The following is a 65,435-nucleotide window of genomic DNA, read 5'->3' as shown; positions in this document are numbered from 1 at the left end:
TACTCTATTTCGATAAAAACAAAAAGGCATACCCTTGGGTATGTGTATTTATGATTGTGTAAGTCTGTGGAACAAGGAGATCACTGTGAAAGGACACACCAGCTGGGTAACAATGGTTACTGCATGGTGGTGGGAGTGGGTTGGGGATAGCTTTTAGCCCAACAGAAAAATAAAAATACTTTACCTCAGGTAGCATCCTAACCATGTTTGTGGTTCAGTGATTAGATACGAGCTTTGCAGGTAGACAAAGCCACGCTCAGGTCTCGGAAAGCTCTGGGAAAGCCCTCTTCCCACTGTGGCAGAGACCGCCAAGTGTCCCCAGGATCTAGTCTGCCGTTCTTCCGAGGTCGTGGAATTTCAGAAGGGCAAAGACTGCACTTCCCAGCCTTGCTTGCTGCCGAGTGTGATCGTGTGACCAGGCTCTGGCCAGTGAGATGTAAACAAGGCTGAAGGTGCAACTTCTGGGTTGTGTTCTTAACGGCAGATGTTTACCTGCACCCTTGCCCTTCTCCCTTCCCATTGCTGGGAAGCAGAGGTGGCAGCCAACCGGCTTGGTCCATTTAGACAAGGGCAACACTTGGGGTGTGGGGGGGAAATACGAAAGCAAGAGTCTGAACTTCTGATGCAGACAGCAGCCCAAACTTTGATGTGAGGAAGAAATACTCTTGTTTGAACCACTATTACCTGGGTTTCTGTTGTAACAGTGAAAACCATGTCCTAACTATTAGAGATTTTGTGGATCAAGAACAATCTAAAATTAGACCAGCAATTCATATGTTTCAACCTAACAACTGACCAGCTATATAGGCCTCAGCATGTTACTTAACTTCTGGTCATCTGTTTTCTTCTCTATAAACTGAGGGTAATACTTACCCAGAGTATTAGAACGGATTATAGGGGTTAAAGTAATGAGCCTCAGCAAGCTAGTTTACATTCTTCCTCAGTTCCTTGCCAGGCCTTGTAGGCACATGTAGTTATTTTTATAGAACCACAATCAGTGTATGTGCTTTGACTAGAAGAATTGTGTTGAGGTTTACACTGATTAATAAATATATGAAGAAAAATTTTTTTAAGCCTTCAATGGCATCCCAGTGCAATTTTTTAAAGATCAAGTAAAGTATTTTTAATGATATAGTCATTAAAGGGTTTAAGTGTGCAGATTGCAAAATGATAAAAGACAGATGCACTTACCAAGTAAAGAAGGAATTCAATAAAAATCGAGACCAAAAAATCCTATTCCATCACTTCTACAAATACGAGTTTTAAAAACAGCATTCAGAAACAATGCTAAGTTTATACAAGTGCATTTGGAATATTAAACAAAATCAGCATTGGAGAAAGCTCTTCATTTATGCTACACCCAGGTCCCTGGGACTCTATGGGAGTTTGTGCTGTCAACCAAGCTAAGCTGGAGTTACATTCCTCAGAATTCCCTTCACAGTACAGTCCAGGTCTGGGTTGGCCACAGAGAAACTTGTGCAAGATTTGGAAAGGGACATCAAGCAGTAGCAGCAAATGTTACTTTCAGAAGATGGGTCCACTACAGCTGCTCCCGTCCTGGTCCCTGATCTGCCGGATGGCTCAGTGGTGGCGTGAGGCCAGCCAGGCCTCCAGCTCCTCCTCACGCTGGATTCCCCACACGTGCAGCTCTGAGGTTAGTGCTCCAGGTTCTGCAGGTCACCCGCAGACTGCGAAAGACAGATGCAGGTTCCGGTTTGTCCCCATGGGTTCTGATGTGTCTTTGGGTTCCCGTTTGTCCCTGCTGTCCCCCACTTCCGTCTAGCTTTTCTTTTCAGCCTGCGCCGGCTGACCCCCTGAACACAGAGGCAGCAGCCTCCTGTAGATTTCTTCATCATTGCCCTGCTTTGTGGTTCTGGTTTGTGACTTTTTTCTTATGTCCAACAGCCTTCTTCCAAATGTTACCTCACCGGCTTCTCCCACAAGGGAGTAAGGTCTGATCGCTTTAACAAATCCATTATAAGGGCATCCCATTGCTATAAAATGCAGCCCCAAACTCCTCACCGTGGCCTACAATGAAAGGCGTGGCCTGCCTCTCCCGCCTCACCTTGTGCCCATCTCCCCATGCCCTCCTCCCTGCTTGCCTGGGCACTATTTGCACCCGAACAAGAGCCAGTTGGCTGGATATGGAAAGTTACATTCTCTGTCTAGTCACTCAGCTGCTTCAAGATGGCCTGGGTCTGGAGAGGAAGCGGTTAAGGCTGTTGGGAGGCCTGGACAGCCCAGGCCTGTTCCCAATCAGGGGCACAGCAAGGAGGCGCGGGGCTGCTTGCTGCATCTGGGGAGGCTCCATAGCAGAGCGATTAGGTAGAGTGTGGGAGGGAACATGCTGAACTTCCATCCCTGTGCACGGAGAGGCTGGGGTGTGCCCAGACCGGGAAGGAGGGGTCGTCGAGGTCTCAAAGTGGTGACATTGGGTGACAGCCCTGAACATTGGCTTTGCAACTGCAGAGATTTGGCCAGCTCTGGGCGGAGGGTCAGTGTCTCACGAGGCCTGGAAGAAGCCTGTGGACCGGTCCCGCTGGCTTGGCTGTCCTGCCCTCCCCTCTTTGGCTCCTTCCAGAGGTTTCTTGGCCCAGGAATCATGTCTGTCCTCCAAGAAACTTCCCCCAGCTGGCTCCTCTTAGCCGGGCTGTTTCTCCATGAGGGAGGTGGTATTGGCTCCCTCTCGGGCCTGCAGCTTGGACAGCCTCCACGCGTAGGGAGGGGCAGGACAGCTGTGTTCCTGAAGCACCACAGGAACCGGGGACCTCCACTGGTCTTGCATTTTGTTTTTTGGCTGCAAAAGTGGAACAGAAAACACCTCTCACCTCCCACCTTCTGTTCCAGCCACACTGGACCACACGCTGTTCTCTGATGGGCCAGGCTTTTCATGGCTTTGAACTTGCTGTAGCTCTGCCTGGAATGTCCTTCTCCGTCTAAGGAACTCCTGCCCAGTCCCTGAGACTCAACCCAGATGTCACCTCCTTGCTGAGGGCTCTCCCTGTACACCTGGTCCTGCCTTCCTAGGTGCTCCTGTGTAGCACGTGAAACTATTAAAGCAGGGGGTCTCTGCCATTAGCATGCACACAGAGCACTTGGCCTTCTTATTAAACTTTAATGTGGCCTGAGACCTGGTTCTGTATTTATAGCCAACTCTTAGATGATGTCGATGCCCCTGATCCATGGACCACACTAAGCAGCAAAGATTTAAAGCATTTCTCTCATTCTCTTACTTGAATTTTTAAGTCAGATTCTCTGATATACTACACATGAAATTTAAAAACAAACATTAATCTCTACTCGCTACCTTCATTTGTCTAGAAGCAGAAAACATTTTGGTTAATTTGTGGTAAACTTCGTCATTTTAGGTTAAATTAAGTTAATTCTGAAATGTTCCTTTCTGCCTGCCCATCCCCACCTTCTCCCTGGGGTCTCATTGCAGTTTTGCTGCTGCTGGTGGTGGTGGTTCTGAATGATGATTGTTCTCCCATTAAGCTGTAATTTTGATGTGGTGTGGGATGCGAGTACAGCGTCTGCCTACGCCACCATCTTGACTGGAGGTCCCAAAGTGGACTCTTAATTAAGATAGTCCTTCCCCAGGAAAGATAAACTTGAGGTCAGTGACAAAAATCTTTGTTACTCAAATTTTCTTAGATCTCTCCATTTTATGAGAACAAGTGGGGTCACATTAATAGCCATAAATATAAATTGCATGAGCTTACTGAGACTTCAGCTGTCTGAAAATACCTCTACACTGCTTTGGGAGGTGGGGTGTATTGGGGGTGGTTCCCAGAGGCATCTCTCAGAAGCTGATAAACAAATCCAGGAGGCTCTAGAGTTGTGTCCACCAATACTGCTCATGTCAGCCATGGTTACTTTATCCTGTTAGGTTTCTTTTTGCCCTTTGTATTAAAGGTTTATATATATATTTTTGTGTGTGTTTCTCCCCCCCCCCCCATTTTATTGAGGTATTGTTGACATATAACATTAAGTAAATTTAAGGTGTACAACATGAGTAGAATCACAATTTTACCTCTCTTTTGTCAACTAAAGCTTTGTTACTGGACCAAAATTGCTTTCTTCTTTCCTTAGAGTATAAATGCTCTCCCAGGAGGGCCTTTCTTCCACTTCTCAAACAAATACATTTTTAGCCAGCCCACCATTCTAATGTGCCAGACATACCCAGATGTTTTCGAGTCCCAGTGGCAGATCTCACTTATGTTTCCTTATTTCTCTATAACTCATTAGATCTTCCTTATATAGCAGAGAAAAAAAAGGACCTGATGCACTAATATAAACCGTCCTGCTGGTGTAATAATTCTCTTGAGTTCTTCCTTCCTTCCCAGCTCTCTCTGATATGACTCTTTGGGGGGGGGGGGTTCTGTCTTCTGTTCTCTTGTGTTGGCATGCAAAGATGGTGTCTCTGGGTCCCCCTGGACCCCACTGCAGAGGGCCTGCTCCGGACCATCCCTTGAAAGCAGGATGCTGAGGGGTGATGGCTGCCTGCGTATACTGCGGATGCCTGCAGCTTGTGTACCTCATGTTCTGGGTGCTCCGTGCTCCTTCAGAGCTCCGCAGGGCTCCCTGGCTCCTTGACTTTAACTGGGTCCTCGCCAACGTTCCCTCTGAGTCCCCATCATGTCTTCCTGCCAGCACCTGACCTAGTCTCCACGGTCAACATGCCCTCTCCATGCTGGATCTTAGAGCCAATGATTTGTGTCTTCTGGGTCACATCTCAGCCCACTTCTCATCCCAGCATAGCCCTGGTGGGAGGCTCCATGCACAATGACTAGTCCAACCTCAAGTGCCAATGACAGGGGCTCCTGGAGGCCAAAGACGTCCACACAGCCAGCCGTAAGAAGAGGTAAGTAAGCATTCCCAGGAGTAATCCCCAGCTGGCGAGGGATGAGAGTCAGTGGGTAAATGCCCCAGCCCCCTGACCTTCAGAGAGGACAATTCTGAGGCTCCTTTTACACAGTTCCTCAGAGGGGCCTCAGAGGGGCCCCAGAGAGATGGAGCCCCAGTTGCACACCCTTTATTAGCCACCTTTCCTTGCCTGTCTCACTCTCTTGCTTTCTGTGATTAACTCTTAAGTAAATGAACTGCACCCAGGTCTTTGTCTCAAGTTCTGCTTTTGAGGGAACCCAAACTAAGACAGGCCCCATGCAAGGCCTGTGCTTCACAATCTAGTTTCCTTCTGAGGTCCCTGGTCCTTCAGAGGAAGGGGGAACTTCTGCATCATGTCTGTGCCATGCAGGAACTGTGAAGTGACCCCAGAAAGCTAAACCCAGACCCTCCCTCTGTGTAGCCATGGTGATCCACTAAGTTGACTTTAGTGAGGCTGCCCCTCCCCTTGGTCAGTGCCTGAGAACAGGATAGAGCAGCCAGTGTGGCAGTCTTCTCCCTTCTCTCCCCAGAACTCCCTTCACCCCTCAACATACATCGTCACTCTGGTCAAAGGTCACAGACCGGGTAGATGTGGCATTTCCAACTGTGTCTCCTGCTTCCTCCCTTCTCTCAGAATATGCTGGGAACAGAAGAGTGGCTTTGATACCCACTTCTCTGCATAGCCTGCTTCTACTCAGGCATAAAGCAGAACTCAGATCTACTTGCAAAACCTGCCTCTTGAGATGTTATAGGGGGACATAAACAATGATGTCCTTGCTCCCTAAATTTGTGCTGGCCCAATATGGTAGCCACTTAGCCACATGTGCTATTGAGCACTTGAAATGTGACTAGTGGAATAGAATTTTAAGTTTATGTAATCTTAATTAAAATTAAATTTAAAAAACTAATACTCAATTCAGATATTGAGAAACTTCTTTTTCAAGTAGAAATTTTATAAACCTAAATACAGGTCAAGTATTTTTGATGAAAATTTAATTGTCCAAATTGAGATGTGTGTAAATTCACACCTGATTTTAGCCTTGGTAGGAAAATAGAATATAAGATACCTCATGAATAATTTCTTTATATTGTTTACACGTTGAAATGGTAATATTTTGGATACTTTGGTTTAAACACAATAACTTAAAATTAATTTCACTTGTTTCTTTTTACTTTTTAAAATGCAGCTGGAAAGTTTTCAGGTACTCCTATGGTTTGCATTGCATTTCTATTGGAGGACTGGTTCTAGGCAATGCTTCCCTGCTGTTTCCCTGAGGCCATGTGCCTCCTGGTCCAGTCCCTGGGGGTGGAAGTTTACAAGAAACAGGGTTTAAGTGTGTGTGTGTGTGTGGGGGGGGTTAGGGGTGTCTTTAATATGTCAGTTTGGAAAATATTATGCCTATTACAGATGTATTGTCCCTATGCTGCCTTGAAGGATAAGGGCCTATTCCTTTCTCTCCTGTGGCTCCCGTATGGGGAAATTGATGAAAAGACAGTTTCTGGTGTCTTGAACTAATCAATCAATCAATTTATTCACGACCGTGGGGAGCACATGTGGAGAGGAGTGGATTTTGTTTTAAGCAGGGTATATGGTTAGGGTTCTTGGCAATCTATTTAGGACAAGGTAAGCCTGCCCCTTGCCCCAGTTGATTGGGCATAGGATGGTCACCAGACTCAAGCTGGACCAATGAGTTGCTCTTCTGGGAGACTGGAATAGAGACTCAGGAATTCTAGCTTCACCTGGTGGCTTTTTTCCATAGGGGAGCTCCAAGCCCCAGTGATGCAAGCAATTGCCACCCTTTGTCACGTGTCTGCGTGCAGGAAAGGCCAGTCTATGATGAAAGGGAAGAGTTGGCCCCTAACAGAAGACTTCCTGTGGTGCTGGAGGCCGTCCAGGCTCTTGATTTGCCTCTTACTGAGCTTTTCCTGCAGTTCTGACTCTCAGGCTATACAGAACCCTCCATGTCCTCAGAACACATTCCTCTGAGGGTGCTCATGTTACCTGCAAAGAAGCCTAACTCATACATAGTAGTGGCTCTAGGGGGGAATTCATGGGAGAGTGTGGTGTTCATAGCTCAAGGGGAAAGAACCAGAAGATAATTTTTTTTTTTTTTCTGTAGAAAAAACTGGTCAGTGGCCTCCTTGTTCCTGGGTAGCTGACACAGTTTTCAGCACCACCCTACAGCTGCTTTGGGTTCAAAAGACTTTTGTGGCTGGCCCGGGAAGCAGATCACCATTTATAACATTGTTTCTAAGGGAGACACATTCCAAGATCCAAACAATGAATTTAGTGAAGAATGTTTGGCTTTTAGGAGGGATGAGCTTTTCCTGCCGTATCTTCGGGGTTGGCTACCCATTTACTGTTAGGTCCCCTTCCCTTTCGGCGTGGGGACTGGCTCTTCAGAATTGGGGTACGTACGTGGGAGGAGCATTCTGAGAACAGGGAGGAAAGCAGGTGACCCCCGCCGCTGGGGTGCTCTGGGGCTTCCCGTGCACCGAGAGCCCCTGGAGGTCCAGGGATGGATAAGAGGGGGAGGCGAGGGGTGGACAAAGACTCTTGGCCGCGTTCACATTACTGTCACGTCTGCCAGCCCGGGAAGTCCAGGGGGCCTGGCTTCGTTCCCGCTCAGCGCAAACCCTTTTTGGAGTCAGCCTGTGTGTTAGGATGAAAAAAATATCCTACATCGTCTCCCTGGGAAATCCGGGGTGCTGGAGGTGGCTCCCGGGCGGCGTGGCTGTTCCCTGGGAGTGGCTGTCGCCACGAGGGGCGAGCCGAGGGGCTTGGGCCCGGACTGCACGGCTCCCGCAGAGGGCAGAGGAACGGGGTGAGGGAGCCAGCCCCCCCCCCCCCCGCGCACTCTTACCCCTCCCCGCACTCGCCCGCCCCGCCGGGCCCGGAAGGGGCTCTGACAGTTCGCGCCGGGACCGGGGGCCGGGAAGGAGGCGCGGCTGGGCCCCAGCTTTGTCTGCGGGCGGGGAGGAGCTCCGCCCGGGGAGGGGGAGGGGGAGAGGCGCGGCGAAGAAAGGGAAGGGGAGAGGGTGTGGGGAGAGGGGGAGAGCTAGAGAAAGCGGGGGAGGAGACGGTCAGGCCGGATAGGGGAAGATAGAGGCTTCGGGGCGGGCGCGGGTGCGCGGAGGGGCGGAGGGGAGCGGGGAGGGCGGGGCGTCCGACCCCCAATCTCGCGGCCGCGGCCAGCCCGACGCGGCGGGATTGGATCCGGACCCGCCGGCCGCGGACCCAGGCGCAGGCTGGAGCCGCCCGCGGCCGCGGCGCCCCGCTTTCCATCTCCACGGTCCCCGCGGCGCGCGCGAGATGCAGCCGGCTTGGAGCGCAGGCAAGGCGCGGGGCGCGGGCGCGGGGCGCGGGGGGCCAGGCTCCAGACACGGCGTGCGGGACGCAAGGTGCGGGGCCCCGGCGGTCCTCTCTCCCGACCCTACCTCCCGCCTCGCCGAAAGTTCTCCCGCAGTCCCCTGCCCGGTCCAAGGCAGCCTCTCTCTCCTCGCCCGCCCCTGGTCTCCTGCCTCCCCCCCCAACCGCTGGGGTTCCCACGGGGTTCGGGGGATGCCGACTCGCCGGGGGCTGCGTGGGCGTGGAGCCGCAGGCCACCTGCCCTCCGGCCGGAGAAAGTTGTGGCTCCAAAGTTGGTCCTCCCGCCCCGAGCCCTGGGGGTCCTCCCTTCTCTCCGCGCCCGGGGCGGAGGCAGGAAGGCTCCCCCATCCCATCCCGGGGTTCCGGGGGCTCCCTGGCGAGGCGGGGCAGGGCGGCAGGTGCAGGATGGCGGGTCCCGACAGCCCTGGTGAGTGCCCGGACTCCAATCCGGTCTCTCCTTCCCGCCCAGGGAACAGCTCCCCAGAGGCGGGTTCCAGCCCCCCCCTCGGGCCCCCCCTGCCTCCACAAGGGCTCAGGGCGCCCGGGGGCCCCTGGTCCTCGGGTCACTTCCCCTTTGCGGTCTTCCCGGCCGCCTCCGGAGCTAGTTTGAGGTAGTTGGGGATCTCGGCTTTTCGTGCTCTGAGCCCGAGAGAGGCAGGTGTCTTGGGCGCACGCGGCCCCTCCTGCATTTCGAGCGGCTGCTTTGCATTCAGCTTCTAAGCTGGGAGGACCTGGGGCCCGCACAGAGGCGCAGTGGCCTGACCGCGAGGCCGAGGGCCCCGCCTTGCCCTGGGGCGCTCGGAGGGCCCTGGGTTGTTCCCAGCACCTTGAGCCCCCGTGGCTGGGGGAACTGAGTAGGATGCTTCTCAACTCTGCCATGAACTTTATTCCTGGGGGATCGGAACCTGGGTCCCTAGAGCCTGTGCTCCCAGGGGACAGAGGCTGTGTCTAGAGCCGGTCAGGTTTATAGTGAGTACCTTACCTGCAATGAATGAATGTTTGAACCAGTGAGCTGACTAGTAACAATTTGTCCTGAAGCGGGACTCAGTTCCTGCCACAGTTCATCTTGCTACAATGAGAGGAAAGAATTAGAAACAATGATTGTTTTAAACAGCTGCCTGTGAGCCAGAGCCAGGAGGCTTCTTTCCAGAATATCTGGATGAGGAATCTGGGGTTGGAGTTATTTTACTTACCAATCCACATTTATTTACTGGGAACATCTTCTGCAGGTGGCCTGAAAAGTTAAAGACGCTTCTCATATTATTGGGTGGTTTGAGGAGAGTTCATTCTTTTTAGCTTGTGTCCAAAATGCAGTGTCCTAGGGACTAAGTGTGGAGTTGGCCTGGGAGGTGCCCATTTGGGATCAGAGACCCTGGAGTGGGGCCATGAGTCTGCGCACCAGCTGTGCTTTCTCTTCTAGGCGGGTCAGCTGACGCCTGGGAGCTGGGGCAGGCCGGGGAGCCTGTGGGGGTGGGGCGTGGATAGAAGAGGGCCTCAGATGATGGCTGAGATCAGGCAGGTGCGGTAGTTTTGGAAAGCGAATAGCTCCTGCCCTGGTAGAAGGAGGCACAGCAAGCAGCCTGTGGGGCGCCTGGGAGTCTGGGCAGGTACAATTTTGGGTTCCCTGTGCTGGGGAGGCTGGAGGTGACTCCTGCTCCTCCTTCAGAAGATGGGAAAACAGGTGGAGTATTGAGGAGACCAGATCATCTTTTGGTACAGCCGAGACAGATCCCATGCGCCTCTGCCCTCATTTTTATGCTGGTGAAATCGGTTGGAATGATGAGGAGCACCTTTGGGGAGCCTGGCTGAGAGGAGGCCGGGGGACCTGGGGCCCCAAGTCGCGCCCTCCTCCTAGGAAAGGTAGGGGTGCACCTTCTACACCAGGCTGGGTGGGCCAGGGCATGTGCAGTACCTGCACCTGCTGCACCTCCAGCTGGCAGCGTCCCCGCTTTCCTGAGGGTGGTCTCCCTCTGCCCTTGGGGCTCCAGAACCCACCTCTCAGCATTCCTGCATGGCTTCTGTTTGGGGGTTCAGGCCTCTTCTCCAGTTTGTGTTATCTTAGGAGTCGGGAGTGGTAAGCGACCCTGCACTTGTTTTTGATCCCTCAGTCCTCGCTCTCTGGTGCACTGGCCCACCTGGGACTTTTCAGTCATCTGCCGGTTTTGCCTTGATTTCTTGTTCTATTTCCTCTTGCCCTGGAGCCAAGCTTTGTGCCTGCCTTCTGTGTGTGAACTGCTTGGGAATGGCCGAGAGAGTGGGCTAGAGAGATGCCCAGGGGCACACACCCTGGCGTCTCTGCTGGAGTGCCAAGGGCGGGACTGTGGAGCTTGCTAGAAAGGGGTCCTGTCACCAAAGCACAAGAGAACCTTGGCCTGATTATTGCTTTCAGCCCTCTCTGGGATACTTTGGCAGGCAGTGTGCTCACTGGGAGGTGGAGTGTGGAATCGGGACCAGATTGCCAGAGAATCCCATGGAGAGAATGGAATTCGAACTGGGTGATCCGAGGGCAGTTCCAGGACTTGCCTTCTCTCCCTCAGCGTGAAAAACGGGGCAGTTCTCCACTGCGCAGTTGGAATAGGGCAAGACATCCAGTCTCTTTTTTTATTTTTATTTTTTTAATCTTCACCTGAGGATATTTTTTTCCATTGCTTTTTTAGAGAGAGTGGAAGGGGGCGGGCGGGGAGAGAGAGACACTTTCACACGTTGATGTGAGAGACACATCGATTGGTTGCCTCCCACACATGCCCCAGCCACGGCATGTGCCCTTGGCTGGAATCGAACCTGGGACCCTTCAGTCTGAGGGCCAGTGCTAACCACTGGGCAAACGGGCTAGGGCTCCAGTCTCTGTCTTTAAGCCATAGTTGCTGAGAACTGCTACAGCTGGTTTATAAGGCCAGGGCAGTGGTCCCCTCCCACCACTGTTCACAGTATGGTGCAGTGATTTACCCCAATGACACACTGTCCTGTTTAAATACCTCCCTGCCTCTCCAGAAGAACTTTAAATAAATCCTTAAGGTGGGGTTAGCTCCCACAGATCTGTGATTGTGGTTTTATTTATTTGGCCTGCTTACGGGTTCCCACGGAAGACATCGAGGGGAGGGGAGGGGAGGGGGCAGAAGGCAGAGGGAGAGCAAGGCACCGTAAACGGACAGTCTTCAGACTCGGCCAGCTGAGTAACCAGGAGGTCATTTTTGGCCATTCCTGGGATGGCAGACTCTAGAGCCTGTAATCACAGATTGATGCAGCTGCTTGGGATGACAGCTTGGGGCTGCAGGATCCTGCCCAAGGCACCTGTGGCTGAACCTGAGAGGGCAGCCTCTCGCAGGGGACGGGGCAGGGAAGCGTATTTGGCTAATTCCTGTGGGATGAGCAAAGTAACTGAGAAGGGCTTTTTCCATTATTTCTATTGATAAAAATTGTTAAAAAGATACTTTGTGCTTTCCTTGGACATGTCAACCCAAAGTGACTTGACAGAGTAGGTTTACTTCACCAGCATGGTGCTTTACCCATAAATGGCACTCATTTAAGTGTTTGATTAATGGCTCATTTCTTTAAGAGTAATGAAAACAGTATTGAATCTGGAGTTTGAATCGTGTCCTATTTTCTAGCTGCGTGACATTGAGCAGTGTCAGCAGGCCTCAAGCAATGAGTGATGGGGGAATGGTGCATAAATACTCCAGCCCTCTCATCTTTGTTGGGGTAACTGTGGGGAGTGTTCTCTGCTGTCTCAGAGGTAACTGGCTCCCGTCACTGGCTGCCTTCCCTTCCCCGTTCACTTTCCCACTGCCTTCCATAGGCACTTGAACCCTTCTGTCAGGGTCAGCCTCTGGGGGTACCGCCCTAAGAGAGGCTTTAGTCCATAATTAAAAAGTCATTTGAAGTCTCTTGAGTTTCACTTTCCCCGGCTGTAAGACGGACCTGGTAACTCCCTCACGGGACGTTGTGCTGTGTGCTCAGCCGGGGCCTGGCAGGCAGCAAGCATCCAGGCAAACATTTGCTGGCTCGTTGATCAGTACAGAGGGGCTGTGATGATTTGGGGGTGAAAATTGTGATAGACTGTGGAGAATTATAATGCTGTCCTTAGGTTAGGTGAGGAAACTGAGGTCACCTCTTATGATTTTCACATCTAGATTGTGACCTGTGATGTGCTGATAAATGTTTAACAGCTGGCTCTGCAGGGAGGGAAAAAAGCCCTGTTTTGTAGCGTTTGCTGGTTTCTGTAGCTTAAATTTACCCACCGTGGCAGATTTCAAGCTACTAACGTGGCATCGCTCAACACGGGGTTGGAATGAGATGTGCCCGAGAGCCCTTGGGAGCCGGTAGGAGCCAGCCTCGGCCCGCACCTGGCCGTGCCCGAGCTGGGATGTGACCTCAGATCTTGATTTCCAGTTTTGTGCACAGGGTGAGGAGAATAAGAATTGTACTAGGCATCAAAATTTGGGGCATGTCCGGCCCTGTCCTGGTGGCTCAGTTGGTTGGAATGTCATCCCATACGCCCAAAGGTTGTGGGTTCGATCCCCGGTCAGGGAACATAACTAGGTTACGGATTCGATCATACAGGAGGCAACCGACGGATGTTTCTCTCACACTGATGTTTCCCTCTCTCTCCCTCTTCCTCTCTCTCTAAAATCAATTATAAAGAACAAAACAAATCCTCAGGTAAGGATGAAAAAAAATTGGGGGCGTGTTCAACTCTGCCCTGAACTGGCTGATCCGCTGGTGTGAGACACTTCTGGGTTTATTTAAAGATTACTGGAATGTTTATGCTGTGAGTCTTTCTGGGCCTCAGTTTCCCTATCTCCAGGGCACGGGGTTGGGTGATTCCACAAGTCCCTTCTAGCCCTTGGTCTCTTTAGGAAGAGTCTATTGCATTCTTCCTTTGTCCACACAAGAGCAAAACCTTGCACAAAAGAAAACCTCTCATGTGTCCACACGCACGTTGCCCACCGTGGGGCACCCACCTGGGCCATCCTAGAGTTTTGCTTTAGTCTTTTCCTGCTGGCACAGTGAGTTCAGTGTGCACTAACCCAGTAAAATCCAGCCTTCCTTGTGTACCAGTTCACATCATGATAAAGGCATGGTGTGTCCCCAGAGGAAGCCTGGGGGTTGGGGAGGGAGGAGATGATTTCTCATGGAAAGGACAGTCCCTACTTCCTCGAACCAGCCAAGTGGAATTCAAGAATAGTTCACCTGGCGGGCCGGTGTGGCTCAGCGGTTGAGCATGGACCTAGGATCCAGGAGGTCTCAGTTCTATTCCCGGTCAGAGCACACGCCCGGGTTGTGGGCTCAGTCCCCAGCAGGGGGCGTGCAGGAGGCAGCCAATCAATGACTCTCTCATCATTGATATTTGTCTCTTTCCCTCTCCCTTTCTCTAAAATCAAGAAAGATATATTAAAAAAAAGAAAAAAAAAGAATAGCCCACCTGGAGAAATAGGCTTTTATATGACAGAATTCAATATCCATGCTTTGGTTTTTTGTTGACAGTCCTCCCAAGGGAGTCCCAGGCTCAGCAATTCATCCTGTAGAGATTCTTATCCTAAGGATACAACTGGACAAGTGCAGAAGAAAATGTGCACAGGGACGTCCTTTGCAGCATTATTTATAATCACCACCACAACGAAAATGGAGACAGAATGTCCAATAATAGTAAAATTGTTAGTTACGGTAGATCTGTATACTTTGGAATACCATGTGGCTACAAAAAATATAGGCCAGACATGTATATATATTAACATGTAAAAATATATATTTCTAAAGAGCTGGTTCTCAAATAGTACTCTATTTTTATAAAATGTATCATACTATCCATTTATATTTGCCTCTGAAAGGATATGTGGCAAAATGTTATTCCTGTGGAATGTCTGATCCCAGGGTTTGTGTGTGGTGGGGGGAGAGAGTGTGCTTGGGGCTCACAGCTGTCCAGCAGTGAGTCAGGTCCAAACGAGGTGAAGTGGGTGGTTGAGACCATCCTGCAGACTGAAAACGAGAACCTCATCTTTCTATTTCTATTTGTGTGTTTCAGACTCTGTTAAATACCCGCATGCTGGCTGTGGGTGTAGGTGCTGAACATTTCGTGCACAGGCAGGGTCCATCTGGCTGGGGTGCGGGGAGGACTTCAGTTGGTGGGGCCTGGGGGACCCCCAGTACTCCAGGCAGATGGGTAGTAGCCTCAGATAATGGGTGCACTCTTCTTAAAGCTCACGTAGGACCTCACAGTTGATCATATGGATGTTTGGGACAAGGATTGCTGTTCCTGTGCATGTGATGGGTTGTGTATGTGACGGGGCAGTCGGACACCTGCTGCAGTGGGGCTGGGGGGGAGGTAGGCAGGGCGGGTGGTGTGTACACTTCAGGTCGAGTCTGAAGTGAGAGCGGGTTGGGGAGCTTCTGAACCCAGAACCAGGAAACCAGGCCATGTGGCTCTGTTCAGGGGTCACGGGTGTGGGCCAAGTAGCTTTGCTCTGGGGCACCTAGTTCTGTGGAAGATGCTTTAAGTTCCTCATTAAGTGAGGGCCTGCGGGCCTCCACTGAGCTGATGAGAGAGTGGAGGTCTGGGAGGGACACACCCACCCCTTGGCTCTCCAGAGCTTTCTTTGCCAGGCTCTGCCTGGTTTCTGTCTGCCCAGCAGGAGCTGCTCTTTCACCCCCAGAAAGTTAGGGAAATGTAGAGTTTCCAGAGCCCGGCTGGGCGTGGCTCAGCAGCTGAGCATTGACCTAGGATCCGGGAGATCGAGGTTCGATTCCCGGTCAGGGCACATGCCCGGGTTGTGGACTCGATCCCCAGTCAGAGGTGTGCAGGAGGCAGCCGATCAATGACTCTCTCATCATTGATGTTTCAACTGCCTCTCTCCCTTCCTCTTTCTGAAATCAATAAAATATATTTAAAAAAAAGTTTCCAGAGATGGCCTCTGAAGGCCATTTTGAGGAGAAGTTCTGTTTTTTGTGGTGCTGGTTTTCTGTTACGGTTAGTCAGCTGGGTACAGGGCAGGCAGGGGAGGGTGTAAATGTGATTTTGTGGGAAACTTCCCCTCAGCCTCCTGGAAGTGTTCTGGAAACCCCCAGATGTGCCATCTGTCCTGACAGTACCAGGAGGTAAAGGATCTGCTGCGAGGGTGAATTGCCCTGTGCAGCTGTAGGGTGTACACGAGGTTAAGGGGGCTGGTGTAAGATGCCCCCCAGTGGCTGCCCAGGGGAGGGCTCAGCACATGGGGACCCCTCCTTTGCCCTTCCCTCCCGGCTGCTTCTCAAGTGCAAGGAACCTCTGCTCTGGGCCGGAGGAGGCCAGCGGCCTTGGCTCTTGGGCTTCCAAATCTGGCCCCGGGTAGCAAGGAGGGGAAACCCCCAAGATCTCAGCACACAAAGTCAGTGTCAGCCTATAGCACCAAAAAAGGAAGAACTGCTGGGGTTCCCTGAGGAAGGGGATGTGAGGTCAGAGATGAGTCTCAGAGAAAGCGCTCAGTAAACAGGAAGTGTGGGCAGAGACACCTGTGCTGGTAGGAAGGGGGAGCCCCCCCCGCGGCCCCTCCACACCTGCCCCATAGGTCTGCGGGGTTCCTGCAGAGCTGCGACTCTAACCCACAGGCCGCCGGCTGGGGTTTGGAGCACATGGGGTGATACAGGCCTCTGCCCCGGTCAGATGGGGCTTCTCTTAAAACCCAAAATTACTGGGCTGGAGAAAAGCTTAATGTGCCCTTCCCGAGTTAGGACATGACACTGCCCAATAAAACAGCCCTCAGTTGTGAGAGATGCGGGTCAAGGACCGCTTAGCCTTATTTGCCTCATTAGGGCCAGTGTTGCCTCCCCCAGCCTCCCATTCTTGCCTCTCCGTCTCACGGAATTTCACACTTTGTCGTTGGCTTTTGGCCCAGGCGTACATCTTGGCAGGGCCCCTCTGGTTGAAGGTGATGTAGGTGCTGCTTTAGGGAGGCAGCTGTGACCATGCCCTTCCCTGGGGCTCTGTAGATATTATTAGAGAGTTGGCTTTCTAGGTCTTTGGTTCCTCTGAGCCAGAGTCTAAATTGCACACACGGGCACACACACGCACGCTCTCCATACACTGTCCCGCACACAGTTGTATTTACACATTCATGCACACATGCGCAGCTTTTTCTGTCTGGAGATTTTACTTCCTTTATACATTTTTTTGGTCTCACTCCAACAGCCCAGTTCTCTGACATGAGGCTAAGGGCCTTTGGGTTTCCTTCTAAACATCCATCCGGAAGGTGAAAAGCTTGTGGACGCTGTTGGTTCTGCCCTATAAACAAGTAGCTGCTCATCTGGGCCTGTGCAGCAGTTGCTTGGGTGGGTCTCAGTGGTGACGTCCCAGGTCACTCCCCTGGCTACCTGGCCGGCTGGCGCGGGAGTAGGAGGCAGGCCTTCCGGCAGGAATCCCAGGACCATTTCCTCAGATCTCCCCAATCCCACTGGGAATTCAGACCTGTGTGGGAGAGCCTGAGCAGGAAACGCCCTAGGAAAGAGCAGGGGCTTCGCAGACCAAGCAGGTGGGGGACTCCAGCGGACCCCAGCTCGGCCACCTGTTGAATCGCAGTCCCTCACCTGCCTTTTGAGAGGGGAGTGAGGTTTCCGGGGAGCAGGGGCCTGCCATCAGTCAGGCCCCCAGGCTTTCTCTGGGATGCGGGAGGGTGTAGGGGTGTAGGCCGTGTGCGGGTCTTATGAGTGTGAGGGGTAGCTTGTTCTTTAAGCAGAGGGTGAGACGTGACTGAGGTCCACAGCTCTGTGACATTGTAAGTGCCCCGGTCTCTGAAGAGAGTCTCTATCCCTGGCCCCTGAAGGACCTACTTTTCTGACCCTTTGTCCATCCGGCCAGTCACTCACCTCCCTTCCCCAGGACCCGGGCCTGCTGTGCTGGCGGCTGAAGCTGGCTGCACCTGCCCGTCTTGCATGGAGCCCTCATGTCCAGCGCTTAGCTGGACACCGTGGAAGGAGTTCATGCCACGGGTTCATGTCAGCTCTGCGGCCTGGGATAAGCCGCCTGACCTCTGGGGTCTTCTGTTTCCTCATCTCTGCCCCTTCCTGGCTGTGTGCTTTGGGCAAGTTACTTCGATTCCTTGTGCCTTAATTGTTCCATCTGCACAATGGGAGTGTTGGGCTTTTGTTCTTCCTGGGGTGGTTTGTGGGGATAGTCGAAGCAGGTAATAGTAGCCCATAGTAAGCTCACATTTATGGCAGCTATCTATTATTCACATTTATTGTCTTATTATGAGCACAGTAATAACACTGTGATTGTTCTGCTCCTGACTTGTGGGGGAAACAGGTGTCCAGGGCCTCCTGCAGCTAGTCTTCTGCTAGATCTCTTGAGCTAAGCCCTTTCTACCCGCCTTCAGGTAAGTGCCGTCTTTTCAGGCAGGGCAAGCCAACTTTTTTCACGGGCCCTTCCCTTCCTTCTTCTATGATGTTTAACATTCTTTAGGGCAGGGAGGGGCAAAGCTTTTTATTCCTAGTCACAGTAAAGCTGAGAAAGTGAGGTATGTACACCCAGCACGCTTGACCTTAACTTTCCCTCCGGTGGAGTTTGGTGCAGACCCTTTCCTGAGCAGAGTGATTGGGAGACTGTGCGGGTGGATTGCGGGGCCCTGGACATCCAGGTTGGGAAAGGGGATGGAGGTACATTTTGGGAAGGAAGATCAGGAATCACCGGAGTGAACAGGTCTCAGGGCGGACAGGGGCCTGGCCAGTAAGTGGGCCCTTTGTTGGATAATGCAGGCAGTCAGGAGGCAGATTGTGTCCTGTTTCCTTCCAAGGCAGCCTGCATTTTGCCCGTGTCCAGGAATCAGGAGGTGGAATCTCTTGTAATCTCTAGATCTTGGCAGGGCCCCAGGCCACAGCTCAAGTCTCACTCCTCGTGTGGCGCAACAGGGCTGGGGTTTCCTGTTTGCCATCTACACTTCTTCCTGCCCCGATACCAGCGGACTGAAGTGCAGGGGGGTCAGCACTATCTCCTCTGTCAAAGCTGCTTGGTTGCAAAGCAGTCTTTTGGGAGACCTGGTGGGGCAGTCTTTAACACTGTAGTATGAAGCACTGTGTCAGATAAGTTTCTTCTCCAACCTGGGAGATATAGATTGTCCCTAGAGGGCAGAGCAGGGTTCAGAGAAGAGGTGGGGACAGGCCCCAAAAGGGGAAGTTTCGGGCCTCCAGCGAGCATTTCCTCTGCATCTGGGCCCGGGGCTGGCTTCCTGGCTTCTGTGGTGTGGGGCCTTGCTTTGCGTGTAGGGCCCTTTGGATTGGCTCTGTGCCTGGGGACACTGGCCCTCTCCATTGTCCCTTTACCCCTTTGAAATATTAGTTATGGGGAAGGGGGCGCTAAAGACCAAACTCAATTTGCTTTTAGAAAATTCTGTTTTCTTCACTCTTGAAAAACTGCTTTGAGAGGCAGGTGTTGGTGTCTCAGTCTCTGTTCCTGTCAGATTTCACACTGGTTCTCTGCCCTGGATGTACATTGGCAGGACCTGGGGAGGCTGTGAAAATGCTCATGCCCGGGCCTCACCCTGAGGGTCTCATGTAATTGGTCCGAGTTACAGCCTGGACATTGGAATATTAAATCAACCTCTGTTACCATCCTGCCTCCCCCCACTCCCCACTCCACCCTGGGAGAGTCAAAAGAGCATCCAGAATTAGAGCCTCTGAGATGTCTTGTGGTGTCTCAGGCGCAGCTGTTCCTCCTTCCCCCTTTGGTTTCAGCTGAGGCCCTGCCAAGTGCACAGCCCTCTCACTGGGCAGGGGGTGGCTCTGTGGGGTGACCCCCTGGATATTTTCTGTGGGAAATAACCCCTCCCCTCCCCGAGCCTGTCTCTTTTCCTAGCTATACTTTGTGAGACGCTGGGACTGCTTGCGTCCTATAAATTAGCTGTTGTCCCCACCTTCCTTCCACCCTACACTGGGAGCTGAGGTGGGAGTGGGGAGGGGCCTGGCTCCTGCTATACAACCAGGAAGACAGTTTAGCCAACAAAAAAACAAATAAACCACCAAAGTAAGGGGGGGTGTTTCTTCATCTCACCCTGGACTTTCCTGCCAGGGTTTGCATACCTTTCTGTTCTGCATTTGCCCCCGTCTCTGGGGACTTTCCAGTTGATAAATAAGCTGAGAGACACTTTGTCTCTAGGCTGGAACTATAGTGCTATTAGCCCGAGTCCTGGGATGCTCTGACGCCGTTTAACTGCCCTGTGTTCTCCAGGCTCCCTGCCAGAAAGGGAGTGAGGGCACTGGAGCTTGGAGGAACCAAGAGCTAGGAACACAGGAGATTCTGCTCTCTTTGGAGTGAGCTTTGGATGGCTTTTCCCACCTGCTGGAGCTTCTTGAGGACCTGACATTTGTCCTGGTCACAGGAAACTGAGCTCATGAATTTCATTTACTTGGATGGCCTGGAGAGGGAGGCTGGAAGCACCTGCGAGTAGGAGGGTCTGTGAAAAGGAAGGGGAAGGGATCCTTCCTGCAACAGCTTCAGGGTTTTGACTGGTCCAGAGCTTGGGCAAGTCTATTTCCCATTCCTACAGCTCAGCCCTGCACTGCCCCTGGCGATCCTCCCAACCAGAGGGTGGGTGGGAGAAGGTGACAAAGCCAGGAGCTGCTTCAAGCCCAGACATGGGGCAGGTGTAGTGGACGATGCTGGTACCCACCAGGATCCCCTTTATCTATTGTGTGTTACGGGCGTTGACTGTGGGGGGTCTTAGCTGCTCCCTAGTCCTGAGAATTGCTCTTGCAGGGAAACGCCTGGGAGCCCAGCCCTCCTCTGTGGGGTGGCCTGTAGTCAATGACTGATGGGCACAGGGGAACAAAGGCCTGGCCTGCTTGTCTGAAGGTGGGACAACTCTGAGTTATTCACACCCTGCAGCTCCCGTGGGATCAGGCTGCCCGGACTCCAGCTGAGCCCCGTCCCTCCCGGTCCTGCTTCCCTCACTCCCTTGGGGGTTCTCCTGAGAGCATGTCCTCAGTAAGTCACGTGCACAGAGTCCTCATTTCGGGCTGTGCTTCGAGGAATCCCCTGACCTAAGACCCCAAGTTAGCTTTTCCTTGGGGGGGCTGTTGAACCCACTCCCTCCCTCAAGGAAATAATGATGAGAATAGTATTTGCAGGAGAGAGGCTCAGTCTGGGAGCTGGGGGGTCAGAGGGAGGAGGCTCCAGGTCTGGGAGGGAGAAGAAAACCAGGTGGTTTCTGTGTGGTGGGAAGTGCTGGGAGCATACAGGCTGAGGTGTGAGCCCCTGCCCCCCCAACACAGCCAGGGGCAGCGGGGACAGTTTGTAGGGAGACCTATGTTTTGCGTCAGGATTCAGAAGACATGTGAGTGTGCTTGGGTGTGAGGCGGAGCGTGGGCACACTCACAGCACGTGAAATGCAGGCCCAGGAAGTTCTCTGGCTGGGATGTCACCATACCCAATGGCTTAGGAGTCTTCCCTTTGTCAAGATATTCTCTTAGGCCTTAGGGAGGGTTGTGGTAAGGGGTCTTTGAAGCAGTCAGGAAGTATGGATGGGCCTCCACGTGGGACACATTAGAGTCCACTGACAGGCTGGACGGCATCACCCAGGCATTTAATGGAGCTGAGGAACATTCTGCCAGGTTGTGGAGTTGGTTCCAGAGACTGACTGGTTGGTGGCCCCAGCGTGTCTCCAGCATGATTAGGGCCTGAGAAGCTCACATTCTGGCTTGGCACTTGGAAATGATTTTTAAAAAAATATGTCTTTGTTGATTTCAGAGAGAGGAAGGGAGAGGGAGAGAGATAGAAACATCAATGATGAGAGAGTCATTGATCAGCTGCCTCCTGCATGCCCCACACTGGAGATCGAGCCTGAAACCCGGGCATGTGCCCTGACTGGGAATTGAACTGGGACCTCCTGGATCATAGATCAATGCTCAACCGCTGAGCCACACTAGCTGGGCTCTTTGGGCATTTTTAGGTGGTTTACCAATCTTTAGTATGCCCTAGTAGAATCTGAGCCTGCCCTGTCAGATGAGTCTCTGTCAGATGTTATGAAGGTCCCTTCAGGGAAGACTCACTGGTTATCCTTGGAACCAGGTCGGGTGTCAAAATTCTCTGTGATAGGGCACTTGTTCTGGAGCTGTCCAAGGGTTGTCCCCTTTCCTTTGGGTGTTTTTTTCTCAGAGGCTGTGGCAAGCAAAGGCGCAGACAGCAGTGTGGCATCTGACTAGCCCCGGGTCACCGCTGTGCTGCCCAAGCTGTGGATCTGGAAAGGGGACAGAGAGCCACGAGGCACTGTCGCCTGGCCCGTTCTGCTGACTCCTAAGGACACATCCTGACTCTAACTTTTGTCTTCTCCTTTCAAATACAGGTCTCTCCTTCTGATAAAAGGAGAAAAGAAGAATGGACTACAGTCACCAGACTTCCCTAGTCCCGTGTGGAAAAGACAAATACATTTCCAAGTAAGACTTTTGGCTGTAGTGTTGTGTCCCCAGTGGCCTGTCCCATGTGGATGGAAGCCACTGGCAGAGATGCTTCCTCTGTATATGAGAGAGCTGGGCTTCATGTGTGTGAGAAAGAGCTAAATAAGCAGCTGAGCGTGGACTACTAAAGCGTCAGCTAGGTTGCTGCTCTAGATCACATGTCCCCAGAGCCTGGCCATAGAGAGGGAACTAAAGGGGGCCTTTAACATATGGCACCTTTGAAAACTCAGAAGAGATGGTGTCCTAGAGGGCTTCCAGGAGGAGTTAGCGGTGGCTGCTCACTGTCCTGTGTGTGGTGTCTCCTGGGGAGTGTCAGCTGAGTTGCATCCCTGTGCTGCTGTGGTTCTGGTTAAATCACAGGCTCCCCGTGAACAGGAGACAATGTCATTGCTTTACGGGCAATAAAATCTCTTGAACTCAGCTTTTTGCTAATGTGACGGGGCTGAGCCCAAATGGACTTTTTTGAATGATAAGTTTCAGGATATATCTTTATATCCACCACAGGGATTTGCACAGTCTGGATGTTCTCTATCTTAACTAAATATTTAATTTTTCTGAGTACAAATTGTATTAATTCTTTTAGACACCCTTGGCCATCTACAGACACATGTTGTGTGAGATATGGATGATTCTTATCGCTTCATTGAAGGATTTCCCCAGGGATTTCTACTGACCAGTAATTTTCCATCCTAGTTTCAGATCTGCGTGTTTAAAAGTACCAAACAGTTTTTGTTTTAGGTTATTTGGAATCACATTTTTCACTAATTCATTTTGGCTTGAGTAGAATTATTCCAATTTATCTGGATTTAGCTTGTCAAGAGCTTCTTAGACTTTCCAGCCCCACATATCCCCATTGAGGGGCTGGATTTAGAGGGACCAGACTCCACTGCCCCCGTCTGGGAACAGGCAAAGCACAGAGCAGCCTCCTCCAGCCTCTCTCCCTCCCGGCCCTCGTGTTCTCGCTGCCACACGGTTTAGACAAAACGCCATCAGACTGTTCTCAGGTTTGAGGAGGGCTCTCCCCGATCACAGCGGGATGAAGCCCCATCACTCTCCCATGTTCAGCAGAGCTGGGCCCCGGGGGGAGCACCTGGAAACCAGTATTTAGCAGCTAGGAAGGCCTGGTACCAGTCTTCAGAGGGGACTTGTAAGTTAAAAAAAATTTTTTTTATATGAAAAGCACCTAGAATAGAACATTGCCAGGGCCCAGAAGCCCCCGCATGCCTGCTTCTTGTCACTGCTCCCCAGTGGGATAAGGTGAGCCCTACCCTCATTCTAACAGCCACTTCGAAGTTTACAGAAATGGAATCATAGAATATGTGCCCTTTGTGTCTGGCCTTTGCTCGGCCTGTTACCTGTGAGGCCCGTCTGTGTCACATGCAGTTCATTCATATTCTCGCTGCCATCTCACATTCCGTCGTGTGACTGTGGCTGCCTTTATTCATCCATTCCACTGCTGATGGGAGTTTGTAAGGTTTTAAACACATGATAAGGTCATGTCCATGAAATGAAAGTCCCTTTTAACTTTCTCCAAAGCCCAGAAGTTTCTGAGTCTCATGAAAAAAGCCCGTGGTGATTGCCCTCTCCTGACCCCCAGCATGCACAAGGGAGGAGCCCTTTCTGTGGGCTCCGGAGTGTCTGCCTCTGTGAACCTGTGACTATTAAGAACAGGTCACTGAGCTCGGGTTTGAGGAGTGTGGCGAGAGCTGCCCGCCTTCGTCCGCAGACAAGGCCTGCTCTTGATGCTCAGTCTGCTCTAGGTGGTGTTCACTCATACTCTTGATCCTGGGGGAAGACGGTGTGGGAAGGTGGCAGGAGTGTGTGTGTGTGTGTGTGTGTGTGTGTGTGTGTGTGCGCGCTCACACGTGTGGACAAGCCCCTAGACCGGAGTGACTGAGGCCAGGTTAGAGGGGAGAAGAGGAGGAAACGTTATAAGTGGCTTCAGCCAAGAATGTTCTACCTCTTGTATTTTTCCCCCAAAGGAATGAACTTCTCCTGCATCTGAAGACCTACAACTTGTACTATGAAGGCCAGAATTTGCAGCTCCGACACCGTGAGGTGAGGAGTCCCCAGGGAAGGCCTGTGAGGCTCCTTCTCTGGTGGACCAGCCTAGTCTTTGTGTTCATGTGTCTTGGGTCTGAGGGGCGCTATGTCCTGGCTCATTGTCCCTCCTGCCAAAGTGACTGTCCTGTCATTTAGGATATTAGTGGGGCATCCTGGAGTTCTTTGGCAGGAGACCCCAGGTCCAAAGTTGTTCCAAAAAGGTTAGCTTTTCTGTTCCAGAGACTTTCCTTGGATATGTGGCTGGGCTAGCACCAGCCTCACTGGGGTGAATCCTCCGAAGGGAGCCTTTTATGAAATGAGCCTTTCAGATGGTTCTCAAGTAGGCTTCTTCACTTTGGGCAATTCAGGTACTTCCCAGCCCTCTATGTTTACACATTTAGGGTCATGTCTTATGTTGTGGCAACCCGGGCAAATCACCCAACGCTCTGGTTGGTGCCCCTCGCCTTTCTCCACAACTGCAGCAGCCTTCCTAGGGTACCTTCCTGGAATGCCATTTGTTATCCACCTGTCTTTCCCCAGCCCCCATCCTGCATCTAAGCTTACTCATCCTGTATCCATTTCTGTAAAACCTGCTATCAGATACATGGCGAGTTATATAGGAGCCTGGCAGAGTAATTTATACTCAAGTGTTCTTGACTGATAAGAAGGTATGTGTAATACCCTTCTGAACACATTTTCAGCTTATCAAGCCATGGTGATTTAATCCATAGAAAAAGATATCAGATGGTAGAATTTAAGCTACTAAGGTAGGCTGGTTGGGGGTAGTATGTGGATGGAGTGGCCTTTTCTGTGTCCCTCAAATAAGTCCACTTAGGCAGAGCCTACTTTGGGTTAAATTCTGTCCTATGAGAATGTAATGTAAAGTAATGATGTCAGCCTTGGCCATCTAGAAGGCCATATATATATAGCCTGTACTTAAAGCCTTCTTCCCAAGATCCACAAATGTCCTAAAGTTGCTCAGCTCTTCTCCTGCGTTCTTTTATTCCCCCTCCCTCTCAAACGATGATCCTGGGGCTCAGGTTACTTGTCCACTGGACAGGTGTCATTTCCATCCATGGGGCTTGTCCTGAAGTTGTGTCCATGGCTCGGATCTGATGTCTGTGGGCCCTGCCCCCAAAAAGATTTTTCTGAGACTTAGAAGAGAAGACCTGACCCTTTTAGGCACTGATCTCAAAGCTTCTACTAATTAGTGGTTGGGCCATTAACAAAATTTTAGTCCTTAAACAGCTTTTTCAGGGTGTATCCTGTAGAATAAATTCTCAAAATGCTTGGTGATTAAAGAGTTTCATGATCATGAATGAGATCCATTTCTCTGGATCATGCAAATGCCCTTAGAAGGTTTTCACATTTAACTTCCTATTAATGAACAACCCTTGAGTATAAATTTGGAATTCTTGCAAGATTCACTGCTTGGATAGTCAGAGTGTCCTACATTAGCTTATTATAGACTCAGGGAAGTTCTGCTGTTAAGAAATCTGATTAACACAGCATCTCCCAATGCATGATCACGTGTCAGCCTTTTAAAGTTAACAGTTGATCTGCTAGAGGATTCCTTATTCTGCTAGGTATTCTGTATATTCTATAGAATAAACTTGGGGAAATGTTACTTTAAATCTCCTTCAACCAGCAGGTGAGATTGCTAAACATATATTGTAGCTAAAGACATCATTTTCCCTAGTAGGGGAGGGGAAAATAGCTAATTCTGTTAGCAAGGCTAGTCTCACTTTAAGAGATGTATTCTTTCTTTAAAGTCGTTGGTATAAAAGAGCACCCCATTTTTCTAATTTGCACATGTGTACTTGAATTTCGAGGCAACTTGAGTGCTGGCCTGCGAGGTCACCTTCAGGGCCTCAGGGTGGGGGAGCCTGGGGGCTGGGGTGTGAGCATGACTCCTGCAGGGCTTTGCTTCTGGACTCACGGTGCCCATTGCTTTGCGCAGGAGGAGGGTGAGTTCATCGTGGAGGGGCTGCTGAACATCTCCTGGGGGCTGCGGCGGCCCATCCGTCTGCAGATGCAAGATGACAACGAGCGCATCCGCCCCCCACCCTCCTCCTCCTCCTGGCACTCCGGCTGCAACTTGGGGGCTCAGGGGTGAGTGAGGAGAGGCGGGACCTGGGCTGCCTGGGGTGTCCGGGGGTTCTGTGTGTTCTTGAGCAGGTAGATGCCACCTTCTTCCAGCCAGCCTTGACCCCCGCTCCCGTTCTTACCTCCACTGCTCAGCTGCTCTGCTCTGGGGCCATGAGAAAGGGGCGACGTTGTTGTGATCAGGCTTCCACACCTGTCACCACAATTACCGAGTGACAATCAGAGGGAGGAGGGAGGTGCTGAGTCAGAGAGAAGCGCCAGAGCCTGGGTGAGCAAAGTGTTCTCCCTCATGGACAATTCCTGGGTCTCTGAGAGGTGTTGGCAGCGGCCAGCCAGGCCCCGCCTGCAGATTTCTGATGCCCCAGTGTCCTCCCCACTGGGACCACCTGATAGAGAGACCCTGCTTGAGGACATTTAGGCTTCAAACTTTCTGACCAGAGCTTTCCAGGCCTTGGGGGACCCTGGAAGAGAAAAAGAGCATCAGACCCTGTGCAAGTCAGCCAAGAGAGGTGGGTGGTGGCGTGACAGTCAGCAGCCTGGGAGGTCCCCTCCTCTGAGCCCCACTGGAAGATCTATGGAGACCGAGCCTGTTCCTCGCCTCCCTCCACCGCCAAATGAGTAGCCGAGTGCATCTAGTAAGGCACACCCTTCTTGCTGTCTTCCTGGGACTTCAGTTTTTAGGGTCAAGTGACCAGCCTTGTTACATCTTGAAACTTGCTGAGGCTGGCTGCCTTCTGGCCAGAGCATGGGTGGAGCATGCCAAGCTCTCGGCCAAAACCACAGTGATGTTTTTTCTATTTTAAATGAGAACCAAGCCCTCTCTGCTGGCCACGTTGAACGTTTTGTTAGACTCCTCAGCTGAAGCTATCTTTCTCTAAAGTTGAGAGGAACCTACATTGTGGCCAAGCCCTGGAGCGGATCTGGTTGTTTTCCAAGGACTTAAGGAGGAAGGTGTTTGCCCCTCCCATCAGATGCTGGGATGTGTGGTCACGGCTCTTCAGTTTCGTCTGATTTTGCTGGTTTACACTCTGCTTTGCATCCAGCACTTTCACTGTGCTTGATTTCCAGTGGGCCAAACCCTCTCCACAGCCCCACCCCGACCCCTAGATGAGGTTACTTTCCGTTCCCTAAGTGAGATGATTTTTGAAATTCTATCAGACCGTGTGGCCTTTGGCTGGGCCTGCTGAAGGGTCCTTCGCTCGGCACACTTGTTTCTTTTCCTGTCCCTGTGGCATCAAGCTGGTGTTGGCTGGTTCTTCAAACCTGCAGCTATTGTAAAAAAGCTTTAAGGAATGTAAATAATGTTATCCCAGATGCCTGCGATAGTAAAGTGGGTGCCTGGACCACTGTGTTAAGAAGGATGCTGAGGCCAGTTTCTGCTTCAGCAAGGAAGAGGCCTTTGAATGAAGGAGGAGTGGGGGCCGAGTGTTGACCATTCCCGAGAGGCTCTGACCAGTTCCATTCTGGGGTCAGAAGTCCACAAGTTATACTACAATAGGAAGTTCCTTTAAATTTTTAATTTTAATTGGCTTCCCTTAAAACTATCATTCCCTGACATGAGTCCTATCTGTCTACTGGGTCCCAGGGAGTGCACGCTCTTCTCCATGGGATTGTCCTAATTGTTAAATATGATTCTCCTTTCTGACAAAATCCTCTGTTGATTTCGGGCGTGTTTCTTTCAGTTGCTCCCATTTCCCTTTTTGGCTTTGAGGAGTTATTTGCCAGTTATGGCAACACCAGGTCTCAGCTCAGACTTCCTGCTTGTGGCCCTTTCTCCAGTGTGGCTCATGAGCACTACTCAGTCCCTGCAGCCTGGAGAACACTGTCATCAGTGCCCCTTCCAAAGCTGCCCTGACCCTTGTGGCAGCCAGCCTGTTCCTTTTCATTCCTTTTAGATGCCAGAAGCAGTTCCTAAGTTATTCCTCCAACAGAAGTGGATCAGAACTGGAATCTTGTCCCGAGAAATAAATGGCGATTATTGGGGATTTCCAAATAAGCCATGGAACCCACACTTGTTTAGAATAGATACTCAGAACAGGGAACACCCGGATTTTGTTCTTTGCTGTTATGCATTCTGGGCTTGATGAATTGGCTGCTTATGTTGCTGCAGCTGCTGGGAACAAGCATCTTCTCCGTTCAGACCCCCTCCTCCCGGCCTGGAGCTGGGCCAGCCTCATGGGACACTCAGCACAGCCCACCCAAATCCTTTATCACCTGATGTGGGCTGGTCCCCAGCCTGGCACAAGCAGAGTGTTTCCTATGCAGGGGTGGGGTGGGGTCGGGGTGGCGCATCTCCCCACAGGGGCTAAACCAGCCTCTCTTCTGTTTGTTTTCTGCTCCCAGCACCGCTCTGAAGCCGCCCCTCACCATGCCCAACATTCAGATCACAGAGGTGGACGCTCCGGCTGAGAGTGACCAGACTTCAAGCCCCACAGGTACCTGCATGGTGGGAGGAGCCTCCAGTTTGGGGCCAACTGCGAGAAGACTGATGTGATAGATATTGCAAACTGTTATTTATTTTTTGAATAATTAAAATCCACATGGTTCAAGATTCAGAAATACTAAAAAGAATTAAAAGTTTTCCATTTCATCTACTCATTATTGCAGCTCCCTCCATAGGAGCAACCTTAAGGCATTCCCCCTGAGATATTTTTTGCAAATATAAGCGAAGACACACCCACAAACCTTTATGGCTGGATGTCATTTCTTTTCTTCCCCTTTTTATATAAGTGGTAGCATTTGTACATTAATGTTTCTGTTTATAAGTTTGTCTTGAGGATTGTTCCATACAAATCCAGAAAGAACTTCTGTGTTCTTCATAGCTCCGCAATATCCCATTGTTTGGGAGAATGACCATTTCTGTAATCGTTCCCTATTGATAGACGCTTAAGTCATTTCCAGTCTTTTGTTATGATAAACAAGGTTGCAGTCAGTGGCCTTGTTGATGTGTCATTTCACACATTTGTCTGTGTCTGTGGGATTCTTTCAGTGGGATTGCTGGGTGTGAGGCTATGAGCATTTTAATTTTGATAGTTTGCAGTATCTTGCAAGTCCCTTTATCATTGCTTATCCTATGTCAGTCACTGTTCTAAGTGCTTTACATGAATTGACTCATTTAAACCCTCACAGCAATCCCATGAGGTGGGTGCTGTTATCTCCATTTTATAGATGTGGAAACTGAGGCAAGAGGGGTTAGTGATATATATAGCAATGGTAGAGCTGGGATTTGAATCTGGGAGTCTGGCTCTGAAGTCTGGGCTCTGAACCTTGTCACTGTATTGCATCTCAGTACGTTATGCATTGTGTTTTCCCCCCAGCAGGAAATACTGATTTTATAAAATGTATTTTTGGGGAGGTGGTAGGTGCTGTAGAAACTGCCACATGCTGGGCCCAGGCAGACAGAGCTCTTTTCCCCTTCCCCCTCAGACTCCAGGGGCCTGAAGCCCGTGCAGGAGGACACCCCGCAGCTGATGCGCACACGCAGTGATGTGGGGGTGCGCCGCCGCGGCAATGTGAGGACACCCAGCGACCAGCGGCGAATCCGACGCCACCGCTTCTCCATCAATGGCCATTTCTACAACCACAAGGTAGAGGGGACAGGGTGGTGGGGGCAGGGGGCAGCCTAAAAGGGGGCGAAACCTCTTCCTAGGCAGCTGCCACCTCAGGGCTATAGACACCGGGGAAGCCAAGTGTTTGCTGTTCAGCCTTTGAGTTGCATGTGGGCTGCTGGCTCTGTGAGGAACAAGGGATCCCAGATCAGGAGACCCCCCAGGTGGTGGGTGAGATGACCCCACAGACACCCCTCGTCAGATACCAGCAAGTCCCTGCGTTACCTTCTTCGTGCACCATGTGCCTCCCAGCTGCTGTGTGGTCTGACTTTTCCATGAGCTAAGGGCAGCCCCCGAAGCAGAGCTGTGGGACTCAGATCGGGAGCATTAGGACCCCGCCCACCCCACTCCAATTAGCTGGCCCTCCTTCCCTCCTGATGCCTGGTTCAAACCTGGCCCCAGAAACAGTGCATCATGGGAGAGTGGTCAGAGTTCTCGTGTTGAAGTCACAGTGGAGGGGACTTAGTGTGTTTTATTGGGAGAGAGGGCCTCCCTTATCTAGTCTGTTCCCCTCCCCAGCCCTGCCACTTGGAGATTTCAGACCCCTCGAGCTCCCGAGTTAGGCACAGCTGAGGCTCTTTGCTGACAACAATGCTTGTCAGGTTATTTGGGGGCTGTCAGGGAGCACAGGTTGAGTGTGACTGTCCCTGTGCCCTTTAGCCCAGGGAACAGGTGGGACTCCTCAGTTTTAGACCCTGTTCTTGTACCCATTCCCACCCTGAACGGGACCCCTCTTTTGACAGACGTCGGTATTCACCCCAGCCTATGGCTCCGTCACCAATGTCCGCATCAACAGCACCATGACCACCCCACAGGTCCTGAAGCTGCTGCTCAACAAATTTAAGGCAAGTTCCCTGTGCTGGCTGGCCTCAGATGGCAGCATGTGTGCCTTGGGGACCCCAGAGGTGTAAGGTGAGGGTTGTAGAGAGCGTGGTGAGGGGGGCACCAGGCAGAAGTTTGGGCTCTTTAGACCCCAGGCATCAGCATCACCTGGGAGCTCACTTGAAAAGCAGGTTCTCGGGCCCCACCCCTGAATCGGACTGGCTGAATCCGAAGCCCAGACGTGAGGCCAGGGAATCTGTTCAGCAAGGCCTGCAGGGAATTCTGGGGACACAGAAGCCCAAGAGGCACCAGCCCGCAGGTGCTTTATGGGCCACTGGAAGGGCCGCGGTCCTGACAACTAGTTTGGGGTCCTGTGCACAGATCGATTTCTGGAACATAGTTGGGGAACCTATGTTGAAAATGATCCTTCAGTAGATGTGCAAATTATAGCACATGTGTATTTTTAAATTCCTGTTTCTATGTTTTCCACAGTCGCCTTATGGTAAATCTTTGGGAGACCAGGTACTCTTATTTTAGTGGAAGCCAGTGTCACCGAGTGGCCTAAGGGCACGGGCTCTGGGTTCACATCCCTGTCCATCACCTACCTGCTGGTTGGATGAGTTGGGCAAGTTCCTTGAGCTCCTTGTGCTCCTGCTGCCTCATCTGTAAAATGAGGATAACAGGACCCCATTACAGGGTTGTCGTGTTAAGTGAGTTAAAATGTAAAATGTGTAGAAACACCTCACCTGGTCCAATAAATGTTAGGTCTTATCTGTTATTACTTGATAATTAATTACCTGCTGCCCCATTTCCTTATCACTTCTGAAAGCTGCAGATGAATAGCTCTCCCCTCAAAAGAGCCTACAATCGATTTAGCTTTGCAGCGATGAGGCAGGAATGACTCAGCTTCGATGTGTAATAGTGCTTTTCAGCAGGCATCTTTTGCTCCCCATGCAGATTGAGAATTCCGCGGAGGAGTTTGCTTTGTACGTGGTCCATACCAGCGGTGGTAAGTCTGAAGAACACAGTGTGCTTTAAGACTTTTAATTAACTCAAAATAGCAAGTTTAACAAAAAACAACCACACTCTCTGCCTCACTTGCCTGTTGTTTATCATTTGGAAACCTTCAAATGCTCTTTGCCTCCAAGGCTGGTGGAGTGCCAGGTGTGGTCAGTAGTCAAGCCCTAAACCTAACTGCCTATTAAAAAAGGGACTGGGTTTTCTCGAGAGACAGATAAAAACAGTTCCTCCATTGCGGCATCTTCCAAAGGGTTTGAGGCACAGGAGTATGGTTGGGAGAGGAGAGGAAACACTTGCATTCAATACTGTTAAATTGTTCATTTGCAAATCAGACCCCTGACTTGTATGGCCGCATCTCCTAAGATGCCTGGTTTATTTGGGCCCCTGAGTTGATCCCTGCTTACGGTGACAAAGGCCTCAGGCCGAACTCAGGGCTGTGTGTGGTTCCAGAAAAACAGAAGCTGAAGAACACCGACTACCCGCTGATTGCCCGAATCCTCCAGGGCCCGTGTGAGCAGGTCTCCAAAGTGTTCCTTATGGAGAAGGACCAGGTGGAGGAAGTCACCTATGACGTGAGTCCCCTGCAGTCTATGGACTGTCCTCAGGAGCGTGGGGGTTTGTTTGGGTTACTACAGCTGGGGTAGAGCTTGACTTTTTGATCAAGGACCATGCCCCATTTTGTTGCCACTCCTCAATACGAGTCTTTGTTGATGGCCATGGGGCTCGGAGAGTGCATGCGGAGACCAGGTTGAGGGTGTGCCCTGGGGGAGTTGTTGGAGGAATGTTCAGACACAAAGTGATTTCCACAGAAGGAATAAACCCTTGAGCCTTTCTGGGGGTACTGTAAGAGGGCTGAGAAGTTTCTGCAAACCCTCTCTTAGCAACTTCAAGAAGGTAGCAGTGATTTTTACCTTATCTTGTGTATTAGTCAGCTTTTGCTACAGTAAGAAACATCCCCAAATCTTGGCCACTGACAACAGCAAACATCTACTTTTTGCTTAGGATTCTGCAGACTGGTAGCAGCAGCTCTGCTCTAGGCTGTGCGTTGAGGGTCTGCACTGCATGTCTCATTTAGAGACCCAGGCTCAGGGGCCAGTGGCTCCCTGGGGTGTGCTTCTCATGGCCAATGGCTGGGGTGCAAGAGACCAGGCCAAACCATGGAAGCGCATCTGAAGCCTCTACTCAGATTTGCTCTATGTCATGTCCATACACATTCCATTGGCCAAAGCAAGTCACAAAGCAAGTCCGTTGGCCAAAGCAAGTCACAACATGAAGAGGGCAGAGAGATAGACTTCTTCTGTGGAGAAGAGCGGGAAGAGTTGGGTGGGGATTCTGGTGGGGAAGGAAGGAATGGTTGCTTCAGCTTACCTGGGAGCTACCCCATCCCCGCAGCCTCTCAGGATCAAGTTCACATTTGGATGCCTGTTTGAGACCCGAGACACAGTCATCATTCTGAGTCATGGTTCCTTAAATTCTCCTAGGGGAGAGCAGAGGGGTGTGTGAAATGTCATGGGTTCAGATCTTTCTCTGCATCATGGAATCAGGAGAAAGTGCTGTTCCATGTTTGACATCACCTCAACATGGATTGGTCACATGAGACGAGAAGTGAGAGGTGATATGTGTCAGGTAAATGAAGGGATCTTCACTGCAGGCTCTGTACCAGCCTTGAGAAGAATTAGGCTTGGCTCCTGCCTTGGAGGAAATCCTGGTTAAGCCAGAAATAGACACCCCAAGGCTCTGGGCCTTACGTGAGAGATGCCCAAAGGCCTTGGGATAGAGCTGGGAGGTGCAGGCACCCAGACTTCTTCCTCCCCAGGTGGCCCAGTATATCAAGTTCGAGATGCCTGTCCTTAAAAGCTTCATTCAGAAGCTCCAAGAGGAGGAAGACCGGGAAGTAAAGAAGCTGATGCGCAAGTAAGCTTGGCCCCGGGTGGCTGGGGGGCTTCTCCTGGGGCCTCAGTGGGAGGGCTGTCTGTTCAGGTGCCTTGCACGGGGCCGAGCTGCTGCGTGGGCCGGGGTCTTCTCGACCTTCTTCAGGGGCCTTCCCATCGATGAGTCCACATCTCAGATGGGGACATGAAACTTCAGTGTCTTAGTCTCTCTGCTTCTCAGGCCAGCTTCTCATTTTGATGTGAGACATAAAAATGTTCTGGAGCCCAGCCAGTGTGGCTCAGTGATTGAGCATCGACCTATGATCCAGGAGATCATGGTTCAGTCCCAGTCAGGGCACATGCCTGGGTTTCGGGCTCCACCCCCTGCAAGGGGGCAGAGGGCAGGGGGCAGGGGGCAGGGGGCAGGGGGCGTGTAGGAGGCAGCTGATAAATGACTCTTTCATCATTGATGTTTCTATCTCTGTCTCCCTCTCCCTTCCTCTCTCTGAAATCATTAAAAACATATTTAAAAAAATGTTCTAGAGACTTTAGGAAGGTTATCTTAGCAGTGACAAGTAGCCTGAGCAGCCTACCTCTAAAGTCCTTTCTTCGTATCCTTCCTCCCTTGTAACATTTCTCCTGTGGAAATTGCATTTGGGTTGACAAGTCCAGGAAAACTCTCTGGAGAGGATTAAATTTATATATATATAAAATACATATTTGCTCTGCACTGCCATAAAGTAGAATGTGTTTATGGATGCAGTAGAACAATTGAGTGATTTTTGTCACTAGACAATAAAGCCAATGCTGTATTTGCTGTATCGATGATAATAACAGGTGCAATAGTTAACATTCATTGAACACTTACTATGCACCAGACTTTAAAAATAGCTTTTGCTGTGCAGTGCCAAGCCCTGAACATGAGCAATGTCCCCTTTAGCCCACTGCAGTGTCTGCATTGCCATAGTTCAGGGAAGGGGTGGGCACACTGCGCTCACCCGCAAGCCATGGACCTCCAGGCCTGGTACTTGCTGTGGCCTCTTCTGCAAAATGCAGGAACCAGTATCAGGTTGAACCACATGAAGTTGTCATTTTTTGTAGCCCCCACCCCCCAATAATAGTCAATGATGGTGATTTCATATGGCCCAGCCTAGGGGAGGGTTATATGCTACTGTGTATAGAAAGGACTACGCACAATGCCTTGGGCCTAGTAAGCGCTCAGCTAATGGGACCCTTACTATTGTTTCTGTTGTTATTTCACCCTCTCATCTTTCTTTGCCAGACATTCTAACTGTAGTAAAATCATCTGGCTTGGAGTTAGCCTCTTCAGTCCCTCTCCTCCTGTTGTGGGAATGAACACAAGCAGCAAAGTGGCTACAGAGTGCACTGACACTGAGAGCAGCAAAGGGACAGGCCAGCTACCCCGCGGTGGCCTGGGTTGGGTAGCGGGGTCGAGAGGCGTTGTGTGTTGCTTTCTGCTCTCCACCGCAGCTGTTTCTGTCCCCCAGGTACACTGTGCTCCGGCTGATGATTCGGCAGAGGCTGGAGGAGATAGCCGAGACCCCAGAAACAATCTGAGCCACAGAAGAAGGGGATCCAGACACCACAACAGCCGCCGTTCACCTGAGAAGACCCACCGGAAGCTGGGTGCCTTCCTTCCACACAAGCATTTAAAAACCTCTCCAGCTCCCGACAAGCCACCGTTTGCTGCCTGGATGGAGAAGCCAGCAGACAGCTCCCCATCCTTGGATCCCTGCTCTTCTCCTTTCTTTCATTCACACGGACTTTTGATTTTGTTATAAGGAGGAGCCAGAATGTGTGCATGTGCATGGGCATGCACGTCTGCACACACATACATGTCCATGTGCCTACCTGACATAGTCACATGCAATTAAATTCCAAGCAACCAGCACAAGTGCCATGAGGCTGGCGGATGTGCTGCCGTGGGCAGAAAAATCAGGGGAGTCACTAATCTGAGGAAAAAGTTCCTATGCAGAGAAAAAGTTTCTCCCCTCAAGTGCCTGGGAGCAGCCACACATAATCTGCCCATGTTTAGAAGGGGAAGGGGCTCAGCAAGCTCCCATTTTGGGGTATTTATATTAGAGATTCTCCCTATATGCCTAAAAGGATCTGTTAATGTGAGATCCTTGGAAATTAACAAAATGGCAGCCCCATGTACTTGGGGCAGGTCTGGTGGGAAGGGAAAAATAAACCATCAGTGGGGTAGATGCAATAAACCCACAAGTTTTTACACTGGAATCTTGGATTTTAAGTAACAAAGATGTGTGTGATGATCTGTGGATGCCTGTAGAGAAAGGAGCCTGCCTCTGTCCTTGCCTCCATGGCTACCTCTAGGAGATGGGAGGGGAGCCTGATGTCCCCAACTCTTTGGTGCCTCCTTGAGTTGAAGGAAGGATCTCATGAAACAGGCCTCACTGGTTTGCACGTGGCATTGACTGGCGAGTGTGACCCCGGCCTGGGCTTGCTCTGAGGTGGTGGCCAGAAACTGCCTCGATAGGGAAATGGAGAGGCTCCTTGCAGCCACGGCAGGAACCTGTGAGCCCAGCCCATTTCACATCATCAAGGGGTCTTCCTGCACTTGAAGCTGCACTACTGTGTGTTTGAAGTCAAGGCTTTATTCTTTCCAAGGCTGGATTCTTGCACGCTGCCCTCGCCTTGTAGAGATGGACTCTAAGAACGAGGACTTGTCCTGCTGCTGACCGAGTGTGGGGTTCCGGGAAGGCGTTTGGGCTGCCCTGTGAAGGTGCAGAGGGGGGGTGGAGCCTCTCTTTCGCTTCTCTGAGCAGCCACCTTGGTGATCTTTAGAGCAGAGACCCCACTGTGGGGGGGAAGGGCAGGCACAGTCTGTTCCCTGTAGCCCCCATTGGGAAGATTGCCGGCAGCTGGACACCAGTGCGACTGATACTGTTTGGAGCGGAACAGGCAGATGCTTGGAGAAGGGTGCCTGGCTGTGGGATCAACCAAGCAAGGCCAGGAGCTCCTGGCAGCAGGCATGTGAGCCCTGCTGGGGTAGGGATGCTCCCATCGCCAGTTGAGGAAAGGAGAGCCACTGATCCGTCCCTGGCAGGAAGGTGGAGCTTTGCAGCAGAGCCGGTCCTGCCCCAGGCACCCTCCTGCTCCCTTCCCACCCCTGTGGCCTTCCAGGCTTCTCTAGATGGCTCACAGCTGTGGTCTTATTGTTGACTTTCAAAAAGATGGCATGCTGCCACCTGGCATTTTGCCAGGGGTCCCTTAGCAAGCCTGCTTCTGTTGGGGCGGCACCACCGGCCCAGTGGGGGTGGACTGGAAATCCGGAGGGCCTTAGTCTCAATCAAACACCTCTGTGGGCTTTGCAAAATGCACAGAATTGGGGAAAAGGGGCGGAGGGGAGGCTTCCTTTGTTACTGATGAGAAAGAGGTTTGGTGAATGCAAACATACTGCCTGAGTTTTGCATTTGAGAAAATGAGTTGGGAAACTCCAGTTATTTTTATGTTGAGTACACAAAGCCTTTGTTGGCCCCAGTAATTCTCAGAGGGCCAGGGAGAAGAATTTCCACCCAGCAAATACTAGCCACTAACTTTTCTTGGACAGCTTTTTCTGGTTTATAAAAGTTCTCTTTTAATTTGCACTAGCACTACAATAGTGTTAAATGTGGAAATGCAAAATGTCAGATTCGCCAGATCACTTTCTAAGAAAGTGCAAATATAGACTTGGCTCTTTAAAGACAGGGGTCCAGATGGAAATGAGGGAAAACCGTATTTTACACAATACATTCCATTTAATGCGGGCGCACATTTTTGTCTTGGGTCAGCCTGTTTCGAGATCCTTTCTCAGGCCCTCGATAACCCGATCAGGAGTTTTGGAAAGGCTCCTTGGAGCAGCAGCAGCTGAAACAGACACTTCTCCCTGGTGTGGAGCTGGATTTTCTCATCGGTATCACATGGCCCTGCAGTTTTGAACTTCTCCCCGATTTGTGTGGGTTTATGTAATTGCGTGCAATGAGCCTGAAATCGTGTGAAGAACAAAGGCCAATTTTTAGCGTTTTTTCCTAACTTGTGAAAAGCAGTATAGCCACAACTGCTTTCTTTTGCCAGGGGCTTATGTTACAGGGTGATCAGGTGAAGAAAAACCTGAGTCCATCTGGCTGGGAAGGGGGGTCCTGTTCCCCAGGTGCTGGTGGAGTTAAGCACAAGGCCACATCCTCTGATCACATTAGTGGGAAGGTGATGGGTTACCTGGGGAGGGACTGAAAGGCACAATGGATGGGTGTGGCTGTGCGGTGAGGACTGTGCCCACCGGGCTCCAGGCTGGACAGGCTTGAACTGGGGGTTGAGGCTGAGGTGTGAGGACCTCAGGTTAGCCACCTATCCACGTGAAAAATGCCAAGACCTGAGGTTGAGATTTTGGTCTGAGACTTCAAGGAGAAATATTTTCACCCTTCTCCCTACTGGAAAGAAAACCATACTCCTGGAAGTCTCCAGATAAAGACATTTTATCATCAGGGTAGATAAGACTTTGGCATGAAATGACAAAAAATAATAACTGTTCTCTGATGCAAAAATGTCTTAGCAGGAATTCTTTTCTGCGGAGTTGCGAGGTTACCTGAGTGTCAGGAGGGTGGAATGGGCCACAGAAGGGCAAAAAGTTCTTTTAAGAAAAGAGCTGTCTTTAAAAACAAAAAACCCCAGTTATTTCAAAGCTCTGTAGCACAGAGAATGTGGTGTCATAGATGCATCTCCAAGATATAAATTTCTATATGAACAAGGGAATGTCAGTCTCATAGTGACCAAACCATGGTGGAGCTGAGATAGGAGACAGAGATCTTGAGAGCCCCAGATGCAGCAGCATGAATTTTCCAAAATCTTAAATTGTTTTACACAAAGTCTTGCTTGAACCAGATGAGATGGGAAATGATTTTCTGTCGAGGCAGAAGTGAAAAATAATTGTGGCACCCGTTCTTTCAGATGTAACTGAAAGCCTTTACCTTGTCACGGGAGGTTACAGTGCCCCTGTGTTTTAAACAAGCACAAGACATGGACAAGCTGTGAAGGGAAAGCCTCCATTTACTTTTGAGTCTTCCCAGCAGATCGCAGACCTGTTTCCCAGGCTGATGGTTTCCCGTGTTTTTGCTAGTGTTTCTGAAGGGTTTCCCACTTGTTTTAGCTTTGTGAAGTGTTCTTCTTTAATCATAACTTGACTTTTAGCAAAGGTACATGTCCTGGTTTAATGTTTGGTTCTGAACTTATAAATCGATGTGTTTAGGTATCTTAACATAATTTGACAAGGCCTAATAGGGAGCCGTGAATTTCTGTAACATTTTGATATGTTTTAATGTACCTGACTTAGAGCTTGTTAAATAAAGCACTTTTCAGAGAGCAGTCCCTGTGGATGGGTCTGTGTGTGTCTGCTGGGTGGGGAGCTCTATGCTATGGGAGGGTGTGGGAGGGGAAGATGAAAGTGCACCCCGGAGAAAACTTGATTTCCTTGGCCTAGAGTTTATGGTTTGAATGGACTCAGACTTGGCTGTAATATTCCAAATAAGTGAAATGAGAATGTCCCTGTGTAAGTCTTGAGTTCAGCCCTGGTGGAGGCAGGAGTTATGGCGGGAAGAGCTGGGAATGATCATTCGATGAGGCTGGATTTTTGTCCTGGCTTGTTGAGAGTAACTCACTGAATCTTTATCTAGAACTTGGTTTTCTCATCTATAAAATGGCCTTGTGGAGGTGTGGGGGCCTCGGCTTGCCTCTGTTGGAGGTAGCCCTCTAAGAGTCACGAAGTGTAAGACCTCCGACTAGGGCCCATGTTCCACCCTATGGTTGGAACCTGTCACCTTGGCTAGGCCATGGTACCCAAGTATTTGGTCAAACACTAGTCTCGTGGTGCTGGGAAGGTATTTGTAAAGATGAGATTAACATGTAAATGAGCAGACTTTGAGTAAAGCGTATTTGCCTGCACAATTTTTAAGGCCTTAAAAGGACTGATCCCCTGAGGGAGAGGGATTCTACCACCAGCCTGCCTTTGGACTTGAGCTGCAACACCAGTTCCTCCCTGGGTCTCCAGCCTGCCAGCCTGCCCTGCTGTGTGAGCTAATTCCTTAAACTAAATTTCTCTATATGTATACACATCCTATTGGTTCTGTTTTTCTGGAAAACTCTGGCAAACAGAGGAGTTACATGGTTGGTCTATAATATTTGAATATGTGATTGACAGTTGTCTTCCCAGGAAACTGGCCATGGAGCATAAACAATGACCCAGATAATTTGATCTCTAGAAAAAGGTAACAACCAAGACAAGATTTTGAACAATGCCTTCAAAAAATGCTTATATGTTTTTTCAAAAGAGAAAAGTTTAGATAAATCACTCTTCCCTTTAAGTGTTGTTTTGATTTCCTACATTTAGAGTTTTCACTCTAAGCAGTTGCTTCTTAGTTGCTGAATTAATGAAGCTGTGTGCAACAGAAGGGCAGATGGTTGAATCTTTCAAAGGCAGGGAGATCTTATACATACAGCATGTAGATGTAGATATCTATGTAGGTGACAAAGACAAAATATGATATATGGTCCATTTGGGGGCCCCACTGAGACCCCTAGTCAGGCAGTAAGTCATGTAGTCATATAGAAGTTAGAGTGTCTAAAACCGTCCAACAAATGCTAAACCAGAAATTCTTGCCTTGCTTTATAGCGACAGATTCCATGAAATAATTTGGTGTTGCTTATTTTAGATAATGAAATTTTTACTGAGTGGAGTTTGCTGTGAGCACAAGACTTTGCCGTGAAGTTTTGAATACATTTGAATAGGTTTGGCTGAGATGCTTAGATGCACACAAACCTACTGAAAATGGAACTTGCTCTTTTTATTTTAAAACCACGCAATATAAAAATTATTACTTCTGATTTAAATGAAGTATATGTTATATAAATAGGTAAGTTAACTTTATATAAGTAGGTAAGTTAACTTCAAGAGTTTCAAAACTACGGGCCCAATGGTAGGGGCTGTAAATCTTAGTTTGGCCGGGACAGTTCCAGCTGCCTGTTGTTCTGGTGTAATTGTCAACAGCACCCCTGTTGCTCTCAAAACATCCCAGGGTGGGTGATGAACGTGTGCTCTACACACTGGCCAAAACGCAGCTTATTGTAATTTTCCTATGTGAGGTTTTTAAGATGAAGCCATAGGTTGGAAAAAGTTCAAGTTTTATAAAGTATAAAAGTTTATAAGGTTTAAACTTTTTAAAGGGTTAAGTTTAAATCTTAGGATATCTAAACACATGTTTTGATGGAAGGCAGATAATACGGATATATTATATGTCAGTGTTTTGATAACGCTGATTTAAACATTCTTGCATTAGAAATTCATTTTTCTTGGTGGAGTTTTAAAATTGGGCACAGTAATATTAATTTGTGACTTTGAATGTCACCCTGCCCATGCCCGCAGAACCATCTAGGGGTCAATAGCACCCAGGTTTGAGTCTTTTGCAAATATCCGCCACTGAGAGAAACCTGGGCTCCCAGGACGGTAGTTGGTGCCAAATTTGGGGAAGAATGAATGGAACAGTGTGGGTATGTTTTGCCAGCATTATGTCTCAGAGATAGATGTCTGGGGTATAATTTCAGGTTCAAACTGCCGATGAGAACTCCCATGCACAGCAAATATTGAATGTGTGGGATTATGAAAAGTCTGGAATCCAAAGTGTTCCCAAGGAAAGATTCTAAAGGTAGGGGACATAATTATAGAAATGTAATGTATTGTTCACTTATTATGTTCAAGTTCCTTAACCAAATTTTGGCAATAACACGAGTTGTGGCAAAAATAAATAGTTTGGCCAAAAGCTCTTGTGCTAAGCAAAAAGAGCAAATTATAACATCCATGACCCATTAAGAGGAACCGACAAGTAAAACTTGAATTTAAAATGGTCATAGTAATCTAGAGAGAAATGATTAGAAATACTAAGTAAATTGTGCAAGGTTGCTAAAACAATGTGAGTATACACACATTCATGTTATTTGTATGCATCAGCAATAAAATTAGATTAAAAAATAAAATGAAAAAGCATACCTCATTTGTGGATCACAAAGACAGCAGCTCCCCAAACTGATGTAAGTAATCCTAATAACAAGCCAAGTAGGTATGCCTCAATTAAAACCAAAAAAAAGTAGGACTTTTTCATCTTCTTCCGTCTTTTTCTGATAAGGCTACAGGTAAAATAAAAACCATAATCATGAAGATTATTGAGCCATTAAAAGTATAATATAAAGTTTATTTGAAAACTTAGAAAATATTATTAAAGTGAAAAAAGTTACCTGGGAGTGGGGGGATTACGTTTTCCTTATGTTTCTACCTAGCTTTCTTTTCTTTATGTTTCCACATTGGCTTTTGCATTAAAATTTCCTGCTTAGTACATCCAAAAATATTAAAGTTCCAAAAACACATATATATGCAAAAACACACAAAAAACAAAGATTAAAGCCAGCCAGGCTTTCATTTCACTGTTGGGGCCAATTTCTTTAAGGAAAAGGCATCGACATCCCTGGAGGCCCAACATACAATTGAAATGCAGTCCTTATGTGCCCAAACCATGTGTGTGTACATGTAATATACAAACACATATGTCACACACACACACACACACACACTAGGATGAGGGGATCACATCCATAGCTCCAGAAAACCAGTCACCCTGACGTCTTGAGTGCCCAGCAGCCTGAAGGATGGAGTCTCCCCGTGAGAAATTGAGAAATTCCTTGTGTTTAGACTCAGTCACCCTGGACACCAAACCCACTTTCTAAATTGTACTCTCAATGCTATCAGGCATTGGACAAAAAAAGCTTTCAAAAGGAGAAAAAGTACCTATCATATTCTGGAAACCCGAGGTTAGCCAGAATATGTCGTCAGACTATCCTGCTTTCAGTGTCTTAGACTCTGGAGTTCGCTGGGCTATGAGTTCGGTACCAGACGCGGCGCCTGCGAGGCTAAGCAAGGCCTGGTGCGGAACATTCTGGATGTGTGCTTCACCCTGCCTGGGCACACAGGACACTCACTATTCCCCTTCCCTGCCTCGTGCACCTCAAAAAAGATAAACCCAAGTGTACCTGTTTAGTATGTTCCTCATGGGCTCAACTGGAGACAATTTAAAAAACAGAAACCAAACAAAAATGACACCACAGCTTAAGATTCAGAGTCCTGTACAGAAAAGGAAAAACAGGCCACCTAAGGACACGCTGAGACGACACAAGGAGAGGCTGGCAGCCCGGGGCGGGGCTCTCGGCTGCAGACCTGCTTTGGGTGGATTTCTTGCAGGCACTTCTTAAAGGCTGTGGGGTTTCTTTCTTTTTCTTTTTTTGGTTTTGAAAACAATGCTCTTTATTTTTATAGAAAAAAGGCGGATACAGAATTACTGATTTTCTTATGAATGTGAAGTTGTCTAATAAGCTCGGGGCATATGTAACACGGGACTGTGGGGTTCTTCTAGAGCTAGGTAGCATGTGTGTTCAAAGGGCTGTACCCCTAAATGACCGTAACAATTGAAAAAGACCATAAATAACCTTAAGGACGTCAAGACATAATTAAAAAGCTCTAAATGACACCAAATGCTAAATAACCTTAAAGGGTTCTAAGGAGGAGACCTTGTTCTAGGGCTAGGCGGTCCGGTTGGTCCTGAGTCCTGGCAGCATCGGCCCTGGGCCGCCAGTCAGTGGCTTTAGGGCGCCCCCTGGTGGTGCAGACGCTGTGCTGCTCCCACTCTCCCACTTCTGAGCTGTGGCTGCCGCCAAAGTGGGGTGGGAAGAGACTACAACTTCTATTTTAATGAAAATAATTGAATTTTTAAAATCTTAAAAATAGTGACCCTTTGACTTTGGTGGCTTGTGTGTCAGCCCCGTATCACATTGCATAAGGCAAAGGGGGAAGGGGAGCCCTGGGGACCCATGAGAGCCTCTTACCTTGGAGAGGCTGGTGGTGGTTTGCACATAATGCTTTAGACACGTTTCTGATGTGCTCTGATGATTTCTGGGCCACCCTGCTCAGGTTCAATTCCTTGTTCCACTGTTGTGAGCCCTGGATTACTCTCTGCCCACCTTCATTTCTCCAACTGTGTAATGGGGAAAATCTTAGGACCCATCTCATGGGGCTGCTGCAGGGATTAAATTCCTTTAAAACATTTAGAAAAGTGCTTTGGTGGGGACTATATAAGTGTCAGCAACTACTATTTTTTAGTTTTACTTAGACTAAAACCCTCATAAAAATCCTAAGAAGCTTAACAATTACTGTAAAAATATAGGTAAAAAAATAATGCAAGTGCAAGAGGTAGAGAAGGTAGACCAACTAGAACTAATGACATTTAAAAGTACATGTATATAATTTATAAATAAATATCAGCACCTATTAAGGATGCTCACCGAGTGGGTGTCCATCTGAAAAGTTTGAGGACCGCTGGTTCTGAACCTGGATGGGGACAAGTGATCCCCAGTAGAGGTATGGGCTTTGCCCTGTGCACCTCCCTGGATTTGCTCAGCTTTCCCACATGATGAAGGGAGAGGAGTGAGAACAGACAACGCTCCTGAGGCTGGAGAGAACTTGTGTGTCAGGAGCTGGCAGAAGATTTGAGTGGCTAAAACAGAGTCAGTCAGGGAGAGAGGGGCCAAGATGAAGTTAGGAGCTTGGATTTTATTCTTGGTTCAACAGGAAGCTTTTAAAAGGAGAGGGGGCCAGGGGAGTTTTATGTTTTGAATAGACCACCCTTGTTCCTAAACAGAGGCAGGAATATCAGTTAGGTGTCCGTTGTAGACATCCAGAGGAGACGATGGCAGCCAGGACCAGGTGGTGGCAGAGGCGGGGCAGTGCTGAGAAGTGAGTGGACTAATAATGCATTTTTAGAGTAGATATTATAGGGTCAACATTTCTGGTTTGGGGTATGACAAAAACTATCATCAGCTAGCAATTCCTCTCCTCCACAAAACCGTTCCTGGGAACCGGGAGGAGGGAAAGGAAAGTAGATGGTGAGTGTGCATGTGGCACTGGAGCGAGAGTGCAGAAGCAATAGCAGCACGTAGTCGCTAATGCTTGCTGAGTGCTCCCTGTGTCCTAGGCACTGGCCTAAGCCCTTGGCATTCTCATACCAACCCCAAGAGGTAGGTCATTATCTACACTTTATAGAGGGGGAAACAGAGACACCTCGAGGACCAGTGACTTACTTGCTCAAGGGCACATACAGCTGGTGAGAAGAGCAGAGGGAGCTGGGACTCGGCACAGACTCTGTGCTGGCCAGGCCCCAGGGCAGCACCCCAGGACAATGGGGTTGGAGTTTGCCTTTTAAGGCCTCCAGAGGCCCCTCATTTAGATGGGAGCAATGCTCCCCCTACCCTGCGGCACCACAGCTAGGACACCTGGATGCTCCAGGCCCCTGAGCACTTCACACATCGTCTCATCTCATGTCAGCAGCGTCTCCGGATCCTATATCCCCACCCCCACCCCAACTTGCAAACTCATCTTCGCTCCCATCTCTGGATGGTGGCTAATTCACTCGAGCAACCTCTTTCTTGGCTAGTAATGTGGGTTTGTTTGTGGGTTTTTTTCTTTTTACTGAGTTTTGTTTCAAATACATAAGGAAAAGGTGCAGTTTTTTAAACTATAAGTCTCTTTTGAGACCTGTAAAGTCATATTCTGGTTTAGTGGTGGCAGCACCGGCTCTCCCGGCTTTTGGGCATCTCCAGGGCGGTGGTCTGTCCTCACCCAGGTGGCTCCTGTCCCCTACAGTGAGCCCCCCCCCCCCCCCCCCCCCCCCCCCCCCGGGCCAGCTGTAACTTCTCCGCAGGCAGCCTCTGGCTTTCCTCTGGCCTTTGTTCATCGAGCTTCCCCTCCTGCCAGCTCTCCTTCCCCCCAGCAGGAAGAGAGGACAAAACCCGGAGCTGCTTCCTTCAGCTGCCCACGGGGCTCCCGGGACACCCCGAGCTTGCCGGGACAATGCAGCTGTGGCTGCTCAGGAGCGCCTGCGGCTGCTCCCCCTGGACCATCTTCATGCCTTTGTGCTGGTGAAGCTGTTCGGGTCCATCCTCATGGGACGTTGCCTGTTGGAAGTGCCCTGGGAGTGGGGTGGGGTGGGGGCGAGGTTCCTCTGCATCGTGGCAGGTAAGAGAGGCACAGTGCGCTAAAAAAGGGAAGGAAAGTCCGTGAACTTGACTCTCTCAGCTTCTATGGCTCCATGGTTCCTCATTTCCCAAGTGAGAGGGCAGAGCTCAAGGCAAGCCAACTCTTGCTTTCCTCTCACATGTGCCTGCGGACCTCCCTCCCTCTCTTTTCTCCCTTTCCTTCCTTCCTTCCTTCCTTCCTTCCTTCCTTCCTTCCTTCCTTCCTTCCTTCCTTCCTTCCTTCCTTCCTTCCTTCCTTCCTTCCTTCCTTCCTTCCTTCCTTCCTTCCTTCCTTTCTTCCTTCCTTCCTTCCTTCCTTCCTTCCAATATATCTTTATAGATTTCAGAGAAAGGAAGGGAGAGGGAGAGAGAAACATCAATGATGAGAGTTGTCATTGATCAGCTGCCTCCTGCACACCCCTGGATCCTAGGTCGATGCTCAATCATTGAGCCACACCTTTATTTATTTTTTTAAATCCTCACCAAGGATATTTTTTCCATTGCTTTTCAGAGAGAGTAGAAGGGAGAGAGAGAGAGAGAAAAATATCGATGTGAGAGACACATCAGTTGGCTGCCTCCCACATGTGCCCCTATGGGGCTGAGCCTGCAACCAAGGCAAGTGCACTTGACCAGAATCGAACATGGGACCCTTCAGTTGAAGGGCCAGTGCTCTAACCACTGGGCCAAACCGGCTACGGCATCTGCTGACCTTTCTAAGGCCCCTGGCCACAGGCTCTCCGCCCAGCCTGGAGGCCACAGCAGGGCTCCCTCCTCCCTCTGCCTGACTGTTTGCAGTTTGCAGCTGTTAGGAACAGAGCAGCCGTGAATGTTCTTGTGTCTTTCGGTGGCCCCGACACTCATTTCTTACGGGTTTCTACCCAGAATTGGAACTGGAGCCTGCAGGAACTTCAGGCTGTTGGGCTCTCTGCTGGGCAGAGGGAGAGGCAGTGCTGGTGCAGAGCTGAGCCGGCGGCCGCTGGGCACTCGGGCAGCCCCAGCCCGGCCCACCCCACCCGCCCCGTCCTTCAGAGCTGCAGCAAGCCCTTCGCAGCGCAACAGCCCAGGCCACCCCCAGCCAGGCTGGGCCGAGGTCTCAGGTGAACCGGAAACGCCTAAATGAGAGAAGGAGGGGTCCTGGGGGTTCTCTTGCCTGAAAAAATGTGGCAAATAGAAACAGGAAAACCAAGGGACAGAGCAGGGAGAGGGACTGTTCATATGACCCATAAGCAGAAAACCTGATTGCAGACCCCAGGGTTTCCAAAGCTTTTGGTGGGACACCTGGGACTAGGAATGCCATCCCCACGTCGTCTTGCTTTGGGAGGGTATTATGATGACACAGAGCTAGGAGGATGCACCCCACCTCTCCTCCCTCCCCCTACGGGAAAGCCATGACCTTCAGCTAAAACTCCAGCAGCAGAAAATGACCTCTGATCTTGTTTCTGAAACTCTAAAAATACTAAAATTCACTGGAAGGAGGGAACAAGATGTGGAGGTTAGAGTGCGAAGCCAGCCTCTGAAGCCAGGCTGGCTGCCTGGGCTCCCCGCTTACTAGCGATCATGCCAGTCCCTAAGCCTCAGCCTCTCCTTCTGTGAAATGGGCATAACTATCGTGCCCACCTGGGAGGATTGTGCGAGTTAAAGCAGCTGCAGGTGACCTCTTGAAACAGGGCCTGGCACACGCTAAGCACTCCACCAAGTGCTCACCCATGTCTTTGAAATGAAGGAAGAGACAGACACTTTTCCCCCTGGTACTGACTGATAAGGCAACAGAAATGTGTGCGCTTCCAGGCGGCTTGCTTACGCGATCTCAGCAACACGTTCAGTAGCCAGAACAGCTGAAGCTGTAACTTTAGGGCCAAAATAGCCTGATTTTAGATTCTGTGGATTCAGTAATAGCATTTCTTAAGAAACCTGCATTGTGGTGGTGCAAATGGTTAAACACGGAGAATTTGACACTTTCCCAGCCTTAGATAATTCTTTCCATTCATCAGAGAAAGAAATCTATGGTACCTTTAAAATCATGTTTAAAAGACATGTCCAAACACCCCAATGGGGTAGGAATAAGTGCTTTCTAGAACTCAAGGCATCAGAGAGGTTTAGAAACCCACTTGTTTCTGGGGCTGGGGGTGGGGGAAATAGTCAGAGAGGTTGGTTAAAAGGGCACAAACTTTCAACTATAAGATGAATTAAGGTCTGAGGAGCTAATGGAAAGCATGGTGACAAAACTATTGTATAACTGAATTTTGCTAAGGAAGTAGAACTTAAATGTTCTTACCAAAATAAAAATAAACAAGATAAATATGTGAGGCGATGACGTGCTAATTAACTACGCGGGGATCCTTTGACAATGCATACGTGTAGCAAATTACCACTATGCCCGCTTCCAATATCTGACAATTTTATATGGCAATTACCTCAGTAAAGCTGAAAAAAGGAGGCCACTTAGCCCCAGCCTGTTTGGCTCAGTGGTTAGCGCATCGGACTAAAGGGCCCTGGGTTCGATTCCAGCCCAGGGGCTCGTACCTTGGTTTCAGACTGAGAAAGGAGCACACAGTCGGGGTGTGTGCGGGAGGCAACCAGTCGGTGTGTTTCTCTCACGTTGCTGTTCCTCTTTCCCTCTTTTTCTCTCTCCCTCCACTCTCTCTGAAAAGTAATGGAAAAATATCCTTGAGTGAGGATTTTAAAAAAAGTAACCCATTTGTCTTCATCTCCCAGCTTAAACACAATATTCAACATTCCTACTTTTGCATGTGACAGGCAAAAAAAAAAAAAAGTCTTGCTGACTCTGATCTGATAACACTGAAAGAAAGCTCCACAATCATTTCTGGTCCATATTTTTTTCTTTTTTTTGGTTAACCCTCACCTGAGGATATTTTTCCATTGATTTTGTAAATAATGCTGCAGTGAACATAGGGGTGCATATATTCTTTCGATTTAGTGTTTCGGGTTTCTTTGGTAACCTAGAAGTGGAAGAGCTGGGTCATAAGGCAGTTCCATTTCACAGAGAGAGAAACCATCAGGGAAGATTGTCCCTGGAAAAGGGCCTAGTTTGTGTTTCTGCACTGCCCCCTGATGGCTGATGCTGGAACATTGATTCCTCCTGTGGCTCTAGGAACACCTAAGAAGGTGCTATATTGTTGCTCTTGAGAGGTAGGGGAGCCTCAAGGCAAGTGTTGAGCCAGAGGCAGTTGGATTTGGCTGAGACCCTCCCATCAACAAAGGCCAGCCCTGGGATGTGGGTTTGAACAGCAGCGAAGGAACAATTTCTCTAAGGCATGTTAGAGCCTGCTAGTGCTTCCAAGACAGAGGCATAGGATCTTAGTGGAAGAGATTCAAGAGCAGTGGGATTCGGGAGTCAGGCAGAGGGGCATTGAGGACCCCATCCCGAGGGCTCCAGTCCCTGCAGATAGTCTGGGGCAGCTGCTGTGTAGAGGAACACAAGGTGACCAAAACGCATTGTTGGGTTTGGGGGTGCTCGCCGTACGCTATGGGAGATACATATGTAAATGAATAGTTATGTCACAAAGTGGCAAGGAAGCTAGTTATTTCACCCAGAATCTTAAGACAGGTCCTCCGGAGGTCATGTCTGAGCTGGTCTGTAGGTGTGAGCAGGAGATCCGCAGGGTGGGGAAGGGCTTGAGAGGGTTTGGCACTAAGGCATGTGTTGGGGATTATGGAAGGTGAGCTTGGAGAATAAGGCAGGCTGGTGATAAAGGACCACCTGCATTTCATTGAGGTGTGATGAGTTTCTGGGCATGGCCGAATACGCTTAAAGGATTTTGAACTGATTTGGAGGACCCTCAGAAACAAGAAACAGCAGATGCAAAACAGACCACAGGGAGCAATTTATTCTGCTTTCCTCGTAGAATCAGAAGTGTTTACAACCTGGATTGTTTCTGATGCATCTGAAGGATGTTCTCACTAATCTGCCATATCTCCTTTCAACAATTTTGTTCTTTGCCTTTTTTATGGTGCAGGTAAACTCTGTAGTTCTTGGACTTTTGTAGGGGTGGGAAGAAAAAGACATTCATCCCAGTGCCTAAGCCATCACCAGCTCTGCTCCCTTGAAAAAAATATACAGAGAGCAGGAGGCAAAGGTTGGTGGGATTTTCTCAGCTTTTGGCTTACATGGCATAGCCAAAGGATAGAGGGCCTCCCGCCTACCCAAAGTTAAGGGTCTCTTCTGGGTTCATTTTCACAAAAGCAGAGCCTAAAAAGTTCCTCCTAGAGTTTCAAACTTAGTGTGGTTTGCAAACTTGTTCCCTCTTAACTGGAGGATGCTCAGCTGTGCGGACAGATGTTTCCAGAAGTCCAGATTCCAGACTCTCACTCCGGGCAGGGCCTGAGCCTATCTGTGGGGCCTCCACATCTGTATTTCAAGGTCATTCGCCCTCGCCTTCGCAGATGTCTTTACTTAGAATTGCAGATAATTTTTCCTCTGGACACTATTTCAGTTCCTAACTTATGTTCAACATTTTAGCTAATGTCCTTCTTTGCCTCATCTTGGGCATTTTGTGGGTTCATCTATGCTTTCATTCAGCAAACAGTTATCCAGTTCCTACTAAGTGTCAGTCTACTCCGTGCTGAAGCTACAATGGTGGGCAAAAAAGGCGTGTGCTTGCTGTTAGGGTGTTTACGTTCTGGTGGTGTGCATGTGCGTGCGCGCGTGTAGCAGAAGTGTGCTAGTGTGCTGCCAGAACGCCTCAGGGTTGGGGAGGTAAGTGTGTGGGGGAACCCTGATTGGTAACATTTCCCAATTCCGATGATATAAATAGTAACCTGGCATTCCGTGCCCAGATCTTAATTTATAAAGGCGACTGAGTGATGACACAAAGGGGTCAATGCTATTGAGAGAAAAGTTTAATGTTATTCAGTTCCCCTAGAAATGAGAGGCATGACAAGTCACCCAGGGCCAGGGAGAGCCTGGGCCAGAAGACTTTACGGGGGTTTCCATGGGGAGGGGGAGGCAGGGTAGTGTAAACAGCTCAGGATTGGCTAATTTGAATAATTTCAGTCTCTGGTTTTCTGGTATCTGTCCCCTTAAAGTAGAGGACTGTTGCCTCCTGGGGTGAATATGCTTGCTATTGGAGGTCAGGCTCTGGATTGGCTAGTTTGCATATGAAAGGCTCCCAGTGAAGCCCTTTGCTCTCTAAATATCGGTAGGCCCTGAGATGGGTAGTCTCTTCCCAGCCAGAAAGATTTTTTAAGATGTCAAAACATCACAAAATACAGAAAATAAGAATCATGATTAATATACCTGGCCAATCTCAAGTCACCAACGTGCTGTGGCTGACTGGAGGTGGCAGCTATGTGCACAATCCTTTGGGGAGCGTGTGTGATGGCCCCACCACTAATATAACTGTTTACTTTGTGAGATTTTACTCAGACTCATTCATTCAATACACAATTTTTTTAGACTTCTCCCATCAGAGCTGAGGTCGGAGGCTGTAGATGGACTGAAGATTGCCCTGCAAATCTCTCACCCCGCATGCAGTGACTTGGGTGGACACCCAACAGTATGTGGCCCCGGGAAGAGCCAAGGACAGAGTAGAGACGGTGCCTGGGGCTGCTGCTGGTGTTCAGGATTGGTTAGCAGTAACCGAGATTGACTTTTTATTACATGTCTGAGCATCCGGGCTCTGCAGATACCACAATGAATGAGCAACCACCAGGGCCTTCCGAGTGCTCACAGCGTGATGGGGAATGTATAGGTTACAACTGTGCAGTGTGGGAGCGAGTAATTCTCTCTGAGCATGGGCTCCTCCTGGGCCCCCCTCTCCATATCCTCCCATCCATGTCCACTTCCCTCCATCCAGGGAGACCAGCTGTGTTAGGTCCTCTGGCCCTGACCCGTCCTATTTCCAGCTTCCTTGAGTTCCTCTCTGGCCCTCTGCCAATTTCCTTTCACAATTATGGCCAAGCCTGTTGGAGTTAAAACAATCTGTATTGTTTAAGAAGGCAGTGCTTTCCCACAAAAATGTTTGCATTAAAATAAGATCTGGGAATTCCAAGGATAGACTGGGTGAGTGGGTGGATGGAGATAAGAAATTCAGACCGGAGTAGAGGGAAGCACCTTGGGGATGCAGTGACACTTAAGTGTTGGAGGATATGTTCTTTTGTGGGGTCAGCTCTGGGCTGGGTACAGCCATCAGGAAGGCTCCTTTAGAAGGGGTGTTCTCAGTGCATGGCACCTATTTCAGTATGAGGCCTCCCATGGGCCCAGGTGAAGGCTCTGAAGGGGTTCAGAACAGGCCTTCCCAAGATGTGCTAATTTGGCATGTGGATTATTTTGAGCTGAAGGCAACTGAGACCCTGCAAGCTCATGAGAAACTTTTACCTCTCCCTCAAAGATTTTAAATTTGGGGCCTTGTTCATAATAAGAGTGATTGTTACCAATGAGTTTGGGTTCTTGTCTCCTGATATAAAAGAATTTAGACCAGGGACACTGATAAAAGCAAAGGCAAATTTATTGAGGTTCTGCAGAGGGTGAGAACACTGAGATAGGGCCTCAAACCTGTGCCCCGAATGTGGGGCTTAGGGGTTTCTATCCCTTGGGAACACAGAAGTTACTGGGGTTAATCAATCAGGGTGTAGGTTGGCTGGCTTCTTCCTTTTTTTGGAACACTGGTGTCCTGGTACATGTCAGCCAAGAGAGAGGTTCTGGGATTGTACAGCACTTATTATGGGATGCAGGACGGGACATGGCTTGGCTTTAGATCTGCAAAACAAACTTAAAAGGAGTCAGATTAGTTCCTGAACCATTGTTTTATAGCTACCTATTGATAACTGTCATAGTTCTGGCAGGGTTTGACTCCATGGAGCAATTTTGGGGAACATTTTATTCTACCCATTTCATTATCACTGGAAATAACTTTTAATCACCTGTCCATAGGGCAAGGCAAGCATCTAATTACCGAGCGTCTGCTTTTCTTGTCATCCTGCAAATGACCTTCCTCCTCTCTGAAGCCCCAAGGCACCTTCCCTCACCCTTAGCTCAGAATGTCTCATATACTTCATTTTCTCTGTCTCTGGACCTCTTATGTATGTGGGATCTCTGACTTTCTCATGTAAGTGGGGTTCCCATACATACAAATGTAATTAAATTTGGTTATGCTCTTTTGTTAATCTAATCTCTCATGTAGAAGAACTTAGAAGGGTAGAGGAAAATTTCTTTCTCCCCCACAGCTCTCATTTGCCAAGGGAAACAGCTGAGTCAGTTTTTCTGGAGCAGGTTTTCAATGGTCTGGGGTGAGCTTACAGATGCCTCAGAGACACAGCACTTTATTCCAATTTTTCAAGGAATTTCTGATTTCTTCCTGTTTTGCAGGTGCTTGTCATTCCCAGTGGCATAGGAGTCTGACTCTCTTCTCTTCCACCAGGGAATATGGCACCCAACCGAGACCAGGTCTCCTGCCAGCAGTGAGAGTAGGAGAAAAATAAGCCCTGTGCTGAGTCTGATGGCATGGTCCTGGGGCAGACAGAGCAAACACACAGCTGCTGGCATGAGCTGTTTGCCAGAGACCTCTTCAACAGAGCAATGTCTAAGCTTTCAGATGGAGAAATTAAACCTGTCATGATGCCATATCTGTGTGTCATCTCCATCACTTGCCCAGCATGTGTGGTCTGCCAGTGTGTTATCACTGCCTGCATGTGGGCACATGGACCCTGCTGTCAGCATTTCAGTTGATACCCTGGCAGACTCTGGAATGTGCCATGTAGCAACATGTGGGCAACTTAGGGCGTCTCTGTCCAGCCATACACAACACATGAAGGAAAAGTGTTGGGTGGAGATGCAAGATATGACCAAACTGCAGATGTGAAGTAGGGCCAGAGGTCCCTGACCCAATGGGCCACTGCTCCAGGTCAGTCTCTTGTTATCAGAAAGCTTGAGGTAGTGTGGGCAGCTCAAGACAAACTAGTGGCCACTACCTGGGATGTACCTCAATAGGACCAGAGAGTGAGGTGTCTAAATGTTACCAGGCGCATCCTAAGCAAGGTTGGGGTACAAGGGGCTCCAGGGAGATGCTGGCTCAGGGGCAGCGTGGGCTGCTTTAACCAAGTGTGCTTGATGCCTGCTCCTTTGGATCTTTATGACCTAGAGGACATTCTCACTGGCAAATACTTGCGTGTGTAATTTTACTAAAGATTCATTTAAAAACACAAACTTTATGCCTCCCCTGGCCATTGGGGAGTGTGGAGTTGTACAAACACACCACCCTCTGAGCAGGAAGATTGCACACACACTGCCTGCTTTCCAGGCTTCTCATCCAGATGTTTTGGGCCAAGGACCAGGTTTAGAATGGGAATTGCTCACAGTTTTTACCACCACACACTGCAGGTGGCAATGGGAACTGCTCCACTCGCACGAACATAATCTAGTCATGTCAAGAAAAATTTAAATTACACACAATTTTGTTCCAGAAATTCTGCCTGTATAAATATATTCCATGGAAATAAAAGTAACAGATTGTCAGGTTGTATGTACAAGGATGTTTATTGTTTGCAGTGGTGAAAAACTGGAAACAACCTGAAGGTCCATCAACATGGAAATGATTAAATTAACTAGGGTCCATCTGCACTATGGAATATTACACAGCGCTGTAAAAAAAACGAGTTAGCTGGCTAGCAAGCTGCTGAACTGGAACGAGGGTCTTGATGTAGGGTTAAGTTACAGAGGCAAATTGCAGTGAAATAAATGTGATATGTATGATTATAGTATTTTGTAAAAGAGTTAATCAAACAAAAACTCTCCTTTGTATATCTGAGCACCATAAAAGTGCAGGCTACATCTCAGGCAGGAAAGAGGGGAGGCAAGAACAAAAAATCATAGGAAAAAATTTTTAAAAAGCGTACAATAAAGTTGAGGGAAAATTTAGAATATAAATGCTCACCTATACTATTATTGCAAATATTCACATTTGTATATGCAAATGGTAAGGGCTAGGAGGTTATAGGAAAAAATAACACCGATTTAATCAGATGCTAGGATTGTGGGAATAGTTTTTAAAATGGTCATCACTCAGAAGGAATAAGAGCGATGGTTGGTGAAATTATTCAAATTTAAAATGCCTCTCAAGGATAATTCAGAAGCTCCTCATAATGTCGTCCACATAGCAGGCACTGGACAGCCCTTTGCTAAAATGAAGAACCAGACTCACATGGCCTGGGCTCGACCTCAGAACTCTTAAGCATGAGCAAGGATGTTCAAGTACACAGTTTTGATTAAAAGCTCCATGAATAAAGTTCGCATCTGAATCACCATGTACAAGTTCACTTCACTCCCTGCTTAAATCTGGTTTCTGAAACTATTAAAGAAACGAGAAATGACAGCAGTTTTAGAAAATGTACCACATATGGACTAAGTGTTTTCATATCAGAAATGAAGTGATTTTGCTTATGTGGCTGTGTGTGCCCTTGTAATTAAACTTGGGAGACCCAGGGCCTGAAACTTCAACATCCACTTATAAGTATTTATTCTTTCTGCCTGTATAGCTGTTGTTATTATTTAGAAAATCAAAATCAAAAATTGACATGTAAGAAATAACCTCCATGTGGTCTGTACTTTAATTTTGCTCTGCGAAAGAATTCAAAGGACCCTGGAAGTGGGCGGTGAGCGAGGTGCTGGGAGCATGAGAACCAAACCCTCTGGGGGGTGCCCTGTGCTGTTCCAGTGCAGAGTGGGCATCTCCCCATGGACCTAGGGGCAGGCTGCTCCCCTGGAATGGCCCACTCCCAAGCCCTCCACCCCCTTTCTATGTTAAAACCTTCCAGTGTATCCTTGAAAAGAACATTGATAACAGTGAAGGCTCAGAACAAGAGGCACAATTATCAACATTCATGTTCTAAAGTACCTCGGATAAATGTGTGATAACACACTTTTTTTTGTCTTATAGACTCTACAGGAGAATCGAGCAGCTGTTATCTCCAAATATGGTTCAATAACTCCCATGGGTCTCTGAGAGTGCCCCAGAGGGCCTGGGGGGGGGGGGGGGCGCATCTTAGAGCATTGCATTCATCAGTTTTATTTAAACTGTATTCATATTTTTAAATGCATATTTTAAACTAAAATTAACAAATAATATTTTGTAATATATATTTTAACTAATAAACAGATATGAAGTGGTGTATCTCTTCTTGCTTATGGCATGGATTAATTATTATTTTTAAAATTTTATTTTTCAATTACAGGTTACATTCATTATTGTTTTTTTATTAGTTTCAGGTGTACAGCATAGTGGTTAGACAATCATATACTTTACAGAGTGTTCTCCCCTGATAGTTCAAGTACCCACCTGGCACCGTACATAGTTATTACAACAATATTGACTCTATTCCCTATGCTGTACAGCATGGATGAATTCTTTATTAGTTCTTCCTAAAGACAGTTTCTTTTTAACCTTTTTGGCTAGTAGGAATTAGTGATAAGTGGTTCACAAAAATGATGGCCCATCCCCAAAGTGGTGGTAAAAATACTGCTAGAGATTGTATAGAATCCCTGGGTAAAGGAAGTGTATTTAAAGATGCTCAAATGCAATGTACCTAAAACCATGCACAAAGAGTTAGGAGAACATTAGAAAGCAAGCACGCCATTTAAAAATATTTCCTTAAATACACGGACTGTTTCAGAGATGGGAACAGCAAACATTTATCCTTCTAGTGAAAAAAACAATAGACAGATCCTGCTCCAATCTGCTCTGGGGATCAGCGTGGCAATATTTCCTTACAAGATAATTTCCAGGCCTTTGTCTAGCTTTATTTCTATTTTAGTTTAATCCCTTCTTTATATTTTAGTTTAATTAGAAGAACTAAATGAAGCCTCCATGTAACAAAGGTGTCAGACTACATGACTATCAGCTCAGGTCTTTTCATATTTCTAAACATGGAATTTCCATAGTTTCATCAGAGATACGTTTGGATTTGGCCTTGAGAGCCATCAGGGATCACAGGACAGCTCTGGGGTTGCATAGAAGCGGACAGTCTGGGCTGGATTCCGGTTCTGCCACTTTCTAGCTACTCAGAAGGTGGTTCTGCTACTTTCTGAGGCTCCTCGGGGAGCCTCAGTTGTCTCCTCTATACAATGGGCATGACACCTACCTCTGAGAATTGTTGGGAAGTATTGTGAAGTGCTTGGTGCGTTCTTTTATCGGTTCACCAAACATTATTGTGTAGCAGGTGTGCCAGGCACCCCACCGGGAGCGCAGGATGCCGCGCACACGCGCCCTCGGGCCCGGCCCAGCCCGGCCTGCGGGGGACGCACCGACGAGCAGTCCCCTGCGGGCGGACGCGGCGGGGCCCCGGGGCGGCGCTGCGCGCGGGAGAGGCGCGGCTCTTGGGTACCTCGGGAACCGGGAGGGCTGAGGGCGGGGGCGGGGGACCGGGATCGCTCTGCGGTGTGCTCGCCGCCCGCTCGCGAGCTTATTTCACTGCGAACCAAACGCAAGCGAGCAGGCAGAGCGCCACGGACTGGTCCGCGGTGGCCCGCAGGCCCGCTCCGCTTTCCGACCAGAAGTCGCAGTGCTTCACGGAGCAGAGCTCGCGGATCAGCCGCCACACGATCCGCTGGTAGAGCCTGTTGTCGGGCTTCTCCTGGGACAGCTCCTCCCGGTTGGCAGCCTGGGTGGCGTTGATGCAGCTGCTGACGAACCTCTCCTTGGTCACGTTGGCCTCGGAGCAGCCGTCGTAGAGGATGTCGTCGGGGAACTGCCAGTAGTTGGCCTCGTAGTACCTGTTGGCCTCGGCGCCGAAGTCGATGTTCAGCTTGCGGCCCTGTTTGATGAAGGCGCCGGGGCGCGCCCGCACCTCCACCCTCTGCGCCTCGGTGACCTGCGCGGGGCTGGGCACGGCCTTGCGGCTCCACTTGACCCGGTGCTTGATGCCCCGCGCCCTGGCGGCGGCCAGCTGGCTGGCGAGCAGCACGCAGACCACGGCCAGCCAGCGCCCGCCCCGCGGCTTGCCCATCGCGCCGGGACCTGCAACGGCAAAGGGCGCGGGGGGCGGCTCGGTGCGGTTCCCGGCGCCCCGCCCCACGCCCCCCGCCCCCCGCCCCCCGCGGGGAGCCTGGAAACCGGCAGCCAGACGCTCGCCCCCGCTACATTTTGCGAAGCGGAACTGTTTCCCGGCCCTGGGCTGCGCGGGGGTGTGGGGTGGTGGTGGTGGTGGGGGTGGTGGGGGGCGGTGGGGGGGGTGGGGGGGTGGGGGGGGTGGGGGGGGTGGGGGGGTGGGGGGGTGTAAGTCAACACCAAGTTCCCGCTTTGCTGGAACTAGAGCCTTCCGCGGCGGCGGCCCCGCCTTTCTCAGACAGATAAGCCGCAACCCGCAATTACACAGCCTTTGAACGCGCGTGGGAAAAGCAGTGGGTAATGACTTAATACATACAGGGTTTCTTCGGTGCTCCCGAGTCTTTCAAACCACGGGGTCCCCGGGAGGCAGACAGTAGGAGAGCTGGAATCACAGGCTCCCGGGCATAGGCTATATTAAAAAAATAAATAAATTTGTTAACCAGTGTTAACACAAAAAGCGAATGTATATATTGCCAATCAGGGCAGCTTTACAAAATGCATGGGCTGTGTTTTTATTATTTTATTAATTTATGTATTCTTTTTTATTTTATTATTGTCGACACTATTACATAGGCTGAGTATTAAATCTTCCCTCTCTTTATTCTTTATTGCTCTGAGCTGGCACTGTCTTGGGCACTTTCTGACATCTATTCTAAGAAAGTCACTGGCTGCTGATCCTAAGGCCTTTAAAGTAATGAGAGGGAGGGAGAGAGAAGTGGGGAGAGAGAGATGGGACGTATGGAGAGACTCCTGCCTCTCCCTGTGTCCAGGAGTAATCCTTTCATGTTTCACCTCCAGGGACAGTGTGACCCCATAGGCCTCTCCCAGCTAGCTTCTCGCTACAACTCATTACACACTTACTATGTGTCAGCCACGGACATTGCCTAACTTACTTTTCACATGGGATAGGCATAATATTATTTCCATTTTATAAAAGTTGTACTGGGAATCAGAGAAGTTAGGTAATTAGCCAAGGCCACACAATGGCAGGTGTCAGATTTGAATGCCGCTCTGCCTGACACTGTTCCCGCCAAGTCCCACTGCCCTTCTGGGCTGCAGGAGGGGATGGCGCTCGAATTTTGTGCTTTTGACTAACTGGGCATGAAGAGCTGCCCCTAAGGTGAGCAAAGCGCTCAGAGGCATTTCAGGGGACATGAGATGAAGAGGAGGACAGGAGGGCCTGGGGGCGCGCTGAGGTGACCCTAGGGCATCTGGAGGGCTGCAGATGACATCATGGAATGTCTCTCCCTTCCAACCCCACAGTCCGGGAGTTTGTCACATCTGGCTCCTGAAACTACAATAGTTATTGTGGCATTCCACCTCCCAAGGCCAACTGTTGGGGGCATTCCAGCACCTGGACCTTTGTCCTTGCGGATCAGGGATGCAGGAAGTTCTAGCTGAGCAAACTTAAGCGGTCTCTAGACGAGGTTTACTCTAAGTCCGCAGGTGCCAGAGCTGGGAAAGGTTGGCCAGTTACCTTGCTTAGCCCCCAGCCCGCCTCCATCATTCCCTTGCAGTGTTCCTAAAAGTGGTTACTACCCCTCTGTTAAAACGTTCAACTCTAGTGAGACACTGATTCTTAAGTAGAAAAACAGGGAAAATGCAACCTAATTGTATTTCTAGTCTCCTCTGGGCACTAGCAAAGAGGCCTCTGCTAACATTTCTTACCGTGCAGGCATCACCTGGCTGCTGCCCCAGGGTGGGCAGGAATTTGCCGGGCAGCAGCCTGTGCACCCAGACCTTCAGCACCCCACCCCTCACCGCCCCTGAACACGGTGAGCTCAGAGCAGCTTTCTCCAAAGAGTTTCAAGCAAACACTCATTAACCTCCTAAGCAGGGGCCACACCCCATGTCATCAGCCCTTACTCCTTGGTGGGAGAAATCTTAAATGAGAATAATAACAGCAAGTACAGGCACATCAAATTAAATAAAAGCATAGAGATCTTGAGAAAGAAATTAGTCTTTCTAGGCAAGGGCTTAAAAGCAAGAGAAAATCCCCACCAGCCAACCCTAAAATAGCATTTTATTATAGCACCAAAACATAGACGTGCAGCACCAGGGATGACTAAACACTCACAAGTGTCCCCTGACTTGAGTCCCACCCCAGGAGATGAGAGTCAAGTAATCATTGCGTGGTTTGCAGTCTGATTAGAAATGAGCAACCCCAGCCACAGAAACGGACTCCATGCACAAATTCTGCCTCCCCACATACCTTGGGCTCTGTCTGGGAGCGTGCCTCTGGAGCCACGGGCCACACTGTCCTCCAGCACACACACCCTCTTGGCAGCCAGGCCTGCCCAGCTATGTAGGAGCAGGAGAGGGAGTGGCATTCCTGCCTCTCCCCAAATACGGCAGCCTTCCCTCCCTGGCCGGACCAATCAGGAGCTCCCGGGCACTCCTTTGTCTTGAGAAGGATGGAGCATCTCATCACTTTCTACTAATAAGCATCACGTGAAGATCTTGGTGAAGTTCAACAAAACTTGAGTTGCCTTTTATTTTATTTATGCATTTATTTAGTTACTATTGTCAGTTTATTATAAGGAATAGAGGTAAACAGCCAGATATAGAGAGAGGTGTAGAGGGCAAGGTCTGGAAGCATTCCAAATGCAGAAGCCCCAAAGAGTTTGGGGTGCACCACCCTCCTGGAATGCGGATGAGTTCACCAACCTGGGAGCTCTTCGAACCCCACTGTGCCAGGAACTGGGGACAAAACCCAAGTATTATAACAAAAGCTGCTCCTATCACCCCTACCACTCAGGAAGTTACAATGTTGTAGAAGCTCTGTGCCAGGAACTGAGGCTAAAGATCAGACATATATTTCTTACTATATGACAGTGTCCCAGCTGGACAGATGGATGGGTGCATCTGTCTGAAGAGTCCAGTTGGGGCTATTTTTAAGACTGGTATTTTAAGAGGTGTCCTTTAGAATGGAAATGAAGTGTTAGAAGGGAAATGCTGTCTCATCGATATCTACAACAGAGGGTGGTTTAAATAGGCCCTGCTCGATATGCATACTGACCTGCACCTTACGACCAGCTTCAGAGTGCAAAGGGGCCTTTTCTGGACACCCATTGTGGGAAGGGTCGCGTCAGGAAGAGGGCGAGTGTTCAGCTGGACCACATGCCGGGTAACCTGAACTCACAGGGAGCAAGGGGCAGGGCTTTCATTGGGTAGTGGGAAAAACAGGGCTAATGGTGGGTAGAAGGCCAAATCAGAGGACTTCCCAGCACTTTGGGCTGCTGAGGTCATGTGGGAAAGTTTGAACCACTGAATTAGGTCAACAAGCCGAAGATCTGTGGCAACCCAGGGAACAGAGACAGATGGAGATGAAACCAACACAGTTTAAAGATGGAGGGGGCTGAGAGTGAGTTCCTTCAGGGTGCCTCTGTCTCTACGTGATGCCTTGTGTAACCAGGAGGTGAGCTGGGGAATCAGTCCCTCGGGACATAGGGACTGTGCATAGATATGGGGTGACCACTCCTTATAAAAAGGGTTTTGTTTAGGTGTCCCTGTTACGATCATTACTGCAACTCGAAATAAAAAGTGAATTGTGGAGATGTGCATGGAGATTTGCCTGTAAACAAAATATGATCTTCGGCCCGAATGTGGCTCCATTTATGTCTCCAGATTTGCCTCAAAGCCCTTTTGCCAACCAAATTAAGCGACTGCTTCTGGGCCGACCAGCAGATGGTGCTAGAAGAGCTTACAAAGACTCTTTGCCCAAGAGGTAGGAAACCCCATAGCTAACGTTGTCTTTGCAGAGCTGCTGTGCTCTAGTTAGATTTGGGGCCTCCAGCTGGAACTTTCTTTCTCCTCTGCCTTTACTTTTTCCATTTTATTTCGTTTTCCTCTTCAAAGAAAATACACACACCACTTTACCATTTTTATCTAGAATCAGATTTTTGGTCTTGTGAACACATGCACAAACACAGTAGTGCAAACTTAGTATAAACTACTTGCAAAATGCAGAAGAAAAAGAAAAAAGATCTTTTAATATTTTGCCATCCAGGGACAAGTGTCAGTACAATTTTGTTCATTGCTTAGATGCTTAGGGTCATAATTAGGGTTTGGGATGTCCAGAGCTGGAAAGGACTCAGAATCCTCTAGTCCAGCCTTCACACTGTGAGGTCATGGGACCCAGATAGGCCCAAGGCCACCCAGCCATGAGAGCAGTGCTGTCCCTGTGGGCCCATTGCCCTGTTCTGAACTGTGTGTCCCCATCTGCTACCATCACCTCCCGGCCTCCTCTACCCCTTTCTTTCCATTTCTTTCTGAGCAGGACTTTGCCCAGAGCGCGGTGGGAGGTTGGTTTAGAGCTGATGAGGCCGCAGATTCTTCTTGTCAGGGAACAAAAGGCTGTTCTCAGAGGCACAGAGGAGTGTGGAAGACTAAAAATGCTCAGAAGAAGGGAGGAGCTCTGGAAGCTGCAAACAAGACAAGAAAACTGTTAAGCAGATGCAGAGAGTGCAGAAGTCCAATCCCCCCTGCAAAGAAGGACAAATAGCCATGGAATTAGTGTGAGAACATTAGTCTCTCTCTCTCTTTTTCTGCAAAAAGCTTTATTGTTTCCATTTGGTCCAATGCATGGGAGAGGACTCCAGGGTGGTTAAAAGAATGGCCAGGGGCTTCAGGGAGAGGCTCAGGTAAAAGCCAGACACCAGGGGAATGCAGAGAGCTCCTCAAAGGCCTCTGGGCTCCGAAGGCTCCTAGTCATGCTTGAGGGTGAGCCTTTCAAAGAGATACTTGCCCAGACCAGCTGGGGGCCAGCCAGCTGCGGAGGTGAGTCAGGTGTGACCCATCTTCTTGGTTTCCAGGAAGCCACAGAGATGCGGGTCTGTGCGGGCAGAACCTGGGGCCTGCAGATCCACAAGGGCCTGGGTCAGGTTCCTCTCCAAGGCCATGGTGGCTTTCATGGTGCCCAGAGTTTTGCCCCACTCATCCTGAGAAGGCTTCAGCATGTCCTAGAAGAGAGCTCAGCCACCACTCACGCCCTCCTGAGCCACATCCTCTCGGTGGAAATAGAAGCCCAGAGGTAGGTGTAGGAGGCCTGCAGATGCAGGTTGGCCAGGCGGCTGACAGCAGCTTCACCTTGGTGATGCAATTCTGACGAATTTGGGAGCTCACGGTTGTTCGGCAATAAGGAGTTAAGGTCGAAAAGTGGTGTTGGCTGGTCTCGGAGGCTGAGGACGGCTGAGGTGGTTCCAAAGGTGGTGACTGGAAAAGAGCTTGGAGGGTGGTTGGAGGCTGGAAAAACGGGCGCCCCTGGGTCTGTCCAAACACTGTTGAAGCAAGAGACTGATCTGGGACTGCCGAGGGCACCACCACATTAGTCTCTTTAAATGAGCTGCGAGTCTAGGGCCCAGTGGATTGTGTCTTCTGGGATCAACAATTATATTAGGAATATAGTTTAATGTTGATCATGTTTGTGATAACAGGGAGAAAGAGACTGATTCCACAGGGCTGGGTGCTCCATGGTGCAAAGGACTATGGTATATTTTGCACAAGTGGAGAAACAGTAGGAAATGATGTGGATTAACCAAAAAGCAACAGGGAGAGGCTGAGTTCTAGAATGCACCAGTAGGTCATCACTGTACCGTTTCTAGTTTGATTACAACTCGAACCTTTGGAGAACATTTATAAATAAATATAGTGATTGTTAAGATACAATGTCAAACTGTACCCAGAAGGGTTGGTGTGTGGGAAGATCACTCACCATATCTTGGCTTTTTGAAGATTTATCAAGAGTCTGTTATGTGCTTGGGACCATGTTGTGCCAGGCAAGGCAGAACATAGAGATGGATAAGACAGCTAAAGGAGTTCCTGGCCTAATGGTAGAGAAATAATTGAAATGTGTTTTGTAAAATAATACTGATTAGAAAGCTGTGTAGCTGTCCAAATAGCCATATTCGTGCCCTGACCGGGAATCAAACCTCGGTCTCCTGGATCATAGGTTGACACTCAACGTTTGAGCCACGCCAGCCGGGCTGTACTGTGGTTCATTTAAATTGTTATATAGAACATAATCTTTTGTGTCTGTTTTGCTCAAATTACACCTGTGAGATTCCTCCACATAGTGTGTCGTTATAGACTGTTCATTCCATTGTGAGACTATCCACAACGGACATCTCCATCCCCCCGCTGGTGGGCATTTGGGTGATCTCTGGCACAAACAGTGCTACTGTGAACATTCTTGCATGCGCCTTTCGGTGGACACAGGATGGCTTTTCTGCTGGATGTGCTCTCTGAGAGGTAGCCTTGCTGGGTCATAGAATATGGCTGTGTTCAGCTTTCATAGTCTGAGAATTTTGATTATTGCTTTGTGCAAATCTTAAGTGCCACTATCCTCTACAGCATGCCCACACTTCTCTTCCCAGGACTGTCATAGGCCTCTAGGTAGGGCCCCACAGCATTTGACATACCTACTGTTTACACGTCCAGCTGAGCTCACAGAAGTTGGACTGTTTCATTTGTACCTGTCTGCCCTCCACCTAGCCCAGTGCCTAGAATCTAGATGCACCCAGATTCCTTTTATCCCATCTTTTTCAGTGACCTGGTTGAGGACAGTGTTGTCAGAGCTGCACATGGATCAAAGCTGCCAAGGTGGGCTGTGCACCAGATGGCAGGCTCAACACTGCAAGTGGCAGCAGGTCCGGATATATAAAAGCAGCCTAGGAAATTAACAGGGGTAAATGCAACAGTTTTGCTATTAGTTAAAAAAAATCCAGGGCAGCATGGTGGGTGAAGACCTGTCATAGTGGTGGCTGCAACTGTGTGGCATACAGTTGTCTGGAGGTGTAACGTGAGCCCTCCGAGCAATCACTGCTTAGAGACGCGAATGCTGTACTCATTGCAGGTCATTTTTCCTTCGGTTCTGTTCTTCCCTGCTCAGACCCAGCTGGTGTTGGGAGCTGGGCTGTGGGCGGTTGATTCAAGTCAAGGAGGTGGGATGGAGTGCGAGGAAGGTGGAAAGTGAGACATCTCCTCCTCAATTATCAGGGACCACTGAAGGCAGTGACTCATCTTGGGTGTCACTGAATGTTTGTGGAATAGGACGTTTGTAATTGAGAAGATAAGGAGCCATTGAAGATTTAGAGCCGGGGTAAAGGCAGAATGTTGTCATTTAAGTTGACCCAGAAAGGAATGGACTGAAAAAGGGCACACACTCCATCCTGAAGACCCTAAGAAGGGCAGAGATGCCAGACTCACCACCAGGTTGAAGTTTCTCATTCAGCCTCCCACCACGTTTTTCATCATCTCTGATTTTTTTAAAAAGCCTAATTAACCTGATCATTTTATCTGTGGGTTTCTTTTCTCCCTAACATGCAGGAAAATGTCCAAAAGGAGAAAGGCCTTCCCTAGGGTGGGGTTACTGGGAATAGGTGAGAAGGCCAGCTACTGTGTCAAAGCAATGACACCTTTGTTACCCATGGTGGCTTCCATTCCAGGGGAGGCCCTGGGGATGCTGCAAAGAGACAGAGTGCTGACCAGAGACCCAGGTTCTATTATCTGCCTCGAGCAACTTCAGTTCTCATCTGTTGGAGGAGGGCTTAGCCTTCTCTGTCACGTAGCTGCCCTCCGTCTCATACAATAGATGGTCTACCTAACAGGCATCTTTGGGGGAGGTGGAAGTACATGCTAAGGATCAGTTTTCACATCTGGACAAGAGGTATCATGCCCCCCACCATTCATAGGGCTTACCAAATGTGCCTTGGCACTGTTGGAACCATAGGCATCAATACAAGTCCTTCCTCCAAAATATTATAAAGGGAAGTACTCTAAGTTCTAAAAGCTGCTTTGCGCATACAGGCATGTGTTAACATGTTAATTACTGGCTGCCTGAATCGCTAATGGAGGATTTGCCTTCGTGATGGCAGCTAGCAAAGGCTGAAGGGGTTCATGCCAGAGGCTGGGTCTGTGATGGCTTCAGCCAGGAGAAAGATTGGAGCATCACCAAGACAGGTCACAGTTGGTGTGGAAAGTAGTAATCAAGTTCTAGAGCCAACAAAACTCAAAAATGCAGGGTGAGGTCGCTTCTTGATATTGATGGCTGCAGGAAGGAGATCTGGCAGCAGATGGGAAAGGGGGACCCAACATTTTAAAGAAATGCTTTTAT

At 49.4% G+C, this 65,435-nt stretch overlaps 2 protein-coding genes across 2 annotated transcripts; one reads left to right on the top strand and one right to left on the bottom strand.

Moving 5' to 3' along the window:
• Window positions 1–8,108: 8,108 nt before the first annotated feature.
• RASSF2 (Ras association domain family member 2) lies at window positions 8,109–38,522 on the top strand. The gene is made up of 11 exons (XM_087818854.1): window positions 8,109–8,222; window positions 21,562–21,652; window positions 23,656–23,731; window positions 25,677–25,828; window positions 28,166–28,257; window positions 29,249–29,409; window positions 30,174–30,275; window positions 31,210–31,261; window positions 31,723–31,844; window positions 33,089–33,186; window positions 34,652–38,522. Exons 2-11 carry the CDS (start codon window positions 21,594–21,596, stop codon window positions 34,719–34,721), a joined length of 984 nt encoding a protein of 327 aa, XP_087674980.1. The 5' UTR covers window positions 8,109–8,222; window positions 21,562–21,593; the 3' UTR covers window positions 34,722–38,522.
• Window positions 38,523–56,632: 18,110 nt separating this feature from the next.
• Window positions 56,633–57,713, bottom strand: PRND (prion like protein doppel). Its single transcript, XM_016211938.2, has 2 exons — window positions 57,639–57,713; window positions 56,633–57,232 (listed from the first exon to the last, which is right to left on the bottom strand). Exon 2 carries the CDS (start codon window positions 57,219–57,221, stop codon window positions 56,679–56,681), a length of 543 nt encoding a protein of 180 aa, XP_016067424.2. The 5' UTR covers window positions 57,222–57,232; window positions 57,639–57,713; the 3' UTR covers window positions 56,633–56,678.
• Window positions 57,714–65,435: the final 7,722 nt, after the last annotated feature.

Source organism: Miniopterus natalensis, chromosome 7 (assembly GCF_054644295.1).
Source record: "Miniopterus natalensis isolate mMinNat1 chromosome 7, mMinNat1.hap1, whole genome shotgun sequence".
In the NCBI taxonomy this organism is placed as follows: Eukaryota; Metazoa; Chordata; class Mammalia; order Chiroptera; family Miniopteridae; genus Miniopterus; species Miniopterus natalensis.
Note: the sequence above shows the minus strand (reverse complement) of the source record. Positions and strands in the feature narration are given on the sequence as shown.

Bases quoted from the DNA above. Each gene is read 5' to 3' on its own strand.
- RASSF2 (XM_087818854.1), top strand. From the start codon at position 21,594: ATGGACTACAGTCACCAGACTTCCCTAGTCCCGTGTGGAAAAGACAAA. The intron at 31,845-33,088 runs GTGAGTCCCCTG...CTTCCTCCCCAG, and splicing joins TGGAGGAAGTCACCTATGAC to GTGGCCCAGTATATCAAGTT. The intron at 33,187-34,651 runs GTAAGCTTGGCC...TCTGTCCCCCAG, and splicing joins GTAAAGAAGCTGATGCGCAA to GTACACTGTGCTCCGGCTGA.
- PRND (XM_016211938.2), bottom strand. From the start codon at position 57,221: ATGGGCAAGCCGCGGGGCGGGCGCTGGCTGGCCGTGGTCTGCGTGCTG.